The 72,089-nt window shown below is 39.4% G+C and overlaps 3 protein-coding genes and 1 long non-coding RNA gene across 5 annotated transcripts; 1 reads left to right on the top strand and 3 right to left on the bottom strand.

Annotated features, from left to right (window-relative positions):
• Positions 1–12,017: 12,017 nt before the first annotated feature.
• Positions 12,018–12,866, bottom strand: LOC110698220 (protein FAR1-RELATED SEQUENCE 5-like). Its single transcript, XM_021875619.1, has one exon. It carries the CDS (start codon positions 12,864–12,866, stop codon positions 12,018–12,020), a length of 849 nt encoding a protein of 282 aa, XP_021731311.1.
• Positions 12,867–39,564: 26,698 nt separating this feature from the next.
• Positions 39,565–42,187, top strand: LOC110697989. Of its 2 annotated transcripts, none has more exons than XR_002506622.1 (3): positions 39,565–39,820; positions 39,911–40,048; positions 40,487–40,731. It is a non-coding gene; the product is annotated as an uncharacterized LOC110697989 (long non-coding RNA). The 2 variants fall into 2 exon arrangements; XR_002506621.1 differs by lacking the exon at positions 40,487–40,731 and adding an exon at positions 41,408–42,187 and having other exon boundaries at positions 39,576–39,820.
• Positions 42,188–43,291: 1,104 nt separating this feature from the next.
• LOC110697988 (signal recognition particle 14 kDa protein-like) lies at positions 43,292–50,158 on the bottom strand. The gene is made up of 4 exons (XM_021875386.1): positions 49,893–50,158; positions 49,638–49,731; positions 49,448–49,557; positions 43,292–43,727 (listed from the first exon to the last, which is right to left on the bottom strand). The coding sequence occupies exons 1-4, from the start codon at positions 49,962–49,964 to the stop codon at positions 43,569–43,571; spliced, it is 435 nt and encodes a 144-aa protein (XP_021731078.1). The 5' UTR covers positions 49,965–50,158; the 3' UTR covers positions 43,292–43,568.
• A 6,630-nt stretch (positions 50,159–56,788) lies between these two features.
• LOC110698187 (uncharacterized protein At4g08330, chloroplastic) lies at positions 56,789–57,444 on the bottom strand. Its single transcript, XM_021875589.1, has one exon. It carries the CDS (start codon positions 57,331–57,333, stop codon positions 56,947–56,949), a length of 387 nt encoding a protein of 128 aa, XP_021731281.1. The 5' UTR covers positions 57,334–57,444; the 3' UTR covers positions 56,789–56,946.
• Positions 57,445–72,089: the final 14,645 nt, after the last annotated feature.

Raw genomic sequence — 72,089 nt, 5'->3', positions numbered from 1 at the left:
ATTCTTATGTATATTCTTAAGCTTTTACCTTAAATAGAGCCTTAACTATAACCAAATGACATATAGATCTTACCAAATAAATGAGTTGTAATTTCCACATTACGTGTCAAGTGGGTGACCCGCTAATCTATTGTTTTAATTAATTAAATCCCACTATTTAAGTTAATACAAATATCCAATTATAGAAATGCTCATATTAAATCAATACTGTATAAAAGATAAGTGTCCTTTGATGGATTGGATTACTTAGCCGATTAATTATTTATTTATAAATAATTAATAAAAGATAACAGTTATTGATATAAAAGATAGTTGGTTTTATCCGACTAAAACCGGGCTCTTTGCTCTCCTCTATTAAGGACAAGTGGACTACATATAAAATAAAGATTATATATATATTCATATATATATATATATAAAAGGGTTCTGTATTATTTTATGAGACTAATTTTTCATTCCATCACTAAGGACACAAATAAAAACATCTAGTATTAAAGTTAGAGAGAGAGGAGAAGGGTTTGGTATTGTTTTTCTTCCCTATCAAGGTTTATCCAACCAAAGGTACAATCATGGCTTCAAGCTCATCTAATGGTATGTAATGTATCAATTGATTATAGGCTTAAGGTTTATTTTCGCATTAAATTTCTTAAGTATTTCTTACATTTGGTATCCGAGCCTGTTTTGATACATGCATTATCGAATTTGTTGTTTTGAGCTTGTTCATGAGCTTGCCGAAAATCGTTCATGCATGCCTTTATTTCAGATTCTTTATTATTAATATTCTGCTTAATTAACTTAGGGATTTTGTTCACCATGTTTATGTAAATGTATGGTATGAATTAATTGATTTTTCATCAACTACATGATATGTATTTGCATGCTTCTTTTTCGCATTTTTTCGCCCAAAATAAAGAATTGGGTCATTTTAGAAATCGTTTTTTTGGCCAAATTGATGCATGGATTATGTTTGTCATGTTGTTATTGATATATGGTGAAATTTAATTGCATTTTGGTTGCATGCACAAAGAGTTTTTTGCAATTTAGGGTTCGAAAAATACCATTTTCGTATGTAGCCCAAGTTGGATTTTTCCAGACATGAAATTGATGATATATTGCAAAATTGATTGAGGGAAAATTATAGACTCATATTATAGGTAATGTAAATGATTTTTATTGCATTTTAATATGCTTCCTTGATGAATTATGAATTGATTTTGCATGAAGAACGAAGAACCCTATTTTTTTCAGTTGAAGAACTCTCAAATTGGGTGAATTTTGTGTGTGGTTTTTACAAATTGTTTTGGGGCTTTTTATTGTTACATGATTATGTATCTACATGTACCTTCAAATAATTTTTTCATGAAGTAGATTTTCTGGGCTAATTTAGTTCTTATTTTCGGTAATGGTTAATTAAATATATAACCATAATAAAATGAAATAAAATTGGGGCTTTTATCATATTTGTGTATTAAATAATTATTATGAATTTATGAAAATTTTATTTGGACGTTATGGAATGCTTAAATGTTGGATTGTCCACTAATTTGAATTTAAGCTTAAAAATTCATATTATGGTAAATTATGAACTAACTCTTCTAAGAGTATGTCGTATGTAAAATTAATGGGTGTATGAATCACTAATTTAGATTGTCACCAAAGTGACCTAAAGAAGTGAAGTATGCAATTATTAATTTAAATAAAATATTAAGGAAGACTTATGAAGGATAAAGTGTGTTTGTGATTAGGGATTAATACTAGCTAGCCCAAAGGAGAGTATTGATTTTCTAACCACAATATGAAAGTTAATTATTTGCGTTATTTATGCAGGTATAATGGAAACCCAAAGGTTACATGTAAATAGCACAAGCAATTGAATATTTAAGCTTCCATGGAGTGAACAATATATATGCTTAAATTTGCCCAAAGGAAAATTTTTGTGATATCAATGGTTCATCCTAATATTTTGATTTGAGGTTTAATTGTGAGCATTATGTTTTATTTGAACAGTTCCCACTTCATTGCATAACATGGCATCTGGAATGATTGTGTTTGACGGGTCTAATTTTGCGGAATGGCAAGAAAGGCTTCAATTCTCACTGGGAGTATTAGATCTTGACATGGCTTTAATTACAGAAAAACCTGCAAAAATAACGAATGAAAGTACTCTGGCACAGGTTGAAAATTATAAAGCATGGACAAGGTCTAATAGACTCAGTATGATGTTTATGAGAATTACTATTGCCAGCAATATTAAGACCTCTCTTCCGGCTACTAAGTCTGCCTCAGAATTTCTGAAGAATGTCGAGGAGCGTTTTAAAAGCGCTGATAAGTCCCTTGCAGGCACATTAATGGATGAATTGACCACCATGAAATATGATGGTCAGAAAAAGCAACATATTTTGAACATGTCTGAAAAGGCTGCAAAACTTAAAGCATTGGGCATAGGCATAGATAAGTCCTTCTTAGTACAGTTTATTCTTAACTCACTTCCATCGCAATTTGAACCATTCAAAATTCACTATAATGCTAACAGTGAAAAGTGGAATTTGAATGAGTTGTCAAGTAAATGTGTTCAGGAGGAAGTGAGGTTAAGACATGAAGGAAAATGCCTTGCTCTTAATGTATATCAAGTTAGCATGAAAAGGAAAAGAAAGTTTCGGAATGATAAGAAAATCTCACCAAAGAAAAATAGACCTAGGGAAAGTAACCAGAGTCATGAGAGAAAATTCACTGTCAGATGCTACTATTGTGGCAAGAAGGGACATGTGAAGAAGGAATGTAGCAAGCGTTAAGGCTTGGTTCGAAAAGAAAGGTATAAATCTTTCTTTTGTATGTCATGAATCAAATCTTGCTGATGTTCCTTCAAATACTTGGTGGATTGATTCTGGAGCTACTACTCATGTAACTAACTTGATGCAGGGATTCTTTTCCACTCAGAAACCGAAGGAAAGTGAAAAGTTCCTCCTTATGGCAAACCGTCTCAAAGTTGAAGTGCATGCTGTTGGCACTTATTGTTTATTGCTAGAGACTGGTCATGTGATGGATCTTTTAAACACTTTTTATGTACCTTCGATTTCCAGGAATTTAGTTTCATTGTCTAGATTAGATTATTCTGGTTATAATATTGTAATCAATTCTGGACGTATGGACTTGTCGTTAAATTCTGTTATGGTTGGTTCTGCAATTTTATATGATGGTTTGTATAAAATGATTTTGGACCAAGAATTTGCACAAGGATTAAATTCCCTGCATTCTGTTGTTGGTTCTCTGTGTAGTATGATTGATGAAAATTCTTCTTTTTTGTGGCATAAAAGACTAGGGCATATCTCTAGGGAAAGAATTGAGAGATTAGTTAAAGGATGGAATTTTACAAATCTCAATTTTAGTGACTTTCGTGTATGTGTAGATTGCATTAAAGGAAAGCAAACTAAACATACAAAGAAGGGTGCCACAAGAAGTACTAAGCTTCTTGAGATAATTCACACTGATATTTGTGGACCACTCTCTGTATCATGTTTTACAGGAGAAAAGTATTTATCACCTTTATAGATGATCTATCTTGTTATGGTTATGTTTATCTAATACATGAAAAGTCTCAGGCCATTGACATCTTTGAGATGTTCATTACGGAGGTCGAAAGACAATTAGATAAAAAGATTAAAATTGTGAGATCAGATCGAGGTGGTGAATACTATGGTAGATATGGTGAGTCGGGACAAAATCCTAGACCTTTTGCCAAATTCCTTAAAAAGCATGGCATGTGTGCACAGTATACAATGTCAGGAACGCCTCAGCAGAATGGTGTTGCTGAAAGGCGTAATCGTACATTAATGGAAATGGTTAGGAGTATGATGAGTTACTCTATTGTACCTGTTTATTTATGGGGTGAAGCCTTAAAAACCGCAATGTATATCTTAAATCTGGTTCCTAATAAAGCTGTTCCAAAGACTCCTTTTGAATCATGGACTGGTAGGAAACCGAGTTTAAGACATATGCATAGATGGGGTTGTCCAGCGGAGGGTAGAATATATAACCCTCATGAAAAGAAACTTGATTCAAGAATGGTATCTGGATATTTCATTGGTTATCCAGATAAATCGAAAGGTTACAGATTTTATTTTCCTAACCATAGTACGAGAATTGTTGAAACCGGAAATGCTAAATTCTTAGTGAATGGTGAGAATAGTGGGAGTAATGAACTAAGAAAAGTTGAAATTGAGGAGATAAGAGTGGATATCCCACCACCCTTTCTACCTATGGAAATTGTTGCTCCTCAACCTTATGTTTTTGTTGAGGATCATGAGCAACATGATGGAGATAGTTCATTACCACCAGAAAATATTGCCATTGAAAATGATGTAGAACCACCACAACCGGCAGCTTTGAGGAGATCTCAAAGGGAAAGAAAATCTGCCATTTCAGATGATTATGTGGTGTATCTACAAGAATCTGACTTTGATATTGGGATAAGAAAGGATCCGGTTTCGCTTTCACAAGCCATGGAAAGTACTGATTCTGATATATGGTTGGAAGCTATGAAAGATGAGTTGAAATCTATGGCCCATATGATGTTTGGGATCTCGTTGAATTGCCTTGTAAATGTAAACCCGTCGGTTGTAAGTGGGTCTTCAAGACCAAATGCGACGCTAAAGGCAATATCGAACGATTTAAGGCTAGACTTGTGGCCAAAGGTTTCACTCAAAAGGAAGGTATTGATTACAGCAATACTTTTTCCCCTATTTCCAAGAAGGATTCACTTAGAATCATCATGGCACTTGTAGCTCATTTTGATTTGGAGCTACATCAAATGGATGTGAAAACTGCTTTTTTAAATGGGAATTTGGATGAGGATATCTATATGATACAACCTGAAGGGTTCACAAGTAAGGACAGTGCACATCTAGTTTGCAAGTTAAAGAAATCCATTTATGGTCTTAAACAAGCTTCTCGACAATGGTATATTAAGTTTAACGATACCATTACATCTTTTGGATTTAAGGAAAACATTGTTGACCAATGTATATACCTTAAGATAAGTGGGAGCAAGTTTATATTTTTGATACTATATGTGGATGATATTTTGCTAGCTAGTAGTGATCTTGGTTTGTTACGTGAAACCAAGAAATATCTTTTTAAAAACTTTTCTATGGTTGATATGGGTGAGGCAAAGTATGTTATTGGCATCGAGATATTTAGGGATCGATCTCGAGGATTGCTAGGTTTGTCTCAAAAAGGATATATTGACCGAGTTTTAGAAAGATATGACATGCAGTCTTATTCAAAAGGTATTGCACCTATTGTTAAAGGTGAAAAATTAAGTAAATTGATGTGCTCAAAGAATGAAATGGAAAGGGAACAAATGAGGAAAATTCCTTACGCAGCGGCAGTTGGGAGTTTGATGTATGCTCAAACATGCACCAGGCCTGACATTAGTTTTGTTGTTGGGATGTTAGGAAGATACCAAAGTGATCCAGGATTTGAACACTAGAAAGCTGCAAAAAAAGTTATGAGGTATCTTCAAGGAACTAAGGATTACATGCTCATATAAAAGGTCACAAGCATAGAGGTTGTTGGTTATTCGAATTCCGATTATCGTGGTTGTTCCGATAGCATGAAATCAACATCTGGGTTTGTTTTTATGCCAGCAAATGGGGCAATCTCATGGCAAAGTAAGAAGCAGTCCATTATTGCTTCTTCCACGATGGAAGCTGAATTTATTGCTTGTTTTGAAGCCTCAAATCATGCATTATGGTTGCGGAATTTTATTTCAGGGCTTGGTGTTGTCGACTCTATTGCCAAGCTGCTGAAAATATTTTGTGATAACACCGCAGCTGTATTCTTCTCGAAGAATGGTAAATTTTCGAGTGGGTCGAAGGCCATGGATTTAAAGTACTTGGTCGTTAGAGAAAGAGTCCAAAAACAACAAGTGTCAATTGAAAATATAAGTACCACATTTATGATAGTCGATCCACTCACTAAAGGATTATCACCAAAGGCATACTTAGAACATTTTATAAGGATGGGCCTTTTGGGAAATCCATAAATGTATACTGATAGTGGTACTAATTGACATTTTGCGCAATTGAAGTTTGTTTTTGCTTATTCTTGTTAATGTATACATTATGTTCTATAAAACAAGAATTGTCCTGACAAGACAAATTACAGGGGCCATTATAGTATTAAAGGTTGAATTAGTATGGATTATTAGTATGTAGTACATAGAAGGAAGCGTGGCGTTCTTTATTGCTGCGTAACCGCCATGACTTATGCTAATCGTTTGTGCTAACTTCAATATTATGGTAATTATATTATTTTTGAGCATGTTGGATATGTATTATTGTAATCGTGGTCACGTGTTAAAGATATTTTTGAAATATGTTTTTATATATTAAATATATTTTATATTTATATATAATGTAACTTTTTTCATAATCGATTTTGCGGGCCAAGTGGGAGAATGTAATTTCCACATTACGTGTCAAGTGGATGACCCGCTAATCTATTGTTTTAATTAATTAAATCCCACTATTTAAGTTAATACAAATATCCAATTACAGAAATGCTCACATTAATCAATACTGTATAAAAGATAAGTGTCCTTTGATGGATTGGATTACTTAGCCGATTAATTATTTATATATAAATAATTAATAAAAGATAACAGTTATTGATATAAAAGATAGTTGGTTTTATCCGACTAAAACCGGGCTCTCTGCTCTCCTCTATTAATGACAACTAGACTACATATAAAATAAAGATTATATATATATATATATATATATATAAAAGGGTTATGTCTTCTTTTATGAGACTAATTTTTCATTCCATCACTAAGGACACAAATAAAAACATCCAGTATTAAAGTTAGAGAGAGAGGAGAAGGGTTTGGTATTGTTTTTCTTCCCTATCAAGGTTTATCCAACCAAAGGTACAATCATGGCTTCAAGCTCATCTAATGGTATGTAATGTATCAATTGATTCTAGGCTTAAGGTTTATTTCCGCATTAAATTTCTTAAGTATTTCTTACATGAGTCACTCACGAATGATTCCTTCATGGCATCACACTAGTAACAACCTCACCGTGCCGAACCCTAGGTGAGTAATTCTCATTTATACTACGTTAAGATATATACATGAGTAAAAGGATGACACTAAAATATGATTAAGGCTATAGTTAAGGAATACATAAGAATATTTACATTCAAAATTTCAAATAATGCAAGACAATACAAATATAATTAACATAATTTAACATAAGCTCACCACTACACCCACTTGAGAAAGATGAACCACAAGCAGATTAACTAGGAGGATAAATAAGTAAAAAAGACATGGAAAGTGGAAAATAATGTTCAGAAACATCGGCCAAGGTTGGTGCATGCAGGATGAGCAGGCAGAGCACACAGATGAATCATAACTTACAAACTCAAAGTTGTTGCTGCTATAATGACCTCATGAGACGTGACCTCGAGTAAGGGCTCAGCAATTCAGGGAATTTAATAGCCCTCAAACATCTTCCGTTGTCGACAAACAAAGACTAGGTTCACTAATCGAGAACCACTCCACCAGCAAGAATTCAGATCTAGATAGGAATTGGAAAGCTCTAGATTATGAATCATTAAAAGAATAACAACAAAGGAAGGATTAGATATTTGAGATATTAGGTTGTATTTGGTCTTGGTCCATCTTACATTAACTTATTTTGACTTTTTTCAGATTATATAAGTTCAAATAAACAAGGTTTGATTGCTTTAGAGAAATTAAATTCAGATAAAATAAGGGATTTGCTAAGTTCAGACAACATAAGTTGAACCAAACAGAGTATAAATAAGGAAAAAGCACTAGATCAGCCAAAAGGCTGACCATTTCCAACTAAACTTCTGGTGACTACATAGTTATATTTAATTATTCTTTATCCCTGACAGGGGGACAATTACCATTTCTGATCCTGTTAATTTGCCCTGTTTTCAACCCTAACATTATCATCTCCCAAGCCTGTAGACCTTCCTCAACATCAGCTGGAAAGCTTTGTGCAAGTTCACATAGGAAAAACAATTCTACAGAGATGAGCGACAAAGAATTGTAGATAAAGGGAAAAAACACAAGTTTTCAACTCAACTCCAAATCTCAACCATCAGCCAAATCAGGGAACAAAGGAAAATGTTCTTCTATAGTGCTAGTACTTCCTTTTTCCCTTGGCCTGCTCATCCTCACAAATTAGCCCGTTTACTACTCCTCTAGTTCCAGCAACATCCATAGCCTTGGCCCTTTTGTTTGCCTCCCTTCTAGCCCTAAGATCAGGAGGCCCCTAACACTCACACTTCTACGTACCACAAAACTTCTCATTCTTATCTTTCTTTTAATTAACCCATTGGGACCTGGTAACCCCAAAACCTTGCTGCTATGCATATTCTTTGTAATATTTTTCCACTTCCTGCCACATTTTAAAAATCATACCAACCTTCGGAGGCTCAACTACATACACTTCAACCCCATTATTAGAAACAATGGTCTCAACTATCTGGACAATTTGAATTAGTGATAACATGATAGTTGGGAAACCATTCTCACATCTAGATATGGGAATGTTAGGAGTCATACATGTATTTTCAGAGTCAGCAACCATGGGAGTTCTGCTAGGGCTTTTACACATCTCTGGTTATAATCACAAACCAAAAATTAGCAACTAAAAATCATGAGTCTACAACAAAATCAAACAGCGATGTATTGAATACACAAGTCTAAAACCTGAAAAAAAAAATTAGGGTTAAAAAACACTAATAGCAGAAATACATGAATCAAAAATCAAAAAAAGTAAAACCTAGGTTTAAATATAGGGAGAAAAATACCAGCGAGAGAAAGCGTTGTCATCCTTAGCACGCTTAAGAGAAAGAGTAGCAGAAGGGGAAAACTCAGCATCTGGAGACTCAGCTTCAACTCTCTTCCTCTGCTTGGGCGGGTTGCTACTTGTTGATCCACCTCCTGCCATCATCGAACAAGATATCAAAATTACAAGAAAAATAAAAAAAGGGGTTTCTAGGAACCAAAAAATTACAATAATCATCGAACAAGAGGGACAAAATCAAACTTAAAATCAAACATCACATACAAACTAAAACTCAAAAACAACAACCAAATCACAAAATCCAAAATCAAAACCCAAAAATTGAACGAAATCGAAACCCACCAAATCCTACAACAGTGAAAACAATAGCCGAACCCACCAAATTTACCAAACACGCAATTGCGCCACCATGAAGAGTATTCGCAGTATTCTACAATATCATCCCCAAAACAATTTCGGAGATTCAGAGTCAAATTAGAAACCTTAATTACAAAACCCAGCAAAAATTATCATAAAAATTGAAGAAAGAGAAACGAACCAGGAGACGCTAAGGAACATTGAAGGAGCAGAGAATACGACCATGTTCGATTTGATCAATGCGAAGCCCCTTCAATGGAGAATTTCAAGTACGCTTCAATGGAGGAGAGAGAGAGGAGAGAGAGGCAGATGAGAGAGGAGGAAAGATTGAGAAAATGAAAGAGAAAGAAAGAACATTGACCGGGTTTTTTTTTTAATTTAAAAATAGATTTCGCACCGGTTCGAACCGAACCGATGCGATTAACTCATTTTTTGCACCGGTTTGGTTAGAACCGGTGTGAAAACTCTTTACCTCAATTCCGCTTTTTTTTCGCACCGGTTTTTAAAAACCGGTGCACATTTGGCGGTGCTCATTTAAGTTTTTCTACTAGTGTAAGTTTATAATATAAAACTATGCATTGTATAAATATTTGAAATAACTTGGGAATTTTTTTACAAGATGCTTTAACTATGTGTTTGAATGCACATGGGGAAAGGGGAGTAACAAGTCTGCAAAAAGTATGGATTGATTAGACAAAATCACAATCATTGGACTTGGATGCAGCTGAATGTGTAAGATATAGAATAAATATTTAAAGTAGAAAAATATATGTTTAAAGTAATAAAAAACAGCTTTAAAGTAAATATGTGTAAATATTTTTTATGTGCAGCTATTTATACCTCTGAAGTAGGAAGATCATTATTTTCTTGCTGTCGTAAACTTCAAAAATGAAACAATTGATCATTTGGACAACACTTTATATGAGAGCACTGATGAATATGAGCCTATACAAAGTTTTATCTTAGAAACTCTAAAGCATAAATAGAATAAAAAAATGTCATTAAATTCATTTTTCAATGTATCATATTACATTAATATTCATTCCATTGCAGATCATACAAATGCAGAAGTTGTTTAAAAAAAGAAAGCATCCAAAGGCAAATAATATGTTGTCCTACAAGCTGAGAATAATTGAACTTCCATTCCAAAAAGAAAGACAAGAAAATTACTCAGGAAGCTATCTAATAATGCACATGAAGGTGTATGATGGTGTTAATGGGATAGGATTGGGAACCATAAAAGAGGTAAGTTCCCATACTTATTTCTAAAGTCATTAAATTCTTTAAGTTATATGGATTACTTAGAGCATAATTTATTAAAACTATGGTTAATCTTTTGTTTTTTACAGGAATTTCAAAGATTAACACACCATCATATAAAAACAGTACTTGACCTACTTCTCAATGATAACAATCAAATGCAAGAGAAACTGCTGACAAATATTAAGGATTGGAAAGAGAAGAAAGCACAAAAAGCATGTGAAGAATTGTAAATGTTTTTAATAGATTTGAATATATCATAGGCATTAGAGTACTTTAAGTTGTATAGTATTAATCCAAAACATTAGTTTGAAGGTATAAGTAGTATGCTTGTATGAAGAATACATATTATACCTTTGAGTTGAAGTAGTAGAATTATTCTGTGTGAAAAATGGTGTTAAATATAAAAGTAGAAGAAATCAATCAAAAGGTAAATGAAAATAATGTTAAAGTAACAGGAACTTAGTTAAAAGAAAAAGAAAAAAGTTTAGAAAATGAAGTCAACCTGAAATATGGTGTTCGATTTTAAAGTAAAGAAAAATATTGTTAAAGTAAAAGAAATTAATTCAAAAGTAAATGAAATTATCATTTAAGTAAAAGGAACAAATTTAAGAGAAAAAAAGTTCAAAAAAATAGTCAAAATATGATGTTCGATTTAAAAGTGAAGGGAATTAGAGTGTTAAAGTAAAAGACATGAAGTTAAAGTAGAAGAAAAAAGTTCAAAAAATAAAGTCTTTATGAGGTGGTTGTGGAGGTGGTAGTTTAATGCTTGTTCATACTAAAAAAGTACAAATATTTCGAAAGATATATTGTTGGTTGGAAGGTCGTGCACCATATTATTTCAACTATTGGCCATGTGATAGTGTTAGTGGCCATACGATGGTTGTGCGGTGGTAGAAAGTGGTGTAGGTGGTTGTGCAATGGAGATAAGGGAGAGGAAAAAGAATGTTTTGGTTATAAAAGAGCCCCGTATATTAACAAGTTTTGTTACCATGGGGGAGTATTAAAAAATAATGTTATAAATGTGGTCCCATGCTATTTTTAGAAATGTGTCAAGTATTTTGAGGCGGGTGAAAATGGAAATCGTGCCAAGTATTCTGGGACGAAGGGAGTAATACAGGATATTATCTTCAATTTTGTAAATAAGAAGGACATCACATGATAATACAATTCATATGATATATATTATTCACTGTGAAAGGCAGGAAAAAACAATATCATAAAGTTAATGAAATATTTCATAAAGTTAAAGTATAATAGGTAAAAGTAAATAAACTGAACTTTATTTCTGCAGTACAATTATTTAGAGTAAATGTAAAAATATTACACAAAAAAAAATTAAAAAAAAAATTTTAAAAAAAAAACAAAACAAAACAAAAACATTAATATTTTTTCAGTATATCTTGATCTTGATCTTCCGAAAATAACTGCACAAAAATAAACATCAGAAAATCAGTGACAGATTAAAGTAAATAAATTACAATGTAAAGTAAATAAATTTCACTGATTTGGAGGCAAGATGTTTACATCTACTTCATTTTACCCAACCAAAACCTAAATATCAACATCTTTCACCTCTTTTGAACTAGTTGCATTTTCAGGATTATTCTTTGTTAGCATCTGCTCCTCAAATGAAGATAATGTCCTAATAAGCCCAGATAAATCATCCTCAGATTGCTCAGATAAACTCAAACAACTGAAAATCTTGGACCACACATCACTCACCAATTGCTTCTTCTTATCATACTTAGAAGCATCATCCAGGACAGCATTTATGCCTGAAGCTTTCTTCAGAATGTCTTTTCTCCAACGATTCATGATATAAAGATCAGGAATTTCACGTATAGACTTGCCTTTCATAATAAACAGAATGTGTCTACATATGATGCCTTGACTCTCAAACATTTTACAAGTACAACTGCACTCATATGTGGCCAAGTCAAAATTTACATCAAAGTTTTTCCTTTTCTCATGATCAACAATTACAGAAAACTCCACACCATCTCCATATAGAGAACTACAACTTTCAAGACCACATGAGAAACAGGTTGCCTGGCATTCTTCTTGAAAATCATAAAAGATGGCACAACTGTAAACAACAGCAACATGCTTTTCCAAGTGTAAATGAGTAAGCAATTGAGGCTCAGATTTATTAAGCCTGTTCAACTCATCCTGTTCATGCCTTTGAGCATCAAGAGCAGTTTCATAACGGGCAAAGAATTCAACACAGGTCACATATGGGTTTATAAAATTACAAAAGAAACTATTTACAACTTCAGACCTAGAATTAGAACGCAGTAACCCACCCATAAACAAGTCCTTGAAATATGCAGGGATCCAAATATGCCTAATCTTAAACATGTATGCAAACCACTCATGATCTACAAGGTCAAATTCCTCCATAACATTGTTCCAGCCATCAACAAATACATGGGGATCAATTTTTTCTATCCCAAACTACTGCACTTAGCTTTTTCAAGAACTCAGTTTCATTACAAAACTGAGTTCCAACATTTTCAGATACCTTCCTCATTATGTGCCACATACATAACCTGTGTTTAGTCTTGGTAAAAACCTTTTGTATGGCAATACCCATTGCAGGGTCTTGATCAGTGATTATGCAAGAGGGTTCTCTTCCCAAACACTTCAAAAAAGTTTGAAATAGCCACACAAAAGATTATAAATCTTCTTTAGATAATAAAGCAGTACAAAATGTAACACATCTCTTATGATTATCAACTCCAGTAAAAGGGCAGAAAACCAATGAGTATTTATTTGTATCATAGGTAGAATCAAAAGATAAAGAGTCCCCAAACAATTGATAATCTCTTCTACCAATAGCATCAGCCTAAAAAACACGTATCAAGTGCCTATTTTCATCAACACAGTAATCAAAATAATAACCCCCTTTACTACTTTTTACTTTTTGTTCAAGGTTTTGAACAAACATTGCACCATCAGCATTAGAGATATTGTAACACCCTAGAAATTTCTTTCCTTTAAAATACCTGTTTTGCCCTTTTTAAAATACTAAATAGGAAATTCTAAGACATTACCGCCACCGTGAAAAACGGCAAAGGCAAATATCAAAGACGCACAGCGGAAGACTTTCTTTAAAACCATTTCAAACAAGTCAACTTAAAAGTCAAACCAAACGAAAGTAAAGTCAAACAAAGTCAACCTACAACTTGGAACCATTGTATGCCCTTAAAACCAAACAATACTAAAAACCTTTACGTTAGTCTCATGAGCATAATAAAATAAATAATAATCAAAGCAAATAAAACACATCATATTCCTATGGAAACTAAGCATGATTCGCTCTTCACTCATGCCCATCATGGAAATGCTTCATCACCTGAAAAACTTCTCTCTACTTGCCCCCACTACTCGCCATTAGAAATGGGTCGTTGTAGGGCCAAGGTAAAGATAAGGCCAAACAAACATACAAATACACAATCAGCAATGTTAAGTACATAAGCGTAGTAAAATCACACTATCATGCTTTCATCCTATCATCACACAACTTACATTATTGCACCTGTAAACAAGCATACAACGTAAAACACAACCACACAAAAAATAACTAGACAAATACCATGTCCATTTAATTTGATTACGCATCGAACGGGTTTCCCCCCCCCCCCAACCTGCCCCAATAAAGGGTACAAACACGAGAGCTAACCGTGCCAGTATAAAAGAACCACTCGTAGGTGGCGGAATTCCTACGCATAATAAAAAGGAATATACGGCGTCCTGTACTCTCAGTATAAGTTATGGTGAAATATAAAGTCGCATAACTCCCCTCATATGTTCATACTTAAGGTAAATACGGTCCAAGAGTTTTGGCGTGTAATCTCTTTCACTTTATGTTATTTACATATTATTATACTTGGTGATGACTCTCAAACCATAACACAATCAAACATTATAATTTATTCAAGCAATCAAACATACCAATTTAATTCTTGAATAATTAGTGACCACATAAACTAAATGTTGAATCCTTTTTAAACTACCTCGGTGTTAAATAACACCTTAAGCGCATAAAGCACCACAAATCCTATCCCTCGGTGTTTAGAACATAGGCACCAAAATATAATTTAATCCTCGTGTACATAGACACTTAAATAGATCTTTCCTCATGCTTATAGCATCAATAAAAATTATATGAACCATAATAAAATTTCTTTTTCATATATCAAATCAAATTAAACATTAAGTTTAATTAAACATGCTCTCTATCATGCCAACAATAAAAGTGTGGTTCATAATCAACATGCCAACATGATTAATTCCAATCACCAATTCATCATAAATAATTCATACATCACAAAACATTTGCCAACATCAATCCAATCAACAAATTCCAACCAACACCTATCATGATACTACTTGAAATTAATTTATCAAAGCCTAGCATGCTTTCTACATATTCAAATAATTACCAAGTACGCGAACGTACTTTGAATATGATCTCAAGATCGCCACGACTAAATAAAATCACTCACTTGGAAACCTCCTACAAACCAAAATTACAAAGAGGCATTAATACCTATTCCACACAAATTTCCAGCAATATATACACTCTTTAAATCACTCATAAACCCTCTAAAAAACAAGCTAAAATTTAATTTAAAACCCTTACTTTTATTCCCAATTAATGGGTAACTAAAAATCCTTTTAAGAAACATAATTATAGCTTATATATAAAAATTCCAGCTTTATTAAATCATCTAAAATTGTTGTAATTGTGTTTAAAAACACCTATTTCAATAATTTAAATCACTCATAAACAATTTACATCAATATACATAAACCTAGAAACCTAGGGTTTATAATTGGGGCTTTTTAATTCAAAACCAAATCTGAAAATTTATATACAAAATACTTATTATCAAACATCATAAAAATCATCACAAAACCCAAACCAATAATCAGATTAAGGGTGGATTGAATTAAAAATCAAAAAGAAAGAATTTTTTTCTTTTTTGTTTGACCACCGGCACACGAACACAAGGTCGAGCTGCTGCCGCGCCTGCCTTGTGGCCGCTGTTATCGGCGAGTGCTGGTGGTGGCCTGGTCGGTGGGCAGCCATGGTGGTGGCCGGCGGTGGTGGTGTGTGTGTGGGTGGTGATGAAACAAAATAAAAATAAAGGGGAAGGGAAAGGGGAAAGAAAATAAGAGGAGAGAGAGAGAGAGTTTACCTTTGGGTATTCTCCACCTTGGTCAAAGTTTGATTTTTTTCATATGATGAGTATTTATACCCTCTCTCAATAACCCTCCTACTTAAAATTCCTTTACTACTCTTAATGATCCCTTTCCTATTCAAACTAGTATTTTGACTTTCCTTAAATACCATTGACTTTAAAAATTACCTTTTTATAAAATAATATGCCCTAATATTTCCAAATCATGAAATAAAATATTTTCAAGATTGTAAAATAATTAAAAATAAACTTTTAATTAAAATAATTCTTTTTAAATTAATGAAACACTGTAAATAATTCATTTCGAATTATTTAAATACTTTAAGAAATACTTATTTAAGTTAAAATACGTATAAAAATACGGGGTATTACAGTCTACCCCCCTTAAATGAAGTTTCGTCCTGAAACTTGGGTAACAAAATTCAAAAAAATTTCCTCACTTTGTATAATATTGTTGTACTCTTTTGTCATACTTTTGCCTTTTATGTCTCTTTGAAATCAAAATTACTCGAAATAACCTTTAAAAATGTGCAAAAAGCACAAAAATTACTGAAAACATAGGGAAAAAGCGCAAAATTCTACCGCATTCTACCCCCTTAAAGAAAACGAGTTACGTCCCCATAACTCACCATACCTTAAACAACTCGCGATATTTATTTTTCATCTCATCCTCAGCTTCCCAAGTTGCTTCTCCATACTCTTGGTTAGACCATAGCACTTTAACAATCTTAACTTCCTTATTGCGTGTACTACGCACTTTATTGTCAAGGATCTTGACAGGTCTTTCCTCATAAGTTAAGCTTTGATCTAACTCAATGGTTTCGGGTTTTAGCACATGTGACTTATCAGGGATATACCTTCTTAACTAAGATACATGAAATACATCATGCACTTTACTTAGCTCCATAGGTAAGGCTAACCTATAAGCTACTTTGTCTATCCTTTGTAATACTTCATATGGACCAATATACTTTGGGCTAAGCTTTCATTTCTTTTCAAATCTCATTACACATTTCATTGGTGACACCTTTAGCAATACTTTATCACCAACCTCAAATTTCTCCTCTCTACGCTTCAAATCCGCGTAGCTCTATTGGCGATCTTACGCTGCTTGAATCTTAGTGTGAATCTTCCTTACCTGCTTAACTGTATCCTCGATCATTTGAGGCTCTAAAATCATTGTTTCACTTATGTCGTTCCAACAGATCGGACTGCGACACTTCCTTCCATATAATGCCTCAAATGGAGCCATGACAATGCTTGCATGGTAGCTATTATTATAGAAAACTTCAATTAAGTCCAAGTTATCTTCCCATCCCCCTTGGAAATCTATAACACAAGCCCTTAACATGTCTTCCAAGGTTTGAATAGTTCTCTCAGTTTGCCCATCTGTGGCAGGGTGAAATGATGTACTCATCTTAAGCGTTGTACCAAAGTTTTCCTGCACACTCTTCCAGAACCTTGAAAGAAACCTAGAATCTCTGTCAGACGCAATATCTTTTGGAACTCCATGTAATCTCACCACATTTTTTATGTAAGCTTTTGCAAGTTGCTCCATCTTCCGGGTCTCCTTCATTGGTATAAACACTACAGATTTTGTAAGTCTATCCACCACTACCCAAATGGTGTCATTTCCATTCTTTGACTTCGGGAGACAACTTACAAAGTCCATTGAAATACAATCCCATTTCCATCCAGGAATTTCCAATATAATGATTGCACAATTCCTTGCGGTCTTTTGTGTTCTATCTTCACTTCTAACAAGTTAGACACTTTGCCACAAATTCCACAACCTCATTCTTCATTCTGGGCCACCAATACATCTTTTTCAGGTCTTTATATAGCTTGTCCCCTCCTGGGTGTAAGGAATACGGTGTATTATGGCCTTCTTCCACCAACTTTGTCTTTACCTCCTCACATTTTTGTGGTACACACCAACGACCCTTGTGCCTTAAACTCCCATCTTCATGAATTTTGAATTCTGTAGCTTTTCCTTGCTTTATTTTCTCACGAATCTTATCCAACTTTACATCTCCTGCTTGATTTTCCCTTATCTCATCAAATATTGTTGGTTGAATACTTAGGTTCGCAAGTATGCCTGCTGGCACTCCCCATTCTACCACTTCTAGATTCATTTTCCTCATTTCTCTACATAACTCATCAGCCACAATCAAAGTATTCAGTCCATGACTGGTTTTACGACTTAGAGCATCCGCGACTACATTTGCTTTCCCCTCATGATATTGTATGTCTAAGTCATAATCCGTCGTATACTCTAACCATCTCCTTTGGCGAGAGTTTAAATCCCTTTGAGTGAAAATGTATTTCAAACTCTTATGGTCCGTATAAATCCTATATTTCACTCCATACAAGTAGTGCCTCCAAATCATTAGCGCAAAAAGTCATGAGTAGGGTAATTTACTTCATGAGTCTTCAATTGTCTTAATGCATACGCAATCACCTTCCCATTTTGCATAAGTACACATCCTAGACCATTCTTGGATGTGTCACTATTATTATATACATCATAAATTCCACTATCGTTTGGCAGTGTAAGCACTGGCGCTGTGATCAACTTTTGTTTCAAGAGTTGAAATGCTTCCTCACACTTGTCATCCCACTCAACTTCTTGTCCTTCTTCATTAGAGAGGTCATAGGTTTAGCAATCTTCAAGAAATCTTTCACAAATCGCCTATAATACCCTGCTAAACCTAAGAAACTCCTAACATCATACACTGTTTTTGGCGTAGGCCAACCTTTCACTGCCTCGATCTTTGCTGGATCTACTTCTACCCCATCTTTGGATACAAAATGACTAGGAAGGCTACTTTCTCCAACCAAAACTCATATTTAGAGAACTTTGCGTAAAGCTTGTTTTCCCTTAGTGTTTGAAGAATTGCCCTCAGATGTTCTACATGTTCTTCTTTACTCTTCGAATACACCAGTATATCATCTATGAACACTACCACAAACTTGTCCATAAATGGATGAAACACCCTATTCATCAAGTCCATAAAGATTGCTCATAATGTCCATATCTTGTTCTAAATGCAGTTTTGGGAATATCTTCATCTGCAATCCTAAGTTGATGGTAACCAGACCTTAAATCAATCTTTGAAAACACAGTTGCGCCTCTCAACTGGTCAAACAGGTCATCAATCCTTGGTAATGGGTACTTGGTTTCACCATGCATCCAATATGTCACCAACTCATTATCAGTTGTACTCATTTTTACTTTCTGTGATTGACAACTAATCTCTGCGTTGTACTTGCTTAACCAATCCATTCCCAAAATGACATCAAAGTTACTCAACCCAAACTCAATGAGATATGACAAAAACACTTTTCCTTCGATTTCTAAAGGCACATCTTTAAAGGTCTTGTTACACTTTACTACCCCACCCGTAGGAATAACTATAGGCAAATCTACCTCATATATGGTTTTTAAACAGTTTGATAATTTTGAAACAATGGCCTTTGAAATGAAAGAAAAAGTTGCACCATAATCAAACAAGACTTTAACAGGAATAGAGTTAATAGAAAATGTACCAGTGATGACATCTTTCGTGGAATCAGCCTCATGCCTACTCATTACATTCAACTTTCCTGCAGCTCCACCTTTCTGTTGGTTATTTCCATTATTATTGTTGGTTTTCGCCGCATTCTACTGTGCCCCCTTGTTCCCACAATAGTTGTTGTTTCCCTGAAAGTTTCTCTGAGCCCCTCCTTGATTATTGCCCTGTTTGTTTCGATTGGGATCCTTGGAGAAACATCCATACTCCATGTGTCCTAACTTGTTGCAAGCACAACAGGTAACCAAATTTCCATCACAATCCCTACCAGGGTGGTTATTCTTGCACCTTTTTCAAAAATAGTGTATTCCATCCTTTTATTTCCCTGGTTAGAGTTCTTAGCTCCACCATTAAAGTTCCGACCACCTTGGCGATTGTTGCCTTGGAAATTATTGTTGTTGTTGTTATGGAAGTTGTTGTTATTATGGTGGTACATTTGTTTCTTAAAGTTGTTCTGGTTACCTTGCGGGTTTCCAGAGTTCTGTCCCACCTCTTTTCTCTTTTCCTTTCCTTCCACTTCAGCTATCTCTTTCCTTTTCTTTAATTCTAAGGCATATAGGTGTGCAACTCTCCCATACACTTCATCCAAGGTTTCAAATACTTGCCCACACAGCTTTAACTGCAAATCAGTAGTCAGTCCACTCTCAAACTTCCTAGCCTTAGACTTTTCTGTAAAGACAGACTCTTTAGCAAATCGTGACAACTCAATAAACTTGGTGTAGTATTCAGTGACCGACATATTCCCCATTGCAAGGTTAGAAAATTCCTCAGCTTTTTGTTTCTGTAAGAAGCTAGAGTAAAACTTGTCCATTACTTACTCTTGAAACATAGTCCAGTTGAATCCAAGTAGTGCCTTAATGGTAGCTTCATTTTGCTGCCACCAAAGGTCAGCTTCACCCCTGAGGTAATAGGTAACACAGCCTACTTTTGAAGTTTCCAAACACCCTACTGCCCCAAACAATTTCTCAAACTCCCTCAACCAGCTTTCCAGTATAGTTTGATCAGGCTCTCCTTGATAAGTTGGTGGCTTGCTCTGCGCCACCTTCTTAAATAGCTCTCCCTCAACATCTACATTATTGGTTGAGTTCCTTGCTAATTGTTGGGCAACAACTGCCAAATGCCTTACAACTTCACTGAGCTCTTTTCCATCGTTGTTGTTACCACTTCCTCCTGCCATCTTTCTTCGCCTGAATTAAAACAAAAGGGTCTTTATTAAATATGATCTTGGCTAGCTCTCAAGTTAGACACTCATCTAACAAGTTAATACCCTTTAAGCATACACATTAAATTTTAAGCTAACAAATTGGGATTACAAAAGTTAAAATTCCCAAAATTTGCAGCTTTGTCAACCAAATATTGATTGCTAACCAACCACACATTTAATAAAGCATCACATTAATAAATAAAATAATTCCCATGGATTCCCAGAGTTTAGAAATGAATTGTTGGAATATTTGTGAGTAAGAAATGGCTTATTGGAGTAGTGATACGAAATGAATGATTTGGGAACAAAATGAATTGTTTGTCAATAAAATGAATTAATTGACAAGGAAATAAATGAAATTTTATTGCTGAGTAAGAAAATGAATGGAATAATGAAATAAAATGAGTTTAAATAACTTATGCAACAACATAAGTATACTGACTCACTGTGGACATGCCACTTATTGCTTCACTGAAACTAGAATAATTATAATGCGGAAACGTATCTAAGAATCCTAAAAGAAATGAAACTACAAAAATCTAGTCCTTTCGAACATTATCCTTCTTGTCGATAGATTGTTTGTAGCTTTTAGGATCGAATTCAATGTCATCTTCTTCCTCCATTGGTTCAGGTGACTCTGGTTCTTGCTCCACTTGGACAAACTTTTCATCTTCCTCATCGTCAGATGAAATGTCGATTATAATTGGAGTTAGAGGTGGATTTGGATTTGGATTTGGAATCTCCATAATGGAACTATCAAAATTATGGTTACTTTCATCCATTAACTCTCCTTCTTCCTGCCCTCCATCTGTCCCTGCTTGATTACCCTGAGTGGGAGAAGAACTTCCTGACTGATGACTAGTGGAAGGGGAATTATTCCCTGCCGGATTTTCATAGTAGTAATTGGGATATGGAATGTGTAAGTGCTGGCAATGATCTTTCTCAACTCTAACGAGGTAAGAAATTAGGTACCTATAATCTGGATACCACTGGCCATAATAGTCTCTGTATTTAGAGTAGTTTGGAATGTCCCCTGGTAAATAGAAATCAGAAAATTTTGCTTTGACAGCAAGATATGGGGGTTCATCCGGAAGACAGTGAATAATCATAGCAGAAACTCGATCAAGAAGGTCATAATGCTCGTCTCCTAAGACATCGCTCATATGGGAACAATAGAATTGGATTTTCTTGACATAGTCAAACGGATGTTCATTGTTTTTCTTAACTAGAGTACCAATTTGGGAATGTTTGCTAGGAAGAATCGGCATCCTGTAAAGGAAAAGGCTTAGAAAAGAATTCTCTTCCCAAAGAAAATAAAATAATACAGTTCTTGCATGAATTAGGTTCAATATTCAATCAAACAATTTCACCTATTCTGATCTTAATCACATAATCACATGCTTTCAATTAATCAATGCACATGATTGAATATCACAACCTAAAATTTAATGCATACAAGAACATGATTATTTCTAACTTATATGCCCCAAATTCTTTCCTACTCAAGCTCACCAACATGCTTTTAAAAGCTTTTAACACATAATACTTACCTCAATCCTTGCGTTCCTGCAAAATAAACAAACTAAAAATATTTTTGATTCCTCTTTTAAAATTAATTTTCGAAAATAAGCCCCGAAAAATGCTCAAATATTCGGCCAAATTAAAAATAAAAAATAAAAAGTCAGACACCCCAAAATAATATAAAATAAAATAAAATAATTCAGACTTTTTTAAAAAAAAAATAATGGATAAATTTTCCAGTTTCCAAAAATTAAAATAGGAAAAATTCATGGGAATAATTCGACCTTTAGGCCATTCTTTTTTAATAATCCCACCTTTGGATTATTATTTAATAATCCGACCTTTGGGTGCCTTTAATTTTTATTGGTCCCATTTGACCAAAAACCGGTTGAAGAGGTAAATTTTTTTTCTTTTTTGGTTTAAAATACACGTGTCATTACATAATTGGTCAAAAAAAACAAAAAAAAATAAAAAAAACCCAAATAATTCAGCCACCAGCCCACCACCACCCAAACCTAAACCCCAGAACCACCACCCCCACCAAACCCGAACCCCAAAACCACCCCACCAGCCTCCCCTCCTTCCCCCGCCCCGATTCTGACCACCCAACGCCGGCGCCATCCCAGACCCCAGACCCTCTCCCGAAAACCACCACCCCCTTCCCCTCCCTATCCCGCCTGAACACCCTACCCCACCCCCACCGACCCCTGCTTTCTTCTTCCCCGCCGACAGTCAGTCCCACCCTAATCCTCACCTTTGCTTTCTTTTCCCCGGTAGCCACTCACATCCCTTGCAAACCTAAACCACCCCCCTTCCTGCCACCGTTTTCCGACCACACCCTCCCTTCCCTCAACCCCCCCCCCATATCGACAAATCGATCTCCCCTTCTATCGAGAATTTGATGCAGTGTGTGGAAGGGAAGGGGGGTGCGAAATCAGTGGTGTAGGAAGGTTTTTCGGGGTTGGGGCAAAGGAGGGGTGGTTGGAAATCAGTGGTGGGGAATGGGGGAGGTAGTGACTGGGTGTTTTCGCCGATCGGAAAAAAAAAATTTAAAAGTTTTTTTACAACTTTTTAAAGTTTTTTTTTATTTTTTTTTTCAATCACAGGCCGCCACGTGTCATGTAACCTGTTATCAGGTTACATGACCGGTTGGGACCAATAAAAATTAAAGACACCCAAAGGTCGGATTATTAAATAATTATCAAAAGGTGGGATTATTTAAAAAGAATGGCCTAAAGATCGGATTATTCCCATGAATTTTTCCATTAAAATAAGTGAAAATAACCCTCTTTTAAAATAATTTAATTAAATAAGCACTTGGACAAGTTTAAAACAATACACTTTAAAACACGTTTTTTACTTTAGTGATAATAAAAATCTCAACCAAAGCTCCCAGATGCCACTTTGTAACACCCTAGAAATTCCTTTCCTTTAAAATACCTGTTTTGCCCTTTTTAAAATACGAAATAGGAAATTCTAAGACATTATCGCCACCGTGAAAACGGCAAAGGCAAATATCAAAGACACACAAAGGAAGACTTTCTTTAAAACCATTTCAAACAAGTCAACTTAAAAGTCAAACTAAACGAAAGTAAAGTCAAACAAAGTCAACCTACAACTTGGAACCATTGTAGACCCTTAAAACCAAACAATACTAAAAACCTTTACGTTATCTCATGAGCATAATAAAATTAAATAATAATCAAAGCAAATAAAACACATCATATTCCTATGGAAACTAAGCATGATTCGCTCTTCACCCATACCCATCATGAAAATGCTTAATCATCTGAAAAACTTCTCTCTACTTGTCCCCACTACTCGCCATTAGAAATGGGTTGTCGTAGGGCCAATGTAAAGACAAGGCCAAACAAACATACAAATACACAATCAGCAATGCTGAGTACATAAGCGTAGTAAAAACACACTGTCATGCTTTCATCCTATCATCACACAACTTACCTTATTGCACCTGTAAACAAGCATACAACGTACAACACAACCACACAACAAATAACTAGACAAATACCAATGTCCATTTAATTTGATTACGCATCGAGCGGGTTTCCCCCCTAATCTGCCCCAATAAAGGGTACTAACACGGGAGCTAACCGTGCCAGTATAATGAACCACTCGTAAGTGGCGGAATTCCTGCGCATAATAAAAAGTAATATACAGCGTCCTGTACTCTCAATAGAAGTTATGGTCAAATATAAAGTCGCATAACTCCCCCCATATGTTCATACTCAAGGTATATACGTTCCAAAAGTTTTGGTGCGTAATCTCTTCCACTTTATGTTATTTAAATATTATTATACTTTGTGATGACTCTCAAACCATAACACAATCAAACAATATAATTCATTTAAACAATCAAACATACCAATTTAATTCTTGAATAATTAGTGACCACATAAATTAAATGCTGAATCCTTTTTAAATTACCTCGGTGTTAAATAACACCTTAAGCGCATAAAGCACCACAAATCTTATCTCTCAGTGTTTAGAACATAGGCACCAAAATATAATTTAATCCTCGTGTATATAGACACTTAAATAGCTCTTTCCTCACGCTTATAGCATCAATAAAAATTATATGAACCATAATAAAATTTCCTTTTCATATTCCAAACCAAATTAAACATTTAGTTTAATTAAACATGCTCTCTATCATGCCATCAATAAAAGTGTGGTTCATAATCAACATGCCAACATAATTAATTCCAATCACCAATTCATCATAAATAATTCATACATCACAAAACATTTACCAACATTAATCCAATCAACAAATTCCAACCAACACCTATCATGATACTACTTGGAATTAATTTATCAAAGCCTAGCATGCTTTCTACATATTCAAATAATTACCAAGTACGCGAACGTACCTTGAATATGATCTCAAAATCGCCATGACTAAATAAAATCACTCACTTGGAAACCTCCTACAAACCAAAATTACAAAGAGGCATTAATACCTATTCCACACAAATTTAATTCAAAATCTCCATGACTAAATAAAATCACTCTTTAAATCACTCATAAACCTTTTAAAAAAATAAGCTGAAATTTAATTTAAAACCCTTACTTTTATTCCCAATTAATGGGCAATTAAAAATCCTTTCAAGAAACATAATTATAGCTTATATATAAAAATTTCAGCTTTATTAAATCATCTAAAATTGTTGTAATTGTGTTTTAAAACACTTATTTCAATAATTTAAATCACCCATAAACAATTTCCATCAATATACATAAACTTAGAAACCAAGGGTTTATAATTTGGGGTTTTTTAATTCAAAACCAAATCTGAAAATTTATATACAAAATACTTATTATCAAACATCATAAAAATCATCACAAAACCCAAAAACAATAATTAGATTAAGGGTGGATTGAATTTTAAACCAAAAAGAGAGAATTTTTTTTTTTCGACCACCGGCGCATGACCACAAGGTCGGGCTGTTGTCGCTGCTGCCGGCGAGTGCTGGTGGTGGTGGCCTGGCTGGTGGGCAGTCGTGGTGGTGCCGGCGGTGGTGGTGTGTGTGTGGGTGGTGATGAAACAAAATAAAAATAAAGGGGAAGGGGAAAGAAAATAAGAGGAGAGGGAGAGTTTACCTTTGGGTATTCTCCACCTTGGGCAAAGTTTGATTTTGCTTATATGATAGGTATTTATACCCTCTCTCAATAACCTTCCTACTTAAAATTTCTTTACTACTCTTAATGATCCCTTTCCTATTCAAACTAGTATTTTGACTTTACTTAAATACCATTGACTTTAAAAATTACATTTTTATAAAATAATATGCCCCAATATTTCCAAATCATGGAATAAAATATTTTCAAGATTGCAAAATAATTAAAAATAAACTTTTAATTAAAATAATTCTTTTTAAATTAATGAAATACTATAAATAATTCATTTCGAATTATTTAAATACTTTAAGAAATACTTATTTAATTTAAAATACGTATAAAAATACAGGATATTACAGATATAAACTTTCAAGTCCCTAGAAAAAATTTTGAAGTCATTTTTACTGCCCCTGACATTTTTAAACTTACCACAAAGTTCTTTCATGATCCTATAAGACATAACAGCCCCTATATTTAGCTTTGAGTTGTCAAAAATAAATTTCTTATGAGCAAAATTTAAACCAACTTCATATTTAGTAACCTGCCTAGTAATAGGTGTAGAAAAAGGGTGAGAATGAGACTCATAAAAAGGGTAAACCATATAGTACCCACCATTACAAAACCTAAATTTAATCTTAGCTGGACATCCAACTCTCTTCACAGTCTTTTTCCTTAAACATGCACCTTCAACTTGTTTACCAGCTTTCTTGTTATTTGTCACATTCCCTTCTTTGCTACATAATAAATATTTAATTACAGTAACTCCTTTACCATTACTAGAACCAACCTTATTCTTATCTACTTTAGTAGTACTAGAACGGACTTAAAATCCACACTCATTAGCATATTTGTAATAAAAGGCAATACCATCTCCAATACTATCAAATTTCATTCCAAGAATAGGTTTGTTTTCCAAAGAACAACCTGGGATATACTCTTTATCACCACTAGAATTATAATATATCCTAGGAAGCACAGGCTGAGTGGGTGTTTTGAAAATTCTTACATTCATATCTTCATCAGTGACAGCAGTAGAACAATGCTCTACACTTTCAGTCATCTTCCTGAAAAGTAAATGAATCAAAGAAAAAAGTAAATAAACAATAATAAAAAGTAAACCATTGAAAAAAAGTATACTAATAAAAACTATAAGAGGTATACTAAAAAGTAAATGACTCAAAGCAAAAGATAAATAAAAAAGCTCAAAAAGTAAAACAAACAAAATAAAAAAGCAGTTATAAGGATTAAGCAAAAATAAAAGTGAAAAGTAAATGTCTCAATACAAAAATTAAATGACACAAATCAAAAAGTAAATATAAAACCACAAAGAGTGAAAAAAGAATAAAAAGAATTTAATAAAGCAGCAACACTATACGAATGTTTCTTAAGAACATTGAACAAAGTAAATGGAGCAATATTTCTTCAAAACCTTGATCAAAGAGGAAATAACTCAAATAACAGTAAATCATAAAATAACAACCGAAAGAACCCTAAATCATACAATTAGATTAAAAATTAAAAAAAAATAAAAAATAAAAATAAAAATAAAAAAATAAAAAAAAAAAACCCAAATCTTAATACAAAACCCTAAAATGTAATAAGTAATTCGAAAAACACCCAAATCAAAATATATGAACCCTAAATCATAATAAGTAATTCAAAATACACAAAATCATAATAAAAGAGCAGTAAATAAATAAGAAATAAACTGAAAAAATTGAACAAAAAAACAACAACAACAAATCAAAAATAACAAATCGAATGAGAAAACAAAAATTGCAAATCCAACAAAACACATAGAAAATCGATAAAAAATTCAAAAAATCACAAAAAAATATAATTAATAGAAACGAATTACCTCAAAACAATGAAGAAAATCGAAGAATCAGAGAAAAACCTTGATGAGCGAAGAACAGATTTGCGAATTTGAGAGAATAGAGAGAGATTTGCGGGTAGAGAGAGAAAGTGCAAGAGAGGAGAGAGAACGAAAAGAATCTGCAAAAAGAACAAAAGGAAGGTCATTCAACGCGAAAAATTACCAAAATGCCATCAGATGTAACTTGATGAATGGTTGAGATTAGTTCGTAGTTTCTATTATTCACCTTGGTTCTCACGTGATCAATAATATATATATATATATATATATATATATATATATATATATATATATATATATATATATATATATATATATACTACCTCCATTAAATGTTATGTGCAACTACAAGGGGGTTTACGGTTACCAATGCAATTTTTAAGGAGCAAAGAATAGAGAAAGTTTAAGGAACTTGTGGTATGTAATTAAGGTGGGGAGAGAATGTTTGGATAATTAATCAACCACCCACTGCCACCACCAAGACCAGCCAACACCACCTGTTTCGAGGTTTTCTGATGTCCTGCGGGAGAGTTACAATTCCGAGACTGGAACCGGACGCCTGTACCTGCAAAACAAACGGATGCTCCGGATGATTGGAGATCCGCCTCCGACGGTCAAGTTAGTACTTGATTAAGGAGTAATTAATGCGGAAATTAAAGTGATTTGGTCTCTCTAGGTGAGAGTGTTTAATGTGTGTAATCTGCGTTCTCTGCGTAATCTCCCTTAATGAGGATTAAGGGAGGTATTTATAACCTCGGGAAACGTGCCAATCTAGGTTTAGGTTAAACTTGGGCTGATTGGGCTTCCCTCGGAAGTTGGGCCTAGGTGACCGGCTTCTCCACTAGGCATGGAGTATGCCACGTGTCATGACATAATAAGTCCAGGGTGGACGAATAAGCGTGTACCACGTGGCAAGCCCTGAGAGGTCCAACTGGGGGACACTTGGCAGGACCTGATTGGCCCACGTGGCGCATTCCGATTGGTGGGAGCAAAATCCCCTAATCATTTGCCCCTCACAGGTGGCACGTGACTGGTCACGTGTTACTTGTGACAGGTATCGCCCTGTAACAGGCGGCGACCTGCTACAGGTGTCACTCGGCGAGAGGCCGAGAGATTCTCCCGCCAAAATTTTGAATTCTGAAAGTGACCCTTCGCCTTCTCACTTCGCCTATATAAAGGAGTGTTGACTTCGGTCATTTTCACACTTGAAAACTTTGTGAGAGAACATTCGGACCCCTGAACTTGCTCTGACATTTTGGACCCTTTCTGCCTACCGCCTGCTCTGACAAGCCGACTGCAAAGGATTTTCAGAACTTCATCAATCGTCACTCGTTCAGGTAACCGTCGGTTCTCTTACTCTTAATTTTCTCTTTACTTTATTCTTTTTTGAAATGGCACCACGGAAGCACACGACACGACCTAGGTTAGTGATCAGCAGGTCACCGGGGACGGCTGAATCTAGGACTAGGAGTGCCGCCTGCCCTTTTCTGGACCCATCTTTTCCCTTTATACAAAGTCCGACTGTATCTGTGTCTATGCAGAGCATGATGCCCAGAACAAAAAAGACTGCCAGGATCTCAAACTCAGACGGCTCCTCCCACAGGGTGCCGATTAGTGAAACATCTGACCAGGCGCCAGATGTGGAAGTGAAACAAAGCGGCTTGAAAGCCGGCAGTTCTGAGGGAGGAGTCAAAGTGACCCCTTCCCATTTTACAGTTGACAATTCTACATTCTCTCCTGCTCCTTTTAAAGGAGAGCAGGCGGGCCCCTCCGGGAGAGGGGAGGAGTCGTCCTCTTCGGACTCGTCAGAGGACGATTCCGAGTCTAGCTCTTCTTGCCATGCTTCTCTGGACACAGAAGAGAAAAACAGTCGCCTACAAGAGGCGAGGCTTTCTCACGCAGTTGAGAAGGGGGACGATTGGGCGGAGCCATCCGCCTCTCGCCGAGAGCAAAATACCCCCTACTACTGCACGGTACCTCGGAGCCGGATCACGGCCATGCAAGAGAAAGTGGAGAGCTTTATCGCAAACCACACAATGTGCCCCGGCTTTTTAGTGTTCGTGCCGGATCCAGAAGACACAGTCGTCTGGCCGGCTGGTACCAGTTATGATGGCGCCTGCTTTGGCTGCTACGAGGCGGCCATCAAGGCTGGGCTGCGCTTCCCACTACATCCGGCTGTTCAGCGGATCTTGGATGCGTATGAGTTGGGGTTATGGCAGTTAGCCCCGAACTCCTGGGTCAACGTACTCGGCTATGTGGCCGGGTGCGAACTGCACGGGGTGGAGCCGAACTTCGAGGCTTTCGCCCACATGAACTACCTCAGCCGGACCCCTAAGGCAGGCGGTACCGGCTGGTATCAATTGACGAGCCACAGGGGCTACCTCATGACGAGAGGTAAAGCAAACAAATGGAAGGACTGGCGGAGCACCTTCCTTATCATTGAGAGTTCAGACACAGAGCTGAACAAGCGCTTCAACAGGTGGAACAGGAATCCGCCCCTTCTTGCAGGCGGCCGCAGCATGCTGCCTGTTCCGCCCAAGGCTAAGAAAGAGATCCTAGATAAAGGACTCTTCAAAGTAGAGTCGAAGGTGAACTCTACTTCAGGGGTACGAGAGCAAGTACCCCTGCACTGCGTCCCGAGCTTCAAATGGCTCTACGACGAGTACTTTTTGGCCGCCTGTGGCCTCAGCAGTTGGTGCTCAAGAGGTAGCCGGCCTGTCGAATACTCTGTTGTTCCATGCATTTCTTGTTATGACTTTTATTAACTTTGCTATTTGTTTTTGCAGCGGACGCCATGAACAAAATTACCGCCTCCAAGACTGCGGCGGCCATGTTGCGGGCCTCCATCATGCAACAGTCTTTAACCGACTCTCCCAACAAGGGGGCACCCTTGGTGGGCTTCGAACCTTTCACCCTCTTTTTGGAGTTGTGTTTATGCATATACTGACTCTTTTCTTCTTTTTTAGACGGGCGCTCCAAGAGCTTCTTCTTCCCAACAGCCGGACCCCAAGGCCCGGAGGACGACTGTTGCGAGCTCTCCTGGTTCTGCCAGGAAACATGCGGCGGCTGAGAAACAGTCGGCCACTTCTTCTAAAACTCCAGCTGGGCCACCTAGAAGTATGAAATTGTCCTTGTAAATTTTAGACTTGCTCCCTTCTTTACTAGGTCTAATCCGTTTGTTTATGCTTGATGCAGCCGGCCCTCAGGAGCCTGACTTGGTCGAAGTGGCCAAGTCTATGATCAAGGCCGTACCTCCAGCTGAAAGGGAGGCGGTCAGGGGTGTCGGCACCCTTGACCTAGACGGGATTGCCGGGGTTCTTGCTGAGGTATACTTAGCATATTTTTGAGTATTTGAATTCCAGGACGCCTGTTTTCTTTTTTGTTTGGAAACTGACGCCTGTTCCCCTTTTTACTTAGGCCCTGCTCCGAGTGAACGGCCTTCGCAAGCCGCTTGACCGGAAGAACAAAGAGGTAAAGGCTGCAAAAGCTATGGCCGCCTCTGACTGTGATAAGGCAATGTTTCAAATTGCCCAAAATGAAGTTCTGACAATTGATATTCTTTATTATCAGGCGCAGGCTACCGCCGCTATCCGGGCTCAGTTAGAGGCGGCCCAGAAGAGGAATAGCGAGCTGGAGGCGACCATCAACAACCTCAAGACCGAGCTGAGACCTCTTCGCCACAAGATGTCCTCATACGAAACCTTGGAGAAATCCTTGGCGAGCGTAAAGGAACGCCTGGTGACCCAGGAGAAGAGTCTTACTCTGGAGCTCTCGGAAAAGGCCGAGCAAGAAAAGAAAGAGCTGGTCCGGGAGATGATGGAAGACTCTGCTCAAATCCAGCGCATGACTTGGGGCCGCCTCTTCCCCAATGCCGACTTTGCCTCCTGGGAAAAAACGTACCGCCAGTGTTCTGATAGATATAATCAAGAGATCCTGGCGGCTGCTGAGGAAGAGGCACTGGAGGAGGAGAAGCAGCCGGTGGTGGCGCTTGTGCCGCTTGGGGGTAATACATCAAAGAAGGATGCAGCTGAAGCCGAGTCCAGCAAAAAGAGTGCTGACCAGGCGGCAGCTGCTAATATTGAAGATCTGCCCCCTTCATAAGCTTTATGTCTTCTTTCCCCGGCCTGCGTGCCGTTTGTTTGTATTTACCCGGCCAGGGGTTCGGGGCTCTGAATATTTTGCCGGTCTTTAATGACTGGCTTCCTTTTAATGAATATTTTTGTTTTGCTTCAAATTTGTTTAAGTATTGAATATTCTGATATCCAATTGTACACTATACCGACTGTTTTACATGGCCGATAGTTGCAGACAGGTACGGATAGTTAGTCACGCCGCCTATGCCCCTGGACGACTGGTTGTCTGTTTCCAGGCTAGACGATCAGTCGACCATTTATCCAATCGGTATTCGAACCATTTTAAAGACTGGATCCCCTTTAGGCAGGCAGTCCTGTCATATGTAAAATTAACCAAGTAGGAAAGTGGTTTTCTACTTGTCATGTTTTTAGGCTAAAGACTTTAGGCCATCTAGGCCGACTGTTCCCCGCCATATTTAATCTAGTGTGAACAGGTGCTGTATGAACACCTTTTTAGTTTCATACTAAATTTTTAAGGAGTAACCAAGTAAACATGATTGTTACCTAGTCGCCAAGTAACTGAGTAGTAGAGGTATCAAGCGGTGGGAACCGGTTGTTCCCTTTTATTCGCCAATGTTTGTTGGCTTTTAACTCATAGGTTGTTAACCTAGCAGGAGTAGTGGTTGAGAGCCCCTGTTTGCTAAAAACAGGCGGATGACTCATACCTTTTAGGCTCCATACTAAGTTTGAGAGAGTGACTATGAGTTAACTTTGGTGTTACTCAGTCGCCGTCACTCCTGCTTGAGTAGTAAAGGTACCAGGCGGCGGAGGCCGGCTGAACCTTTTGATTCGCCAATGTTTGTTGGCTATTAACTCAAGAGGTACCCCCTACATTTATCCCAAGTAATACAGGCGGTCATCTGACTCAGATGTCAACTGCTACCACTGGTTTGGTTAGTGATAGAGTTATCCTTGTCTCAAAAACGGCTACGTGGTTGCCCTTGGGGACAGTCGTATAGGTGCCGTGTAATTAGTTTATAGAGCAATGTTCCACCCAAAAGGGAGCTGCTCTCTGCGACGAATTTCATCCGGAGGGATGCCGCCGGACGCCTGCTATGATGTTGGGACAGGTCGTATTAGTTTAAAGATTGGATGAGCTGGCTTGGCGCCTGGTCTGATCAGTCGGCCTGTGGCCTTGGTTAGTCCTTTTGTGGACGCAGATGCTAAGTAAGAGGAGGGCAGCTGCCTATTGGGTAAAGGTACAGACAGCATGCCCCTCTGAAGATAGAGTAAAATACTCAATGGAGAGTAGCCGACTGTAAAGGTACAGACGACATGCCCCTCTGATGATAAAGTGAAATACTCAATGGAGAGTAGGCGACTGTAAATGTATAGGCGGCCTGCCCCTCTTAAGTAAATAAAAATTAAACATGGAGAGTAGCCGACTGTTTGTCAGTAGGCATGCCCCTCTTAAGTAAAAATGAAAACTGAGTATGGAGAGTAGCCGACTGTTTGTTAGTAGGCGTGCCCCTCTTAGTACAAAATTGAATATTAAGTATGCAAACTTTTATTAAGTAGCCCTTGACTATTTATATCATTCAAAAGAAATATTTCTTAAGATTATCTACATTCCAAGTTCGAGGCAACGGTTGGCCGTCTGGTGTTTCCAGACGGTAGGTACCGTCCCTGACCTCTTCACAGATTCGGTAGGGTCCTTCCCAGTTGGGAGTTAGTTTTCCAGACTCATTAGCCCTTCCAACTGCTTCCATTTTTCTAAGTACAAAGTCCCCCACTTTGAGTGGACGCCTATGTACTTTTTTGTTGTATGATCTAGTCATTCTCAGGCGGTAAATTTCATGGCGCAAGACAGCATTGCCCCTCCTTTCAGGAAGTGAGTCTAATGCCAGGCGCATGGCTTCCCAGTTTGCCTCTTCGTCATATAGCATTACTCGAAGAGTCGGCTCGTAGTGTTCTATTGGAAGAACAGCTTCCGCACCATAAGTTAGGAGGAATGGAGTTTCTCCAGTCGCCCCTTTTTCAGTCGTCCTAATGGCCCAGAGAACATGTGATAATTCATCCGCCCATAGGCCGCCTGCTCGTTCAATCTTTTTCTTGAGACCGTCTGAGATGATTTTATTAAAGGCTTCTACCTGGCCGTTTGCTTGTGGACGGCCGACAGATGCAAAGTAGTGTGCAATTCCTTGGTCCCCCAACCAGCTTTTGAGAACAGGCGTCTCAAATTGGGGACCATTATCAAAAACCATAGACATGGGAACCCCGAACCGAGTGATGACATTTTTCCAAATGAATGAAATTACATCCTTCGTCTTGATTCCCTTTACAGCCTCCGCCTCTACCCATTTAGTGAAGTAGTCGACGGCAACAAGTATGTACCTCCTTCCGCCTGTAGCAGGCGTATATGGACCCAGAATATTCATGCCCCACTTAGCAAACGGTAGTGGGCTATGAATGGTAGTGAGGTCAGTAGCCGGACGGTGAATTAGCTTGCCAAACCTTTGGCACTTGTCACATTTTTTCACCATCTCCATTGCATCTGCTTCTAAAGTAGGCCAAAAGTAGCCCTGCCGCCTTGTCCGTTGAGCAAGCGACCTACCGCCTATATGGGAAGCGCAGTAACCAGAGTGAAGATCGTCTAGTATCTCTCACCCCTTTTCTGGAGTAACACACTTTAAGTAGGGTTGAAGGTACCCTCTTTTGTGAAGTTCTCCCTTTATCATTTCAAAACTGGCTGCCCGTTTTTTCAGCGCTGCCGCCTGGTGATGATCATCCGGCAGGGTACCGTCTGTCAGATATGCCCTGATTGGATCCATCCAGGTTGAGCTTCTGTCTAGGATTCCAATAGGGTCTTCCTCGATGCTTCTCTTCTCCATTACTTCCCAAAAAACAGTTCGAGGAGTATCACAAGAGGCGGATGATGCTAATTTTGAAAGTGCATCCGCCTGGTTGTTTTCTAATCTCGGCACTTGAGTCAGATGAAAATCTTCAAGGGATCCGACTGCCTGTCGTACCGCCTGTAAATACTTGATCATGGCCGGATGGGTTGCTTCGTATTCACCATTATACTGACTCACTATCAATTGTGAATCGGAACAGGCGTCTATCTTTCGTGCCCCTGCCACCTTGCACATGCGGATTCCGGCTAGTAAAGCTTCATATTCTGCCTCATTGTTTGAGGCCTGAAAACTGAAGCGTAGAGCATACTCGTACCTGTCGCCCTCTGGCGACTGACATATGACGCCTGCTCCACAACCATTTGAAGTAGAGCTTCCATCCACATATACCTTCCAGACTTGGTCTGGAACTTGAGAGTCAGGAGGACGAGTCATCTCAACAATAAAGTCAGCAAAGGCTTGCCCCTTCACTGCTTTTCTAGGCTCGAAGGTAACTTCGAGGCTCTGTATTTCTATGGCCCATATGATCATTCGGCCTGACGACTCCATGATGGTCAGTGGGCGCTTGATAGGTTGGTCTGTATACACGACGACTGCATGTGCCAAAAAGTAAGGCTTCAATTTTTTAACAGCCATGAAGAGTGCAAGACCAAATTTCTCCACTAAGGGATACCTCAACTCGGCATTTTTCAGTACGTGACTGACAAAGTAGACCGGGAGCTGACAGCCGTCTCTTTCAGCAAGGAGAACAGCGCTTAACGCATGATCAGAGACGGCCAGGTACATGTAGAGCACTTCTTTGGGCAAAGGGCTGACCAGCCTCGGCAAGGAATGCAAGTGAACTTTCAATTTCTGGAAGGCCGCCTCAGCATCCGGCCCCCATTCAAACCTTGCCTTTTTCTTAATTGCCTGGAAAAAGTATAGGCATTTGTCGCCTGATCGGCTTAGAAATCTTCCCAAGGCCGCCAGACAACCTGTTAACTTCTGAACCTCTCGGATGGTACGAGGCGACTGCATGTCGATGACCGCCTGCACCTTCTCGGGGTTCGCCTTTATTCCTCTCTGATTGATAAGGAATCCGAGAAATTTCCCAGACTCAACTCCAAAGAAACATTTCTTGGGATTGAGCATGACATGGTGCCGCCTGAGTGTGGCGAAAGTTTCTCGGAGGTCCGACAGATGATCTTTCTGAAGTTTAGACTTGACAATCATATCATCAATATATGCCTCGACATTTCTCCCAATCTGATCAAAGAACACAGTGTTTATCATTCGCTGGAAAGTGGCTGGGGCATTCTTAAGACCAAACGGCATGACCGTGTAACAGTATAACCCCTGATCAGTGACGAAGGACGTCTTCTCCTGATCTTTCTTCCATAAAGGAATTTTATGGAAACCAGAGTAGGCGTCCATAAAGCTCATCAAAGCATGACCGGCTGTTGAGTCGACCAGGTTATCAATTTTAGGCAGAGGGTAACTGTCTTTGGGGCACGCCTTGTTTAAGTCTGTGTAGTCTACACACATTCGCCAGGTGCCCTTCGGCTTTTTAACAAGCACCACATTTGCAACCCAGTCTGGGAAGTAACATTGCCGAATGAACCCTGCATCAAGTAATTTTTTAACTTCGGCGGCTGCCGCCCGACTTCTTTCTTCGCCATGGTTCCGCTTCTTCTGCCGTACCGGCTTCTTTTTCGGATCCACGGCCAGTTTATGTACCGCCAGATCAGGACTAATGCCTGGCATTTCATGGACTTCGAATGCAAAGATGTCCATGTATTCTTTCAATAGTTTGTGAAAGTCGTCACCCAGGTCCCTTAGAGCAGTCGTCCCAACCTTGATTGTTCTGTCAGGACGCGAGTCATCTAAGATCAGGTCCGTATGCTCACCAGCTGTCTGGGATGCCTTTCTCTTCTTGTCGCCTGCTTCTTGAACAGGCGCACTCTCCTTGACATTGTCAAGGTCTATTTTTCCACCGCTCGACATAGTGGCCATAACAGTGGGCTTGACATCCGAGAGATAGCACTCTCGGGCCATCCTCTGATCTCCCCTTAGGGACCCGACTGTTCCATTATCCCTCTCAAACTTGAGCAACATAAGAGATGGGATTATAACAGCCTTGGAATTATTCAGGGTTGGTCGTCCCAGAATCATGTTGTAGGCCGAGAGTTCTTCTACTACCAGGAACCGGACTACCATGTGTCGTCCTTCCCCTTTTTCATCCAGGCGGATGGGTAAATCCACTCGTCCCACTGGGTGGACAACTCCTCCTCCAAACCCTACTAAAGGGTGGGATGCCGGATGTATGCAATCAGTCTGATATTTTAGTTTCGACAGACATTTGCTACTGATGAGATCTGAGGAGCTTCCGGTATCTATGAGGATTCGGCCAACACTCTGGTTGGCCACTTTACATTCAATAACGATAGGGTCGTCATGCGGCCCTCTTACCCCTCCTAGATCTTCTTCAATGATGACAATCTCAGGAAATGAATATTTGGAGGGTCGTTCTTGGTGAACGGAATTTACATCTAACTGTCTGATATTGTCTTTGTTGCCCCTAATAGTGGGGCCGCCTCCTGAGAAGCCGCCTGCAATGGTGTAGACAACTGCATCATCTGTATTGGAGCTGTCGGCCTGTTGATTCTTTTTGGTCGACTGCTTTTTCGAGAAAGTGTTCCCCGTAGATTTCTTGACATAAGTGTCAAGATCACCTTGCTCAGCCAGGCGGTCCAGATACCGCATGAGACTGATGCATTCATTGGTGTGATGACCAACATCTTCATGATAATCACAGAATTTTTCTTGGTTCCGGTTGTTTGCAGAACCCTTCATGGGGACCGGCTTCTCAATTGAGATCCGTCCCTTGATTTCCTTTAGGATAAATTGGCTATCCTTGTTAAACGCATACTTTGGGGAGTATGGTTTGAATTCTTTTTTCTTCTTCTGGGCCGGCTGTTTAGAGGAATCAGCCGCCCAGACCTCTTTTCTCTTCTCATCTTTGTTTGACGACCGTTTCTGTCGCCCTTCTCTTTTGTCGGACCTTTTCCCGTCTGACTGTTTTACCGTACTACAAAGATCAGTCGCCTGTATATAGGCTTCCGCTTCAATCAAGGCCTCTTGAAGAGTCGCCACCCTCTTTCGGACCAAATCAAATTTGAAGGTTGACCCGTCTTTGAGACCTCTGAAAAAGTCAGTATAGGCTACTTCATCCGGTAACCCTTGAATCTGTATTCTCATCAGGTTAAACCGCCTGATGTAAGAACGAAGCCCCTCCTTCTCGCCCTGCTGAATTGTTCCTAAATCAAGGGTCGTCTTCTTCGCAGGGATGTTCATGGCGAAGTTGGAGGTGAATAAGTAAGCAAGCGTCTTGAAGTTATTTACACAACCAGTCGGCAGGTTGCCGAACCATTGTTGTGCGATTCCTTTGAGAGTCGCTGGGAAACACTTGCACCAAGTGGGATCATCCAACCCTTGAAGGTACATCAGGTTGGTGAATGCCATCAGATGGTCTTCTGGGTTAGTAGTGCCGTCATAGGCGCCTACTAATACATTTTTCACTTTGGCCGGCTGAGCGGCTTCAGTAATTTCCTTGGAGAAGGCCGACGGCTGTTCACCAAGTCTAAGCAACCGTAGCTGCCAGTCCATAGGTTGGACATTTTTTGCTGCATGTCCACCAAACGGAGGTGGCTGTAAAAAATACTATTGTTGCGGTACAAACGGTAAGTTTGGTACCGCCTGGTCGCTATGAAAGCCGGACTGACGGGAGGTTTAAGGGAGGTATTTATAACCTCGGGAAACGTGCCAATCTAGGTTTAGGTTAACCTTGGGCTGATTGGGCTTCCCTCGGAAGTTGGGCCTAGGTGACCGGCTTCTCCACTAGGCATGGAGTATGCCACGTGTCATGACATAATAAGTCCAGGGTGGACGAATAAGTGTGTGCCACGTGGCAAGCCCTGAGAGGTCCAACTGGGGGACACTTGGCAGGACCTGATTGGCGCACGTGGCGCATTCCGATTGGTGGGAGCAAAATCCCCTAATCACCACCCACACCACCTTCACGACCACCACCGCCGCCTTCACCACCACCGGTACCACCCCACGAAACCACCACCACTACGACCCTCACGAAACCACCACCACCACCACCACCCCCACAAAACCACACCACTACCAACCCCACGAAACCACCACCACCACTACCAAACCCAGAAATCCCAAACCTTACCCAGAAATTGTCACCCAAATCACCTAAAACCCACGCCCTAGAACCCTAACACGGAAATCGCCACCTTCATCACCTTCAATAAAACCCAAAATCCACGCCCTCAAACCCTAACCCAGAAATCTGACCATCATCATCACCTTCCATCAAAATCAAAACCCAAAAAATCAAAACTCAGAAAATCAAAATCAAAACCCAGAAAATTGAAATCAAAACCTTGAAAATCAAAACCCAAAAAATTGAAATCAAAATCCAGAAAATCAAAACTCAGAAAATCTACGAAGAGGAGAGAGGAAGAAGAAATCAAAACTCAGAAGATCAAAACCCATTTTCTATACTCGTTTTGTCAAAGATCTGTTGTTTAAAGTCTTGATCTGGAGAGTGAAGGACGAAGAGGATGAACATGTAGGTTCATCTGGAGGTTTTTCACTATTAATGGATGGAATATCACAAATTGGAGAAAATGAAGGACGAAGAGGAGAGAGGAAGACGAAGAGGATGATGAATTGGAGAAAATGAAGGACGAAGAGGAGAGAGGAAGACGAAGAGGATGAACATGAAGGTTCATCTGGAAGAATCTGAAGGAATATCAGCCATCACATAAATTGTTGGTGGTTAGGATTGGGAGTAAATGGAGAGATTAATTAAATTAGGGAAATCTGATTAGTTTTAGGTTAATGTGGTTAAATTAAGTTAAGGGCAAAATTAAGAAAATCAGAATTTTTAAGTAAGGGTAAATATGTATTTTCCAGGATTTTTGTTTACTAAAAATAGAAAGAAAACAGAGAGTTACACATAACCCTTATCATCCCGTTTTGACAAAAGTTGCACATAACATTTAACGGAAGTAATATATAAGATCATGTGAGATCCAAGGTGAATAATAGGAACTAAGAACTGATCTGGATTGTTGATTACATCTACTCGCCCGCTTCATTAAGGGCAAAATAAGAAATTCAGTACTTTGAATGACTACCTCTAATCTTTATTTCTCTTTCTCTCTCTTGCTCGCACTTTCTCTCTCTTCCACCCAATTCTCTCTTCTGCGACTCTTTCTTTGCTCTTCTCTAATCGAATTCTTGAAGTTGTTTTCCGATCTTTGTTGCCACTATGACTAAATCTGGACAAGTAAGTTGTTTATTTGATGTTTTTTGTTCTTTTTATTCGATTAGGGTTTGTGTTTTGTAGTTTTGATTGATTCGAATTTTTTTAATTTAGGGTTCTCGCTATTTTCCAGCGACCGAAAGTGATAGACATTTTGATGAATTAGATTGTTGAAGAATCATGTCGAATGATGATAGAGAGGAGAAGGAGTTGGATCTTAGCTATCCTAAAGTGTTGCTGACATCGTATAAAGTAATTTTCTGAATTTACGATTTATTCAATTATTTTAATTTGGTTGATTCAATTGTTTTAATTAGGATTTTCGCTTGAATTTGTATAGTACTACTATGTTGTTGTTGTGGTTTCCCTGGTTGTATCCTGAGAATTTGTATAATACTACTATGTTGCTGCTGTGGTTTCCGAGAATTTACGGTTTATTCAATTATCTTGTTTGATATTTGAGTTGTTTTCGTTGAGTCTATTTGAGTGAATTTCAAGAATTGATATTGTTAAACTAGTGGGATTTGCATCACGGGCTTGCAAAAATTTCTTGTTTATGAATTTTTTTTGGGTTTTTTTATTTACTTTTTGTATTATTCTATTTACTTTTAATTGAAACACCTTTACTTTGATCCGATCTCATGCTTTTCTTTGGGGTTGATCTGATCTCATGATAGTATATTCTTACAGGTGCTTAAAGAGTTAAAGGTCAGTGGAGCAGAGTAAATTTGATGTTGTATGTGTATGGCAATTGCTATGTATGAGGGTTGATTTTTTTATTTTGTATGCTTATTTTTCATATTATTGGGCTTAAATTTTTTCATCTGTGTAAGTTAATATGTAATTTGGGATATATGAATTGTGGGTATGTTTACTCTGCTTTGTTGGGGAAATAGTTAAATTCTTTGTCTGATAGTATGCTTTGTTTGTGTTTATTTCCAAGTTGGCTTGTCTAATCTTAAGTATATAATTGATTAAGCTTGAATGCACTAAGGTTGAGATCTCATGAGAACAATTTTGTATGATTGTAGCTAATGATCCACTGTTAAGTGAGGAATATTCACATGAATTGAACCAGTTAATGGGTAATTTTGTATGTGTTGTAGCTAATGATCCCACTGCCAAGGGAGGAATTTATTTTCCCATCACAGTCAAGAAACACTTGAGGGCACATGAAATTGGTGCTCAAAGTGTTGCTTATCTACCTAAACCACCTAAACCGGCTGAAGTCTTTGATGTCTTAGGTTTCAACTTGTTCAAACGTTCTTTTGCTAATAAATAGTTGCCTAATCTTCATATATCATTTCTGAAGCAATCTTCCACCTGATAATTGATGATATTATATTGGTAATGACCAAACATCCCCGATGATTGTACATATACTTTTATAGTTTTTTTTGTTTACATTTGAGATTTTTTTATTTACTTTTGAGCTGTTTTTCATTACCTTGAATTTTTAATGTACACTAGCCTACTAGCTCAAAGGTAGAGCATTGTGCAAATGCCCAAAAGATGTGGGTTTGAATCCCATGTAGGTTTATTCATTAAATAAAATTATTTTTTATTTACCCAACTAATGAGCATCTGTATTCACCTTTACATACCCAACAGGAGGGCATTTCCACGTGTTTACAGTCGGCTGTGCAGTAGCACAAGGTGCATCACTATATACTCTCTGCGCATAGATTAAGTACTCCTCCACCATCTTTACATAACCCGCAGCCAAGGCAACAGCATCAGGTTTCGTGTTCTCAAAATACGCCTTATTCTTACATGCCCATGCCGCCCACATCAGAGTAATTGTTGTCCTTAACTCACCAGAGCTTAATTTTGAAGCAAGCCAGACCCATCTTTCTGTAAAAGAGGCAGAGGGTGCATCAGCAATCACAATAGCCAGAGGGTCATGCTGCCATATAGGAGCTGCCACCTTACTCTCAAAAATGGCATGAATTATTGTCTCAGAGCTAGCACCACGAATTGGGCAGATCGCATCCTCTACTATATGACGCTTTTGAAGGCTTTCTTTGACTGCCAGGCTGCCTTTACAGGCCCTCCACAAGAAGTGTCTCAGCTTTGGTGGACCTTGTAGCAACCAAATCCCACGCCAAAGGTTCTCCTTCATCATTAATCTATCAAATTGAGTGACAGTAATGAGAGCAGGTGTGTCCACTATAGGATCGAGTTAACCTCATGTTACAAAAATCATCAAAAAACAACCTCTTTTGTTTGTATACCTTAGAGCTAATTTGATTTACTTTTGGGATGTTTTGAATTACTTTAAAGTGTCTAATATTTAATTTTAGAGATAACCTATGTAAAAATCGAACCTACACCTCTATACATCCGCATAGTGCTCTACAAAATAATGAACACTGTGTTCCAGTTATAGCTGCCTAATGATCCAATTCAGCCATAATTTCTCAGCACATGTTAGAACTTAGACACTTTCAGGACAAAAAGGTCTTGCTTTTAATTCAAAGTAAGATTGAAAATATTTGTTGAACAACTCCTGAAAGTAGTTGCAGACTCACAAAAGATATATATCAGTAATTTGGTTTTAGCTTCTATATATATATATAAACAAGAGCCAACAACTAAAGCTTAATTGCATGCATACCTGATTCATGACCACACTAGCATTCACACCTCTGATTCTACACTCCCTCTGATTTGGATTGCTCATATATATTATAAATCATAATTTTAGTCTTTCAATTTACTTTTACTTGGTTTCTTTCTACATTTGAAATAGATTAAATAATAGAATTCATTGAGGCATTTTGTCAAATTCAAAAATTTATCATCAAAACATACAACACCATGGACGACATAGCGACAATTAGTAGGTAATCCGGAATTTCACTATTAAGAACCCTAAATTGACCATTTTACTAACAACAAAATTCACGAAAAACCACATACAGATAATGTCATTGAAAAAAAGAAAAAAAGAAAAGAAAAAACATCTTATTGCTTCAATAGAGTACAAAGAGCATGAAAGCTGCTTCAATGGAGAAGAGAATGCTCGAAAACTGCTCTAATGGAGAACTCAAAGCACTAGCATCAATGAAGGAGAGAGATTGATCGGAGGAGAGAGAAAGTGTAGAGCTAATCGCATGATTCAAAATTCTAAATATTAAATGATCTGATCCGTCTGTTTTCTTTTAATCTGATGGTTGTGATGAGTTTCTAGTTTCTATTATTCGACTAGTTCTCAGTCATTATAACTTGATCCTATATATATATATATATATATAGACGGTATAAACGCACCCATATGGCTATATGGGTTCTGAGTGCAAATAAGTTTATCATCTGCTACAGGATATGCCAAACTAGATGGCCCAGATGTTTCAATTCATGGTTCTTCATCAGTTAAAGTCTAGTGATGAGCCAAAACAGCACAAATTGAACTGCAGACAATGAATACAAGTGTAACACTTGCAACGTATTTGTATGGAAAGAAATTTCACTTAGATTAGTGCCGTGAAACGATTGATAAGGTAATCATTAAATTTAGCCATTAAAAGATATTATCAAAATAACGAATGATAATTTAAACCTAGATTGAAACCCTGTAACATGAATCAAAAAGATTTTGGACTTTTACCCCATGTCATTTAAAACAATCTCGCGTAGGCTCACCAAATTTAGGTATACATAAATTCAAGGGGTGGAGCAAATTTCTGAAAACAACCCTCTCATTCTCAAAAAATTCCGAGCTGTATATTAGGGGAAGAAAAACCCGGTCATGTCCAAAAGAGCGAAAAAATCACTTAGAAGAAGACACCTTCTTTGAACTTCCTGCTTTCTTATCTGAATCAGCAGCCTTTCGTTTGTCCTTCCTTTCCCGTTTCTTTAGAGAAGTCATATGAGCTTTCAAGATGGTTGCATATGAAGCTTGAAAACGTTGGTGTTCCTTAGGACCCACCTGAAAGAAAAATCAAAGTGAAAATCATCAGCAATATTCAAAAATAGGCAAAGTAACCTTTCAATCTTTCATATTCAATTGCAGATCTCATATAAGCACAACCTTTTTTATTTTTATTTTTTTTTTGAGGAAAATATAAGCACAACTTGTGCTCTATAAAAATAACAAAATTATAAGCAGTAACAAAAAATTGAACTTCTATAAATTCACTCTATTTTCAATTCTGATGATGAACAGATCTCTGCTAACATCTCATTGGTCGCAGCTGAGAAAACTAAAAAAAAAAAAAAAATTGTCGGTTTAAACTTACAAAAATCAAGACACCAAATATAAACTAAAAGCGATCCAGCAAGGTTTGATGATAGACAATACCCCCTTCTTTCATTTTCTATCTATTCCTTTTTCTTTTCAACCGTTTGTAGTTTTTCTTTCATTTGTCTGGTTATACTTTTCCTTGATTGCCTAAAAAAAAAACAGCAAGGTAATTGCCTATTTGTCTGGTTACAAAAAAAAAAAAAAAAAAAAAAAACCCGGCAAGAGAATTGCCTATAACATGGTGAGTTGTTGATAATTAACTAGTCTTGATGCAAAAGCAACACCAAAGAAGCCAGCAGAAGAGTTCAATGCCGTAAGTCATGCTTTATCAAGCCACAGATGAATCCAGAAGAATTGCACATCACACGTAGGATACCATCATATTACAGCAATATAGCATAACAATGGCAATTTGAATAAAGTCCCAGTTTTTGGCATTCTCATGTATCCATCTTCGTCTAATTTAAGTTTTGATTAACAAACAATGCTAATTGTTTAGTTCAACCCTAAAGATGGAGAGGTATGTATCATTCATAAACAACAAATGTCCATTATGGAAACATTATAGGAAGTTTACGCAAGAAGTTGAATTAAGTCATCCACAATATAAACAGATGTTCAGAATGAAAAAACAGTGTAGGCCTGCAGGGAATATTCCCAAATATCCAATCACCATAACAAAGGCACACATGTTTCGTTTACATTTCATGTAGTGGCATAGTGCAGGCATCTAGCAACTAAGTCTGGTGCATAAATACAGCACAAATGACTGCAAATCCACATAGCAAAGTGTAAATTCTACAAGGACCACAAGATTTTGATTATTAAGAGCAACCAATATGACCAATAAGGACAATAATGCAAATAGAACTGAGCAAGACATACAGGATCCATAACAAAATTAGAGAAATATCAGAGTACAGAAATGTAGCAAAAATATAATCATTTGAAGGGGACTAGAGATCATGAAGCGGTAATATTAGTGCACCTTGAAATCAGTAATATTTCAGTGTTACACCATACACCTTATCATTAAATCTACAAAGAAAATATACATCTTACTCCTGGATATTCAAAAGTTCATTACTTGTCATATTAGTTGAGGAAAAAGTAGCACAAAAATCCAGGAGACGTACATCATTGGTGATCAGTAACAATCAACAGGTTCAACCAAATAAACTCCATGAAGACAGGTTTGATCACAAGAGTCACGTCTAAATGTCTGATCCTCACCAAACAACATTGATTTCTCACTACGACATACAGTATGCTCTATAAGTATGATCGAGCTTATGGGTTGTGGATAGCACATACAGGCCAAAACCTCTTTAGTATTAGCCAATTGGTGAGTCAGACCAAAGGGCACAAAATCCTATAGCCACACATTTTTGCAGACTTAAATTGAGTCACAATGAAAGATTCCCGCACTTGACACTACTAAACAGAAACTCTTGGCAATGTAACCAACCTAAATTGCGACAGAAATAGCTCTTACATTTTTATACCTACATGTCTTATACGAAAAAGCCACAAAATATTTCTAGCCATCGTAAATGGATGAATGTTTCCATAATAACCAGGCAACTTCTTTAGGGACTACTTCTCCAAGAGACTAAGAACTACACCTTCTGACATACAACTCTAGCTTAACCCATCCAGGTTTCCAGAGAGATGTTGAACCACAGGCAAGACTTCCTCACCTCATAAAGTCATCTTCTGCCTCTCCAACTGGCCCATCATAAAATAAGCTTAATTGAAATCATATACTTCATTTCAAAGCTGCTTAATCAGGTTTATGTCAATTCAAACCCCAGTATAAAGATGAGAAACTTTTTAAAAAAATAAATAAATAAAAAAAAAACTGAAAGTAAATCATTTGGAGCACTTCTTAAGTGGTACAAAGAATGTAAACCTCCATAACAGAAGCACAATCTTCTAAAGCAACTGAAAAGGTTTCAAAACGTGATTTATATTGGTGAAAATATTCTTATTAATTCAAGTGTCCTAAAAGGCAACATCGTCTACGATGTAATAAGAGTATACGACACACAAAATAGTAGACGGGATATTTACATGGGCGATGTGCCTTAACTAGTTGGCTCTGTATCAGGGTCTAGGTCAGACTGCCCTGTCTGACCATATTTCCCCTCCTTAGGTTAGTCCATTACAACAACCCACTGGCTTTGTTCCTGCTGTGTCATACAGCACACGCGTGACATGCCTAGGAAGTCATGCAACCATGCTAAACATGCCTTATGATTTTGTTGAAAATATTGTTTGACCTTACTATCAATTATTTGCACCGAAGCATAAAATATACAAATAAAGAAAATATAATAATGAGGAATGACTAGTAGTATGTTATTGGTAAAATTAATTTATTTGTAAAATGATAATGCAAGTTTAAGAACGAGTAATGTTAAACTGATAGTGTAAAGTTACAGTTAAAACATTGTTAATCTAACACTACAGCACAAAATGACATACTAAAGCTTTACTCCAAGACTCCAAGTAAAACTTACAGATATTTTAGTCAAGGCAAAAGGCCAAGCTAAGTCAGGGAGATTAGCAGCATAGCTTCAATGCTACCTTGCACAAAACATCCATTAAGGAAACAAGTAAAATGCAAAAAGTGGGTTTTTGCAGCAGGAGATGGGGTGTAGCCGTATAGGGTATTGTAAAAGGAAGCTAAACTGAAATAGGCAAATAGCAACCATGAACATCAGTCAGAGTGAAAAGAAAAGGCATCACTGGTTACCAGTAAATTCATCTTAAAAAATGGTACTGGGGTATTGATACTTTACACATAATAACTTTTTGGAAAAGAGAGCACATTATCATAATTAAATCCTTCAAAAACAACAAATCAACCAAAGGTATCAGCCATCAGATAATTAATCAAAGAGAATATAAGCAAAGAAAACAATATAAATGAAGCCATTTATCAAGACTCAATTGTGGAATGATCTACACTTTTCCTCTCAACAAAAGCAAACATAATGGAAAATTAAATTTGATGAGCCACGTTGGACCATGGTTTTCTGGTTCTATCCTCCTTAGAAAGCTATCAATTTATCATACAAAATGTTATTTCTCACCATTTGAAGAGTGAAGGAGAATTTTGAAAACTCTCAAACTGCAGATTGCACTTCTCTATAAAAAGTACAAGGCACTTATCTCCTTTCCAAACAACATCAAGGAATAAACAGTGACTATTATTGATGATTGGTTAGGTACCTTGAGGGCAACAATGGGAAGTAGATAACTAGATTATCAAATCTGAGAGGTACAACTGACATTAGCAACTTTGACAACTAATTGTTATCAGAGCATATATGGCACCAAATTAAAATGAGGTCAAAGCAATAAGTGAAGAATCAGTAGGTAGGGCTAAATGCTAGGTGGAGAGCATTACCAGCAAATAAATTCCTTTGGAAGCCATCAGTTTTCTAAGGAGTTGCTGTCTAGGCAAAGGCGTATTTTATAAATCTTGAAGAAACGGGTGATCACGAACTGCTGACAGCTAGTATCACTTGAACGCAAAAAAAAAAAAAAAAAAAAAAAAAAAAAAAAAGCTACCAAAAGTAATCCTAATTCTTACACTAAATTTGGAAAGACTTGTGTAGACCGCAATCAAATCCATGTGACTTAGCTAGCAGGGCTAAATGCTAGGTGGAGAGTAGACCTGGTTATTGGGCGGGTCGGGTCGGTGCGGGTCAATTGTGGGTTGGGTCAAAGAGGGTCATATTTTATAGGGTCAATAGCGGGTCGATAATGGGTGGGCCTACAAAATATCAATATAAAATAAATATTGAACAAAGCCATTATTAAGTATATATGAATACAAATTTATCTACTCCCTCCGCCCGCAATTATCTGCAACATTTTGCCTAAAATGAGTGCTTTATATTATCTGCAACAAAATTTTTTCTTTCCTTTTTTGGTAAATTTTTAGTAGTAAAATGTCACATTTACCCTTAAATTTTTTAACTTTGTTTACATTCTCTTAATTACACTCAATTACCAACTAATTACCACCTTATCACAGCCACCTTCGCCGCCACTACCACCACGAAACCAGAGCACCAGCACCACCGTCGTCGCCCATACCACCACAAACCCAGAGCACCAACACCACCTTCGTCGCCCCTGTTGTTGCTAAACTCCGGCCATCCCAGACCGTAAATCGTCGCGCAAATCTCCGACTAGCCCTACCCCTTTCCGTCGCCACAGTTATTGCTAAATTCGTGGGTTTTGGTGTGGTGGATTTCAATTCCAGATCTGGAAATCAGTGGTTTGGTTTGTGGGGTGGTGGGTTTGGTGGTGGTTTCGGTGGTGTCGTGGGGGTTGCGTAAGTGGGGTTGGGTGTTGGAGGTTCATGGGTTGGCGGTTTCGATGGTTTGGCTTGTGGGGTGGTGGGTTTTGGTGGTGGTTTCGTGGGGGGTGCGTAAGTGGGGTTGGGTGTTGGGGGTTCGTTGGGTGGCGGTTTCGGTGGTTTGGTTTGTGCGGTGGCGGGTTTTGGTGGTGGTCTCGGTGGTTTCGGTGGTTCGTGGGGTGGTGCGGTGGTTCGTGGGGGTGGTTGTTTTTTAATGTTTAATTATGTGTTTTATTTTAATTAAGTTTAATTATCCCTTCTCTCTCCTCTTACTTTCCTTTAATCTTGCTTAAGAAGTTTTACCTAGGAGTCCGCAAAACTGTCCTTTGGTGCAGATAATCCCGGGCGGAGGGAGTATGTAATTATTTTTACATTATCTATTTTATTTGTCTATTAATTTGGAAAAACATTTTGGCCCTATATTGACCCTACCCAATAAGGGCGCTATCCGTTAAAGGCCCTGTCAATTAAAAGCCCTTTAAACTTGGCCTGACTCTATTATCATTGGCTATCGGCTCTAGTGGAGAGCATTACCAGAAATTATATTCCTTTGGAAGCCATCAGTTTTTTAAGGAGTTGTTGTCTAGGCAAAGGCATATTTTATAAAGCTTGAAGAAATTGGTGATCATAGTGATCACGAATTGCTGACAGCTAGTATCACTTGAACGCAAAAAAAAAAAAAAAAAAAAAAAAAAAAAAAAAAAAAAAAAAAAATCAACCCACCAAAAGTAATCCTAATTCTTACACTAAATTTGGAAACACTTGTATAGACCACAATCAAATCCATGTCACTTAGCTAGTTAACTCCAGCATATATCGAAACTCCACCACCAGCACACAGCTTAGCCAAACCTAAGTGTCGTCCCCACAAGAATCCTTACATGTTCCAAACACCTAGCTCCCTAATCCTACAATGGTTCCCAAATTACCACCAACACACTAATTCCATCAACACCAAATATTCCAACAACAAACCGTTCATTCAAAATTCAAGTTCAAATTCAACACCATAATATCAACAGGAACTTACTGTGGTGGAAATTGTTTTCTTGCCATCGGTAGCGCGAATTAGGCATCGGTAATCAATGGCTTCTCCGGCAGTATTCATCTTATTCCTCTGCACCTTCGACTTCATAGATGCTATAATCAAACAATGCACCATCAAAATCAAACAAAATCACACCAAATTTTAAAAAATTAAGAATAAAAAAGCTACATACAGCGCTTAAGAGTAACCCAAACAGAACCCTTCTCAGTATTTCTTTCATACATTGCCGTCAATTCATTCAGAAACGAGTCCGAATTTAACGGCGCCTGAAAATATATAGCATAATCCAATCATTCAAACAAAGAAGTTTTCACTAATTTAACCTAAAATCGGAAATTGAGAATTCTATATAATAATAATTCGATGATTTCTAGATCATGATGAAATTGAAACTAGAGAAAATTGTTCGGAGGAGAGAGAAATTGACCTTGACGGAGGATGAAGAAGAGGATGGAGCTGCAGCGCAGGAGGCGCGATTGCGAGGTTGCGCCGGCGGCATCGCGGCGGCGCTTGCGGCGGAGATGTGAATAGTGCGATTGACTGAGACTGATGGGAGACCGGAGGAGAGAGAAAAACGCAAAAAGGAATGATAGTCTTCTTTTATTGGCTATTTGGCTTAGGTTGGAATATTTATATGGTTAACTTCTTATTCACGTGTTTTTCACGTGACTTTTTTTACTTTTTAATTTTGGAATTTGAAGTAATCAAGGTAATATTATCATCTTATTTACCATTAATCCAAGTCAAGGTTTGAATGGTAGATAAGATGATAATATTACCTTGATTATGTCTTTGTATTTTATCTACTTTACAAAAAAAATTCTACTTGTATTATACTTCTTAAAATATATACATTTGGGTGTGTCTGAATTAGATACATAAATCGAAGTTGGTTTTTGATAAATAGAATGAACTATTATGCATTGAAGTAAGTTTTGATAGATGAAATGAACTATTAAGTTCATATACATGTGAATGAGTAAAATTTTTGTTAAAGATATACTTCATACAACTATAACTAGAAATAGGTCACACTGCATTGCTGGAGCGTATGTTGGAAATTTCAAAGGAGAAATAAAGTTAATTATGCTCATTTGGTATATTATGCATATTAAAATTTATTAAAAACGTTTGCAAAAACTTTTATATACACACGATTTACAAATTTTTACAATAATCGATTATTGGCTTAATGTACATCCGTTGTAAAGTTTTTTAAGCCTACAAATATATGCACAAAGTTTATAATTCAATACAAATAAGTTATACCGTAAATCTTATACGGAGTACCTCTCTTTTGCTTTCAAATAATAAAACTTTTTGTCTCTCTCTTTTTATTCAAAACACAGATAACATACTTTTGCGCTTTATTTCTATGACTTCAGAAATTTAAATCAGTTTGAACTCATATTCCGCGGTCCTTCAACTCAGTAAAAGATAAGCAATTTAATACACTCATCCAAAATTTTCATACATAGCTTCAATTCAATTCACTAATGATAGTAACATACTAACATTGGCAGCAGTAGCAGCAAAAACCATTGATGAATATAGAAGGCATTACGACAAAGAACAAGAACTCTGTAATAGACTAATCTTAGGAGGGGCAATTTGGGAAGTCTAGTATTATTAGGATTATAGTCCTTAGCTTTAGTATAAAAATAGATAGAGGGGGGAAAGGTAAAGGCAGGCATGAATTGGGTTATTGGAAATAGAGAGTGGTAACCTCAAGTTGCTAATAGGAGAGTTGTAGGTTAAACCTACTACCTTTGTAAGCTTTATTTTAGTCATTATCAATCAAATTATCAAGTCTTAATCGTCATTCTAAGAATTCATACAATATTTACAATCAGTCTATAACAATTGGTATCAGAGCGGTGGTTCTGTGATTGCCGGCGTCGGAAACCACCTCATCAGCCCCCCTCCCCAAAAAAAATTAAAAAAAAATGTAGTTTGTAGGAACATAAGTTGCACATCTCATGAGGCAATGGATCCAAGAGGGATTCAAACACCCTTCTTGCATAAGGGAGCTAAGAACTTCGGATCTCAAGGAGGACGAGTAGAGAACTCGACAAGAGCTGCAACTTCCAGAGTTTAATGGAAGAAATTTGGAAGATTGGCTCCTTTAGCTTGAGGATTCCTTCCAATTTTTCGAGATGAATGAGGAGACGAAGTTGAAGGCTTCCATCATTGGACTTGATGGCAAAGCGTTGCAGTGGTTCGAATGTGAACACTGATGGCAACCATTTTATGATTGGCAAGAATTAAAGACTTGGCTGCTTCGACATTCTAGGTTGTGGCTACCAAATAAGGAGAGTGAGAAATCTCATAAAGTATTAGAGAAGATGGAGGAAAAAGACCCTCAAGTAGATTCGAGGGTGGCAGAGAAAGAGAAAGAGGAGGACGTGGTGGAGCGTAGGGGCTTCTCCTTGTGTTATGACGGTTCACACGGCGGTATCCCTGGTGGGCTAAGTAATGCTGATGGTGGAGGGTGCAGAACCAGTGGTGGCCAAGGCGGTAGTTATGGTGGAGGAAGCCCCTAGCCAAGGCAAGTCGGAAATCGACATTTCATCACCGATGGTCGCAAGAAAGGGTGGTGATTTCTCTGGTGGATTTGCGGGTGGGGGCCACGGTGGAGTGGACGGCGAAGCTCGTGAAGGGTGGGTTGTTTTATGGACCGTACAAAGGGCGGAGGTCGATGTGTTTGACGATGATGGGGTAAAAAATTTTTTTTTTGAGAAAGGCGTTGCTGACGGTAGCGGAGGTGGCCCAGGTGTCCTAGCCAGAAAAGGTGAACATGGTTGTTAGACCACCATTAGCGATGGCTTGAACAAGGACAGAGACGACTTTGTGAAAGGATGGTCTGGTGCGTGTGAGTCAGGTGGTGGTCTGGACTTTTGGGTCGCCGGAGAAATAGGTGGGGGATGGCGCAGGAACTTCCATGGCAAATGCGGTGTTGGTCGTGGTGGCTTCACGCGTGGAGATTTTGCTGGTGGTTTTACCGGCGGTGGGGTTTGACCGGAAGTGGTTACGTGGTTTCTTGAAGTATGCATGATAGGTCCTATTTTGCACATGTTTTAGGTGGGTATCTAAGCTCATTTGATTACAAAATTAGAGATCTTTGGTGCATATTTGCATTATTTGCTTAAGTTGTGCTATACTACTCTTCGTTTGTGTTTGATGAATTTCAGGTGATTTATATGCAAATGGAGTATGGTTGGCTAATATTGAGTATAATAATCATGGAGTATGAAAACATATTGCTTAAGAATATCAAATCATGTGTTTGAGACGAACTTGAGTGAAAATGAAGCAAAACGTTGATGAAATACTTGACAAATATGACACATGTTCACTATTATGCTCATAACTTTTGATATACAAATGATAATGGAGTGATTTGAATTGCATTGGAAAGTATACTTGAATAACTTTCCAACGATATATTACACGCCTCAAACGGAGCTTTGGATATAAAGTTATGACTGATTTAAGATGAGTGATACGCGCAGCAGAGCAGGCACGTCCGTGCCCATCATCAGGCACGTCCGTGCCTGGAAGATAGACTCAGCAGCGTTTTTATTTTTAGAGAGGCACGTCCGTGCCTCACACTAGGCACGTCCGTGCCTCCTGGGATCCTTGTGCGCCAAGCTTTTTGCCGACTTTCTTATCTTTTCTAGGGCTATTTATATTCTAAGTGGTGTTTTATATTTCATTAGTTTTATTCTAGCCTTTTATTTTTACGTTATTAAGAACTAGTTCTCCATTATTATTTTCTAAGTTTTTGTAATTCAAGATTCAAGATTCAAGCTTTCTACTTTCAATTTTATTCAAGATTTGGTATTTATTTTTCATCCTTTGTTATTTAATTATGTTTTCATTATTTATTATTGTTTTTGTTTCTTGAATCATGTGTGAGTATCTTCTTTAATTCAAGATCTAGTGTAGCCCTATTATTATTGATGCATGAATTAAATCTTTAAATTCTTTAATAACTTTAACAATTGAATTGCTAATTTGATTGTGATTATGCCAATGCTAGGTTAGACGTAACTATAGTATTGCGATTATTCCATTGTTTTTATCACAACGAGAGTTGGGTTTAAACGGATTTGAATAAATTAATTTAGGGTTTGATTCATAACACGAGAGTAGTTGTGTTTGATAATTGGGAAGTTAGAGTAACGTGTTTAATGTCTTTAATATGCATGATACCATGAGAATAGGATTGATTGTATGTTAGGGAAGCCATTGATACTCGAGAGAGATCCTTGGTATTTATTAGGGTTTACTTTTCCCCATTCGATTGAAATCGTATGTTAAGGGTAGAATTACAATTGCATCAATAATAATTGTGGTGAAACTAGATCTTGGATGTTTTAAGTACTTGATTTAATCATCTTATTTAGTTTATTTTCGAATTCTTCTCATACTTAGTTCCGTAGATAATTGATTATAATTGATCCTTGCTTAGTAGAAATTCGAGTCTATTTAATTATTTTTGAACCTTAGTCTATTGGGATCCGACCCTTACTTGCCAGTCTACATTAGTATTGGTCTGTTAGGATAGGTACGCGACACGCCTACCAATGCAAAAGGAGCAGCTTTTGGCAAAAGTTTGACCGGAATCTTCTTTGGCTTGTGGAGGAAACCAATTAAGGGGGTATGCTAGTAGGGGAAAATTGGGTAAATCATATTGGGTGGGAGTGGTACAATTGAGTCAGCTCATCCATTTTAAAATCTGCACCTCAATTAAGAATTAACATTAAAGGATCCCTATTTGGGCCACATAACTTCAAGCCCATTTTATCACATTTCAATTATCTTTTAATTTTGCGGCCTGATGATGTTAGGGCCATGCATCTAACAACAGTTATGAAACTCAACCATACTACCTTGAATTTTAAGAGCCAAATTCCACATCCTCCATTTTTTAAGCCCACTCTGAAAATCCAATTTTTTCCTTCCGCAATTTTTAGAGATCAATGTCGCCGTCACCAAGAATCGAGTGCCAACTATAACCCACCTTGAGGACAAGGTAGAACTTTAGGGTGCCGACAATGTAATAGACTAATCTTAGGAGAGGCAATTTGGGAAGTCTAGTATTATTAGGATTATAGTCCTTAGCTTTAGTATAAATAGATAGAGGTGGGAAAGGTAAAGGCAGGCATGAATTGGGTTATTGGAAATAGAGAGTGGAAACCTCAAGTTGCTAATAGGAGAGTTGTAGGCTAAACCTACTACCTTTGTAAGTTTTCAGCCATTATCAATCAAATTATCAAGCCTTAATCTTTATTAATTCGTAGAATTCATACAATATTTACAATCTGTCTATAATAAACTCGCAAAATGATTTCAAGTTCTACTGGAGTGAGAAGAGGTAAAAGCAGGACCAAAGAGGTTATTCGTTGAAATACTGTCTGAAAAAATGCTCAGAATTAAGGGGAAATGTATATTAATCTACCTAGCTAGGGAAAGCTATTTTACGAGTTAACATGTAGGTTTTTTCTTCTGTTTAGTCGCCTTTCTGGAAAGAATGAATCATGGACAATGTAGGGACTATGTACAGAATACTGTGTTGAAGAATTAAAACCAATTAACAGCATTCAATTGTTAAAGATATCGAGTTATGATTCTGTCATCAACTCAACATGCGTTTTCCTTTGCTCTTCCTCTCTTAAACAAGGTTTATGTCCTGTCATATTCTGTCAAATTGCTTTGGCGATTGTTGGCAATCTGTTTCCTAATATTTCTGTAATTTTGCATCATATAACTAGAAAAAGAAAAAGAAAAAGAAAAAAAAGAGTTACCATTCAAACAACTCGGACAGTCAGACTTCAAGCTAGCTGACTTTCGAACATTAAACTCTACTATCCATGTTTATTATCATGTTAAAAACACGACAAACCCAGAAAACATAACGTCGACAGTCCTTTCCAACAAAAACATTAAGCTGCAGCCAGCACCTCCAGTCCTCCCATCACAAGTCTTTCTCTCAAGTTTTGTGCTTTGAGCTGGACAAGTATTCGAGTTTCTACATAATACTCTATAATAGGAGAGGGCCAGGAGGAATTGATATTACTAAGTACTACCCCGTACTATATTACTCATAATCAATTGCTGAATGCAAGTGTCCCCTAATTCCTACAATATCCAATATTAGATTTAATAGAAGCCATTCTAAAAAAGCAGTAAACTCTACTGAAACTAAATTCCTTATTACGTTCTCCATTCACCACAGTTCATTCCTTCCATGCGTGCAAGGTAGCAGGAAAGATCTCGACATACTTGTAATTTGTCACAGAGCACAACCCCAACAAGGAATCATTTCTATGGTTGTATTTGAGGAGTGTTATAGCCACTACTCGTAATTACTTTCAACTTTGCAGAATGTTTGCTCAGATTCAACGCATACAAATCTCCTTACAACATCTTTCAGATATGAACATATGATTTTATCTATCATTTCAAAATCAATCTAATCCGTGCTAAAGTATTGTGGTTTAAACCCAACAAAAACTTATTTTTTCTTTTGAAGGGAAATTACTCCGTGTATCCCTACAAACTTTATAATGCACCGTGTACCTCTGAAGTTTGTAAAAAATGCACCAAATACCCCTAAACTCATAACAAATGTTAATTTTGTTAGATTTAGACCCCCTAAGCATCAAAGTTTATAAAATTATTACAGTGTAATGCTACTATAATGCTAAACCATTTAATTATTAAGTAAACATAATTAGTAAATCAAATTCTGATACCCAAAAATTTAGGATTTAGAATGCTCGATAGAGTTCAAATTTTGATGTAATTTATGTTTTTAGCCAGTTTTATTGCATAAATATAAAGTACTAAAAGGAAATCAGTGTGTAAGCATGATTTTTGTTAGACGCACGACATATTTGGTGAGAGTGAGGGATAGCTCAAGTGGTTAGAGCTTACCTCCCGAGAACTTGGGATCGACTCGATCCCGCCCTTTGTGGCTCTCTAAACATAAAAAAAAAAAAAAAAAAAAAAAAACAGCGTATTTGGTGCATTTCTTTACAAACCTTAAGGTACACGATGCATTTTTTAAAACCTCAAGCGTATACAGAACAATTTCCCAAATTTTTTTTTTTTTTTTTTTTTTGGAGAAAGGTTTTTGAATTCACTCCAACAGGGACAAAAATATATTCCCAAACTAAAATATCAAACACAATTCTAAACGGAAATATTTGCCATGTCAATATCATAATATGAATTAGCAACGTGACAGCAAATTCTGAACGGAATACAACAAGTACCAAAAAAAAATCAACAAATGAATCTCAAACATTAGTAACAAGTCTAACAACACAATCTCTTTACCCATTTATTTACAATCATAAATCACACAAGTATCCAAAAAACAAAAAGTCAATTAACGATTACGGAGTACATAAATTATACCAATAATTACCAAAAAAAAAAAAAAAAAAAAAAAAAAAGCAGATTACGTGGTATTAAGAATCAGAAGCAGAAGCAAGGAGAAAAGCCTTAGACTTGAATCGAAACCTGGGATTTCTGGGAATAGCTTGACTAGGCCCAAAATAAAATTGACCAGGAGTATCAATCACAGGAGGTCCATCATCATAAACATAACCCAAAAGTTTACCACAATTTTTGCACTTTATTTTGGTTCTATTTCTATGAATCCCCCAGTAATTTAGGGTTTCAAAGAAGGGTTTTAATTTATCCTCTTTTTCAAAATTGAATTTTTCCGAATCAATCCATGAGAAAGAGAGAGAGTTTTTGTTGCCAGATTCGAAGTAGAAATCGGGAGGAAAGAGGTGGTTTGTGAATAGGTTTAGGTTAGTTGAGCATTCTTTGCAGCTGTAAATCGTCGCCATTGACGGGGGAAAAAGGTGGAAGGCATGGAAATTGGGTGTTTATTTATAAATCGTTGCTTCAATTTGAAAAGTCGTCTGTTGAGGGCTGTAAACATTTGATAATTCAGCAGCGGATTACGTGCTTCTAGAATTTGTTTTAATCACCACCTACCTTTTCTTTCTCCTTATCTCTCTTTAACCCCACATGCATATTTGTACTTCCCAATCATGGTTTTTAAGTCCCTTAATTCCTGTATAAAATGGGGAGTAGACATGTAAATAAGGGACGGATGGAGTAATAAAATACCGAATAATTCATTATTTATTTTTACACCATTATAAACTGAACTGAAATTATTCTTATTATAAACTGAAATTAATTTTGTTGAAATGAAGTTATTTTTGCTAATCTTAAATTATTTTTACTGAACTGTAATTATTTTATCGAGTCTCTATTGTATTTCTTTTTCAAGTTATTACTAATTTTTACTAAAGTGAAATTGTTGTTACTTTTTATATAAGATTATATTGGAAACTATGGCTAATAAGCCATTTTTATGCGATATAATATCAGTTAATCAAAGTGTTTTTGTTCTGGATCGACTTAATACAGACAATGCTTTAATTGCTTTCAAATTTTTTCATGCCATGAAGAGAAAAAGGAGAGAGGGAAGATGGTACTTGGATATGATTAAAGCTTATGACAGAGTTAAATGATTTTTTCTACAGAAGGCTAGGTGATGCAGAAACTCTGTTTTGCGGGGTGGTGGATGAATTGTATCATGGATTATCTTGCTAGTGTCTCTTTCTTTTTCAAGGTAAATGGGAAAATTTCAGGTGTTGTGAATCCATCACGGGGACATAGACAGGGTGATCCTATATCGTCGTATCTGTTCATGCTATATATATATATATGCTTACGTGTTTTCAACTCTGTTATCACGTGCTACTTTTGTTTCGGGGTTTTCTGATGTCCTGCGGGAGAGTTACAATTCCGAGACTGGAACCGGACGCCTGTACCTGCAAAACAAAAGGATGCTCCGGATGATTGGAGATCCGCCTCCGACGGTCAAAATAGTACTTGATTAAGGAGTAATCAATGCGGAAATAAAAGTGATTGGGTCTCTCTAGGTGAGAGTGTTAAATGTGCGTAATCCCCCTTAATGAGGATTAAGGGAGGTATTTATAACCTTGGGAAACGTGCCAATCCTAGGTTTAGGTTAACCTAGGGCTGATTGGGCTTCCCTTGGAAGTTGGGCCTAGGTGGCCGGTTTCTCCATTAGGCATGGAGGATGCCACGTGTCATGACATAATAGGTCCAGGGTGGACGAATAGGCGTGTGCCACGTGGCAAACCCTAACAGTTCCAACTGGGGGACACTTGGCAGGACCTGATTGGCCCACGTGGCGCATTCCGATTGGTGGGAGCAAAATCCCCTAATCATTTGCCCCTCACAGGTGGCACGTGACTGGTCACGTGTTACCTGTGACAGGTGTCGCACTGTAACAGGCGACGGCCTGCTACAGGTGTCACTCGGCGAAAGGCCGAGAGATTCTCCCGCCCAAATTTTGAATTTTGGAAGTGACCCTTCGCCTTCTCACTTCGCCTATATAAGGGAGTGTTGACTTCAGTCATTTTCACACTTGAGAACTTTTTAGAGAGAACATTCGGACCCCTGAACTTGCTCTGACATTTCGGACCCTTTCTGCCTACCGCCTGCTCTGACAAGCCGACTACACAGGATTTCCAGAACTCCGTCAACTTCACTCGTTCAGGTAACCGTCGGTTCTCTTACTCTTAATTTTCTCTTTATTTTATTCTTTTTTGAAATGGCACCACGGAAGCACACGACACGACCTAGGTTAGTGATCAGCCGGTCACCGGGGACGGCTGAATCTAGGACTAGGAGTGCCGCCTGCCCTTTTCCGGACCCATCTTTGCCCTTTATACAAAGTCTGACTGTCTCTGTGTCTATGCAGAACATGATGGCCAGAACAAAAAGAACTGCTAGGATTTCGAACTCAGACGGCTCCTCCCACAGGGTGCCGATTAGTGAAACATCTAACAGGCGCCAGATGTGGAAGTGAACCAAAGGGGCTTGAAAGCCGATAGTTCTGAGGGAGGAGTCAAAGTGACCTCTTCCAATTTTACAGTTGACAAGTCTACATTCTCTCCTGCTCCTTTTGAAGGAGAGGAGGCGGGCCCCTCTGGGAGAGGGGAGGAGTCGTCCTCTTCGGACTCGTCAGAGGACGAATCCGAGTCTAGCTCTTCTGGTCATGCTTCTCTGGACACAGAAGAGAAAAACAGCCGCCTACAAGAGTCGAGGCTTTCTCACGCAGTTGAGAAGGGGGACAATTGGGCGGAACCATCCGCCTCTTACCGAGAGCAAAATACCCCCTACTACTGCACTGTCCCACGGGGCCGGATCACGGCTATGCAAGAGATAATGGGGAGCTTTATTGCGAACCACACAATGGGCCCCGACTTTTTAGTTTTCGTGCCGGATCCAGAAGACACAGTCGTCTGGCCGGCTGGTACTAGTTATGATGGCGGCTGCTTTGGCTGCTACGAGGCGGCCATCAAGGCTGGGCTGCGCTTCCCACTACATCCGGCTGTTTAGCGGATCTTGGATGGGTATGAGTTGGGGTTATGGCAGTTAGCCCCGAACTCCTGGGTCAACGTACTCGGCTATGTGGCCGGGTGCGAACTGCACGGGGTGGAGCCAAACTTCGAGGCTTTCGCCCACATGAACTACCTCAGCCGGACCCCTAAGGCAGGCGGTACCGGCTGGTATCAATTGACGAGCCACAGAGGCTACCTCATGACAAGAGGTAAAGCAAACAAGTGGAAGGATTGGCGAAGCACCTTCCTTATCATTGAAAGTTCAGACACAGAGCTGAACAAGCGCTTCAACAGGTAGAACAGGAATCCGCCTCTTCTTGCAGGCGGCCGCAGCATGCCGCCTGTTCCCCCCAAAGCTAAGAAAGAGATCCTAGATAAAGGACTCTTTAAAGTAGAGTCGAGGGTCGACTCTACTTCAGGGGTACGAGAGCAAGTACCCCTGCACTGCGTCCCGAGCTTCAAATGGCTCTATGACGAGTACTTTTTGGCCGCCTGTGGCCTCAGCAGTCGGTGCTCAAGAGGTAGCCGGCCTGTCGAATACTCTGTTTTTCCATGCATTACTGTTATGAATTTTTATTAACTTTGCTATTTGTTCTTGCAGCGGACGCCATGAGCAAAATTACCGCCTCCAAGAGTGCGGCGGCCATGTTGCGAGCCTCCATCATGCAACAATCCTCAACCGACTCCCCCAACAAGGGGGCGCCCTTGGTGAGCTCCGAACCTTTTACTCTCTTTTTGGAGTTGGGTTTATGCATATACTGACCGAGTGTTTTTTTTTTTTTTTTTTTTTTTTTTCAGACGGGCACTCCAAGAGCCTCTTCTTCCCAACAGCCGGACTCCAAGACCCGGAGGACGACTGTTGCGAGCTCTCCTGATTCTGCCAGGAAACATGCGGCGGCTGAGAAACAGCCGTCCACTCCTTCTAAAACTCCAATCGGGTCACCTAGAAGTATGAAGTTGTCCTTGTGAATTTTAGACTTGCTCCCTTCTTTACTAGGTCTAACCCGTTTGTTTATGCTTGATGCAGCCGGCCCTCAGGAGCCAGACTTGGTCAAGGTGGCCAAGTCTATGATCAAAGTCGTCCCTCCGGCTGAGAGGGAGGCGGTCAGGGGTGTCGGCACCCTTGACCTAGACAGGATTACAGGGGTCCTTGCTGAGGTATACTTAGCATATTTTTGGTTATTTAAATTCCAGGACGCCTGTTTTTTTGTTTGAAAACTGACGCCTGTTCCCTTTTACTTAGGCCCTGCTCCGAGTGAACGGCCTTCGCAAGCCGCTTGACAGGAAGAACAAAGAGGTAAAGGCTGCAAAAGCTATGACCGCCTCTGACTGTGATAAGGCAATGTTTCAAATTGCCCAAAATGAGGTTCTGACAATTGACATTCTTTATTATCAGGCACATGCTACTTCTGCTATCCGGGCTTAGTTAGAGGCGGCCCAGAAGAAAAATAACGAGCTGGAGGCGACCATTAACAATCTCAAGACCGAGCTGAGACCTCTTCGCTAAAAAATGTCCTCATACGACACCTTGGAGAAATCCTTGGCGCACGTTAAGGAACGCCTGGTGACCCAGGAGAAGAGTCTTACTCAGGAGCTCTTGGAAAAGGCCGAGCAAGAAAAGAAGGAGCTTGTCCGAGAGATGATGGAAGACTCTGCTCAGATCCAGCGCCTGACCTGGGGCCGCCTCTTCCCCAATGCCGACTTTTCCTCCTAGGAAAAAACGTACCGCCAGTGTTCTGATAGATATAATCAAGAGATCCTGGCGGCTGCTGAGGACGAGGCGTTGGAGGAGGAGGAGCCGGTAGTGGCGCTTGTGCCGCTTGGGGGAGATGCATCGAAGAAGGATGCAGCTGAAGCCGAGTCCAGCAAAAAGAGTGCTGACCAGGCGGCAGCTGCTACTATTGAAGATCTGCCCCCTTCTTAAGCTTTATGTCTTCTTTTCACGGCCTGCGTGCCGTTTGTTTCTGTTTACCCGGCCAGGGGGCCGGGGTTTTGAATATTTTGCCGATCTTAATGACCGGCTTCTTTTGTATCTTTTACCCGGCCAAGGGGCCGGGGGTATGTTTATTTATGCAAAAAATGTTTTGTTCCAAATTTGTTTCGATTTTGCTAAGTATCAAAACTTTGATATCCAATTGCATACTATACCGACTGTTTTGCATGGCCGATAGTTGCGGACAGGTACGAGGTAGTTAGTCACGCCACCTATGCCCCTGGACGACTGGTTGTCTGTTTCCAGGCTAAGCGATCAGTCGGCCACTTTAAAGACTGGATCTCCTTTAACCAAGTAGGAAGGTGGTTTCCTACCTGCCTTGTTTGTTTTTTTTTTTGTTTTTTAAGCTAGAGACTCTAGTCGGTCCAGGCCGACCGTTCCCCGCCGCATTTAATCTAGTGTGAACAGGCGCTGTATGAACACCTTTTTAATTTCATACTAAATTTTTAAGGAGTGACCAAGTAAACATAATTGTTACCTAGTCGCCGTTTGACTGAGTAGTAGAGGTTTCAAGCGGTGGGTACCGGTTGTTCCCCTTTATTCGTCAATGTTTGTTGGCTATTAACTCATAAGATACCGACTGTTCTTATCCCAAGTAGTTCAGTCGGTTTGGTTGACACGGATGGTTACTGCGAACACTTGTTTGTCCTGATTAGTCAGTTAAGTGAGAGGTATCCTTGTCCGGGAAATGGCTACGTGGTTGTCTTGGTTAGACAGTCGTATAGGTGTCGTGTAATGATTTTATAGAACAATGTTCCACCCAAAAGGGAGCTGCTCTCTGTGACGAATTTCATCCGGATGGATGTCGTCGGACGCCTGCTATAATGTTGGGACAGGTCGAATTAAACTTATATTTGGATCAGTTGGCTTGGCGCCTGGTCTGATCATTTTAGCTATGAGCCTTTGATAGTTCTTGGTGAACTGTGTTGTGGGAGAGTAGCCGGTTGTATGAAACAAGCGGCGTGCCCCTCTTAAGTAAGAATGAAAAATAAACATGGAGAGTAGCCGACTGTTTGTCAGTAGGCATGCCCCTCTTAGGTAAGAATGAAAATTAAACATGGAGAGTAGCCGACTGTTTGTCAGTAGGCATGCCCCTCTTAGTAAAAAATTGAATGAAACATCAAACTTTTATTAAGTAGCCCTCGACTATTTACATTATTCAAAATAAATATTTCTTAAGATTATCTACATTCCAGGTTCGAGGCAACGGTTGGCCGTCTGGTGTTTCCAGACGGTAGGTACCGTCCCTGACCTCTTCATAGACTCGGTAGGGTCCTTCCCAGTTGGGAGTTTATTTGCCAGACTCATTAGCCCTACCAACTGCTTCCAATTTTCTAAGTACAAAGTCCCCCACTTTGAGTGGACGCCTGTGTACTTTTTTGTTGTATGATCTAGTCATTCTCAGGCGGTAAATTTCATGGCGCAAGACAACATTGCCCCTCATTTCTGGGAGTGAGTCTAATGCCAGGCGCATGGCTTCCCAGTTTGCCTCTTCGTCATATAACATTACTCGAAGAGTCGGCTCGTAGTGTTCTATTGGAAGAACAGCTTCCGCACCATAAGTTAGGAGGAATGGAGTTTCTCTAGTCGCCCCTTTTTCAGTCGTCCTAATGGCCCAGAGAACATGTGGTAATTCATCCGCCCATAGGCCGCCTGCTCGTTCAATCTTTTTCTTGAGACCGTCTGAGATGATTTTATTAAAGGCTTCTACCTGGCCGTTTGCTTGTGGACGGCCGACTGATGCAAAGTGGTGTGCAATTCCTTGGTCACCCAACCATCTTTTGAGAACAGGCGTCTCAAATTGGGGACCATTATCAAAAACCATAGACATGGGAACCCCGAACCGAGTGATGACATTTTTCCAAATGAATGAAATTACATCCTTCGTCTTGATTCCCTTTACAGCCTCCGCCTCCACCCATTTAGTGAAGTAGTCAACTGCAACAAGTATGTACCTCTTTCCGCCTGTAGCAGGCGTATAGGGACCCAGAATATCCATGCCCCACTTAGCAAACGGTAGTGGGCTATGAATGGTAGTGAGGTCAGTAGCCGGACGGTGAATTAGTTTGCCAAACCTTTGGCACTTGTCACATTTTTTCACCATCTCCATTGCATCTGCTTCTAAAGTAGGCCAAAAGTAGCCCTGCCGCCTTGTCCGTTGAGCAAGCGACCTACCGCCTATATGGGAAGCGCAGTAACCAGAGTGAAGATTGTCTAGTATCTCTCGCCCCTTTTCTGGAGTAACACACTTTAAGTAGGGTTGAAGGTACCCTCTTTTGTGAAGTTCTCCCTTTATCATTTCAAAACTGGCTGCCCGTTTTTTCAGCGCTGCCGCCTGGTGATGATCATCCGGCAGGGTACCGTCTGTCAGATATGCCCTGATTGGATCCATCCAGGTTGAGCTTCTGTCTAGGATTCCAATAGGGTCTTCCTCGATGCTTCTCTTCTCCATTACTTCCCAAAAAACAGTTCGAGGAGTATCACAAGAGGCGGATGATGCTAATTTTGAAAGTGCATCCGCCTGGTTGATTTCTGATCTCGGCACTTGAGTCAGATGAAAATCTTCAAGGGATCCGACTGCCTGTCGTACCGCCTGTAAATACTTGATCATGGCCGGATGGGTTGCTTCGTATTCGCCATTATATTGACTCACTATCAATTGTGAATCGGAACAGGCGTCTATCTTTCGTGCCCCTGCCACCTTGCACATGCGGATTCCGGCTTGTAAAGCTTTATATTCTGCCTCATTGTTTGAGGCCTGAAAACTGAAGCGTAGAGCATACTCGTACCTGTCACCCTCTGGCGACTGACATATGACGCCTTCTCCACAACCATTTGAAGTAGAGCTTCCATCCACATATACCTTCCAGACTTGGTCTGGATCTCGAGAATCAGGGGGACGAGTCATCTCAACAATAAAGTCAGCAAAGGCTTGCCCCTTCACTGCTTTTCTAGGCTCGAAAGTAACTTCGAGGCTCTGTATTTCTATGGCCCATTTGATCATTCGGCCCGACGACTCCATGGTGGTCAGTGGCCGCTTGATAGGTTGATCTGTATACACAACGACTGCATGTGCCAAAAAGTAGGGATTCAATTTTTTAACAGCCATGAAGAGTGCAAGACCAAATTTCTCCACTAAGGGATACCTCAACTCGGCATTTTTTAGTACATGACTGACAAAGTAGACCGGTAGCTGACAGCCGTCTCTTTCAGCAAGAAGAACAACGCTTAACCCATGATCAGAGACGGCCAGGTACATGTAGAGTACTTCTTTGGCAAATGGCTGACCAGCCTCGGCAAGGAATGCAAGTGAACTTTCAATTTCTGGAAGGCCACCTCAGCATCCGGCCCCCATTCAAACCTTGCCTTCTTCTTAATGGCTTGGAAGAAATATAAGCATTTGTCGCCTGATCGGCTTAGAAACCTTCCCAAGGCCGCCAGACAACCTGTTAACTTCTGAACCTCTCGGACGGTACGAGGCGACTGCATGTCGATGACCGCCTGCACCTTCTCAGGGTTCGCCTCTATTCCTCTCTGATTGATAAGGAATCCGAGAAATTTCCCAGACTCAACTCCAAATACACATTTCTTGGGATTGAGCATGACATGGTGCCGCCTGAGTGTGGCGAAAGTTTCTCGGAGGTCCGACATATAATCTATCTGAAGCTTAGACTTGACAATCATATCATCAATGTATGCCTCGACGTTTCTTCCAATCTGATCAAAGAACACAGTGTTTATCATTCGCTGGAATGTAGCCGGGGCATTCTTAAGACCGAACGGCATGACCGTGTAACAGTATAACCCTTGATCAGTGACGAAGGCCGTCTTCTCCTGATCTTTCTTCCATAGAGGAATTTGATGGAAACCAGAGTAGGCGTCCATAAAGCTCATCAAAGCATGGCCGGCTGTTGAGTCGACCATGTTATCAATTTTAGGCAGAGGGTAACTGTCTTTGGGGCATGCCTTGTTTAAGTCTGTGTAGTCTACACACATTCGCCAGGTGTCATTCGGCTTTTTAACAAGCACCACATTTGCAACCCAGTCTGGGAAGTAACATTGCCGAATGAACCCTGCATCAAGTAATTTTTTAACTTCGGCGGCTGCCGCCTGACTTCTTTCTTCGCCACGGTTCCGCTTCTTCTGCCGTACCGGCTTCTTTTTCGGATCCACGGCCAGTTTATGTACCGCCAGATCAGGACTAACGCTGGCATTTCGTGGACTTCGAATGCAAAGATGTCCTTGTATTCTTTCAATAGTTTGTGAAAATCGTCACCCTGGACTCTCAGAGCAGTCGTCCCAACTTTGACTGTTCGGTCAGGACGTGAGTCGTCTAAGATCAAGTCCGTATGCTCACCAGCCGGCTGAGGGCGGAATTCATCCGACCGCTCCTCTGCCAATGATTGCTATTTTCTGTCTTTTCTTGCGGCCCCCGTCTGGGCTGCCTTTCTCTTCTTGCCGCCTGCTTCTTGAACAGGCGCACTCTCCTTGACATTGTCAAGGTCTGTTTTTCCACCACTTGACCCAGCGGCCATCACATTGGGCTTGATATCCGAGAGATAGCACTCTCGGGCCATCCTCTGATCTCCCCTTAGGGACCCGACTGTTCCATTATCCCTCTCAAACTTGAGCAACATAAGAGATGAGATTATAACAGCCTTGGAATTATTCAGGGTTGGTCGTCCCAGAATCATGTTGTAGGCCGAGAGTTCTTCTACTACCAGGAACAGGACTACCATGTGTCGTCCTTCCCCTTTTTCACCCAGGCGGATGGGTAAATCCACTCGTCCCACTGGGTGGACGACTCCTCCTCCAAACCCTACTAAAGGGTGGGATGCCGGATGTATGCAATCAGTCTGATATTTTAGTTTTGACAGACATTTGCTACTGATAAGATCTGAGAAGATTCCGGTATCTATAAGGATTCGACCAACTCTCTGGTTGGCCACTTTACATTCAATAACTATAGGGTCGTCATGCGGCCCCCTTACCCCTCCTAGATCTTCTTTAGTGATGATAATCTCAGGAAATGAATTTTTGGAGGACCGTTCTTGGTGAACGGAATTTACATCTAGCCGCCTGATATTGTCTTTGTTGCCCCTAATAGTGGGGCCGCCTCCTGAGAAGCCGCCTGCAATGGTGTAGACGACTGCATCATCTGTATCAGAGCTGTCGGCCTGTTGACTCTTTTTGGCCGACTGCTTTTTCGAGGAAGTGTTCCCCGTAGATTTCTTGACATAAGGGTCAAGATCGCCTTGCTTAGCCAGGCGGTCCAGATACCGCATGAGACTGATGCATTCGTTGGTGTGATGACCAACATCTTCATGATAATCACAGAATTTTTCCTGGTTCCGGTTGCTTGCAGAACCCTTCATGGGGACCGGCTTCTCAATTGAGATCCGTCCCTTGATTTCCTTTAGGATAGCTTGGCTATCCTTGTTAAACGCATACTTTGGGGAGTATGGTTTGAATTCTTTTTTCTTCTTCTGGGCCGGCTGTTTAGAGGAGTCAGCCGCCCAGACCTCTTTTCTTTTCTTTTCATCTTTGTTCGACAACTGTTTCTGTCGCCCTTTTTTTTTGTCGAACCTTTTCCCGTCCGACTGTTTTGTACTACAAAGATCAGTCGCCTGTATATAGGCTTCCGCTTCAATCAAGGCCTCTTGAAGAGTCGCCACCCTCTTTCGGACCAAATCAAATTTGAATGTCGATCCGTCTTTGAGGCCTCTGAAAAAGTCAGTATAGGCTACCTCATCCGGTAACCCTTGAATCTGTATTCTCATCAGATTAAACCGCCTGATGTAAGAACGAAGCCCCTCCTTCTCGCCCTGCTGAATCGTTCCTAAATCAAGGGTCGTCTTTTTCGCAGGTATGTTCATGGCAAAGTTGGAGGTGAATAAGTGAGCAAGCGTCCTGAAGTTATTCACACAACCAGTCGGCAGGTTGCCGAACCATTGTTGTGCGATTCCTTTGAGAGTCGTTGGGAAACACTTGCACCAAGTGGGATCATCCAACCCTTGAAGGTACATCAGGTTGGTGAATGCCATCAAATGGTCTTCTGGGTTAGTAGTGCCGTCATAGGCGCCTACTAATACATTTTTCACTTTGGCCGGCTGAGCGGCTTCAGCAATTTCCTTGGAGAAGGCCGACGGCTGTTCCCCAAGTCTAAGCAACCGTAGCTGCCAGTCCATAGGTTGGACATTCTTTGCTGCATGCCCACCAAACAAAGGTGGCTGCAAAAAATATTGTTGTTGCGGTACAAATGATAAGTTTGGTACCGCCTGGTCACTATGAAAGCCGGACTGACGGGAGGTGCCGCCTGACTGACTCTCATGATACGACTGAGTATACTTCATCGAGGTATTGCGTAGACTGTCTTGGAAGTCTGAAGTAGAGGCCGACCCTGACAATCGGTCATTCTTCTTCTGTTCTAGCAATAACCGAGCATCTGTGTATGTTTTCTTCGACCCGTCCGCCTGAATATGACGAACAGGTTTCCTCTTTCCTGGAGTAGGAAAGCGGTACTTTGTGAAATCAAGGGCAGGCGGCTCCCACTTCCTAGAGTTAGGATGAGGGGTCGCCTCTCGCCCTTGAACTGGCTTCCTCTTCCCTGAAGTGGAAGGTTTCTTAGCCGACTGTTCCTTGGCCAGAGCAGGCTTCTTGTTGAGCAACTCTTGAATCTCTCCCTTGAAGCTCCTCATGAAGGTCATGAGTTCGTTCCTTGTAATGGGAGCAGACACATAAGCCGGCTGCTGCTGAACAGGCGGTGCGCCTGCTGGATCACTGAGTCCAGTTTGAAGATGTTCCCGTTCCCTCCTTTCGGTATGACGGGTGCGTCGGGCCCTTAGGGTCCCGTCTGAAGCTAGGATCATCTAGGGGACGCCTCTCTTCAGGAGTCGGTACAGACGTGGATGCCATCTCAAAAGTACTCTCCCCACAGACGACGCCAAAATGTTTCGGGGTTTTCTGATGTCCTGCGGGAGAGTTACAATTCCGAGACTGGAACCGGACGCCTGTACCTGCAAAACAAACGGATGCTTCGGATGATTGGAGATCCGCCTCCGACGGTCAAGTTAGTACTTGATTAAGGAGTAATCAATGCGGAAATAAAAGTGATTGGGTCTCTCTAGGTGAGAGTGTTAAATGTGCGTAATCCCCCTTAATGAGGATTAAGGGAGGTATTTATAACCTTGGGAAACGTGCCAATCCTAGGTTTAGGTTAACCTAGGGCTGATTGGGCTTCCCTTGGAAGTTGGGCCTAGGTGGCCGGTTTCTCCATTAGGCATGGAGGATGCCACGTGTCATGACATAATAGGTCCAGGGTGGACGAATAGGCGTGTGCCACGTGGCAAACCCTAACAGTTCCAACTGGGGGACACTTGGCAGGACCAGATTGGCCCACGTGGCGCATTCCGATTGGTGGGAGCAAAATCCCCTAATCAACTTTGGAGAAGAAAAAAAAAATTAAGTGGGGCCAAAATATGTAATGGTTCCCTTAGAGTATCACATTTATTTTTTATTGATGATAACATATTATATGCTAAAGCTACTTTGTAGGATTGTTCAACCATTGTTGATATCGATCATCAGGACTTATGAAAGGGCATTTGGCCAAAAATCAATCTTGATAAGACAAAGGTAACTTTTTAGCAAATGTGTACCTGTTAGTCGAAGAATAGAGATACTTGAAACTTTAGGGGTGCATGACATGAAAAAATATTTGGGTTTGCCGACGGTGATCGGAAAGTCAAAGAAAGTTGTGTTTGCTTACCTAAAGGAGAGAATATGGAAGAAGCTGAATGGGTAAAAAGAAAAATTGCTCTCAAGACTGGGAAATGAAGTCCTTATCAAATCGGTGGCACAAGTAATCCCCCCCCCCCCCCCCCGCGTATGATGAGTTTTTAAAAATCCTGGAAGGATTAGTTGATGAAATTCATACTCTACTCTGCAGATTTTGGTGGGGTTTTAGGGAGGATGTGTGAAAGCTCCACTGACAATGTTGTGAAAAATTATGCCTTTCGAAGGCAAAGGGTGACATGAGTTTCCAAGATATGAAGTGCTTTAATAATAATGCTCTCTTAGCGAAATAGTCGTGGTGACTTCTCAAGAATAATGGTACGTAATATAATCCATGTTATTTTGAAGGCTCGTTACTTTAAAAGGTCGGGGTATTTTGGAGGCAAATAGGGGACATGACCCAAGTTTCTCTTGGAGAAGCTTGTGAGGGTGCAAAATCTCTATTAATGGATGGCTTGGCATGGAGAGTGGGTGATGGGAGGGACATTAAGGTTTTGCAGGATCCCTAGATTTTGTCAAATGATAAGATTATATACCCTAACACTGTAGTGGAGTGTGAATGACATGAAGATGTATGTGTAGGGTTTCGTAGTGACCCACACTACGCGGAATGAAACCCGCCAAGACCCGCCCCCATAATAAATGCAATTAACAAGCAAAACATAATTAAAAGCATAATAAAGGATAAAAGATTATACCTTTGACGCGTGCTTTGCTCAACTATGAGCTCTTACTTGAACCTCGAAAACACGAGACCTCCGACGGGATCGTACCCTCGAACCCGACCCGAGCGTCCTAAGCCTCGAAGGTTAGTCGAGGCTCGTACAAATATAAACTTGGAATTTTACGAATTTCAAGGTATACTCAACAATGGAGTTGCCTTTACTTTTCCATTCAAGTGTTCTTCTTAAAATCCCAACCAAGTGGGTATTTATAGAGAATGGGAACTTGAATCCCATTTCATGATCAATGTGGGATCATGTGCACAAGCATTAATTTATTTAATTCTAAATTAAATAATTAATTAAATGCAATCACAATGCAACAAGTGTCAAGGGGAGAGAGACAGTTAGGTGAGGACCATGAACCTTGGGGGGATCATTGCCTTGCTTCCCAAGGCATGCTCCAAGCCCTTGGTCTCCACCCTCACAAAACTGGCCTAGGAGGGCTGCTGTGCTGGCAGCCAGCTTGGCACGCTAGCTAGTGCTACAAGCTAGCACCAGCCAGCAAGCCCCGCATCACCCAGCCAGCATATGCGTGCTGTGCTGGGCGATGCTTGTGCTGCTGCTTCGTGCTAGTGCTAGTGCTAGGCGCTGCTAGCAGCTAGCGCTGGCCATTGCCTCTCTCGCCATCGCACACGCACACGCAATGCCCCCTTCGCACTTCCCAGCATGCGTGTTGCTAGCGAGCCACGCATGCTGGGCATCGCCTCGCCAGCCACACGCACAAGCATGCGAAGCTTGGTGCTGTGATGCTGCGATGGCTTGCGATGGCCCTAGGCATAAGCACACGCACACGCACACGCACACAAGGCCTAACATGGTGCTGCTGTGTGAGGCTGCTGCTGCGATGGTGCTGTGCTTGGTGCGTGGCTTGCGATGGTGCCTACGCACATGCACACACACAAGGGTGCTGTGCTTGGTGCGATAGTGCCTAGGCACCCATGCACGCACGCTGCGGTGCTACAGTGCCATGCGAAGGCACGCACACACGCAGGTGGTGCTGCGATGGGCGGCCTAGTGCTCCTAGCACGCATGGCGCGCCTAGCACACCATGGTGCGCTTAGCACACACATGGTGCGCCTAGGCTTGTGATGAGCTAGCCTACCTTAGCTACGGCTATGCTCGTACTTGTTGCTTGTGATTTTGCGACGCTCGGTCTCGACGCCCTAGGCTTGATATCCGACGTCTGTATTCGTAAAACTCCGTCGACTCATTAAATCCTTCGGATTAATTCGTCGTCTCGGATCGGTTGTTCGATTGGGTTCGACCCGAAGGGTTCAGTTAAGATTAAGCTGTAATATTAATTATACCTTAATATTACTGATCGGAAGCGGCCTCCACCTAGGCTTTCTGATCACTTGACCTTACTGAAAAATTAGCTCTGTAATAATTCTGAACCCTCTATCAGAATAATACACTTGTTGGAAGGACACCATTCCTTTCAGTATGTAAGTGAGTTGATGGATGAGCATACAAGGGCGTGGGACTATGACATGGAGATGTGTGTAAGTGAGTTGATGGATGGGCATACAAGAGCCTGAGACTATGTTTGGGGTATACAATAATACAAGTTGAGTGCTATGTAGTAAACGTGATCCATGGGGTTAAGTGCACTACCTACAAGGCTTCTCCAACTCATCTCATTT

Source organism: Chenopodium quinoa, unplaced genomic scaffold (assembly GCF_001683475.1).
Source record: "Chenopodium quinoa cultivar QQ74 unplaced genomic scaffold, ASM168347v1, whole genome shotgun sequence".
Taxonomy (NCBI): Eukaryota; Viridiplantae; Streptophyta; class Magnoliopsida; order Caryophyllales; family Amaranthaceae; genus Chenopodium; species Chenopodium quinoa.
Note: the sequence above shows the minus strand (reverse complement) of the source record. Positions and strands in the feature narration are given on the sequence as shown.

Excerpts from the sequence above, each read along its gene's own strand:
- LOC110697988 (XM_021875386.1), bottom strand. The coding sequence starts at position 49,964 with ATGCCGCCGGCGCAACCTCGCAATCGCGCCTCCTGCGCTGCAGCTCCA. Across the intron at positions 49,732-49,892 it reads CTTCTTCATCCTCCGTCAAG|GCGCCGTTAAATTCGGACTC; the intron begins GTCAATTTCTCT and ends ATATATTTTCAG. Across the intron at positions 49,558-49,637 it reads TTGGGTTACTCTTAAGCGCT|CATCTATGAAGTCGAAGGTG; the intron begins GTATGTAGCTTT and ends GTTTGATTATAG.
- LOC110698220 (XM_021875619.1), bottom strand. The coding sequence starts at position 12,866 with ATGGAGGAATTTGACCTTGTAGATCATGAGTGGTTTGCATACATGTTT.
- LOC110698187 (XM_021875589.1), bottom strand. The coding sequence starts at position 57,333 with ATGGCGACGATTTACAGCTGCAAAGAATGCTCAACTAACCTAAACCTA.